At 41.5% G+C, this 72,089-nt stretch overlaps 1 protein-coding gene across 3 annotated transcripts; it reads right to left on the bottom strand.

Moving 5' to 3' along the window:
- Positions 1 to 37,661: 37,661 nt before the first annotated feature.
- klhl4 (kelch-like family member 4) lies at positions 37,662 to 71,743 on the bottom strand. Of its 3 annotated transcripts, XM_056439252.1 has the most exons (12): positions 71,628 to 71,743; positions 60,034 to 60,059; positions 56,600 to 56,767; positions 55,516 to 55,652; positions 55,009 to 55,205; positions 46,128 to 46,340; positions 44,756 to 44,942; positions 44,443 to 44,667; positions 41,579 to 41,741; positions 40,358 to 40,570; positions 39,331 to 39,502; positions 37,662 to 38,993 (listed from the first exon to the last, which is right to left on the bottom strand). In XM_056439252.1, the coding sequence occupies exons 2-12, from the start codon at positions 60,057 to 60,059 to the stop codon at positions 38,934 to 38,936; spliced, it is 1,761 nt and encodes a 586-aa protein (XP_056295227.1). In that variant the 5' UTR covers positions 71,628 to 71,743; the 3' UTR covers positions 37,662 to 38,933. The 3 variants fall into 3 exon arrangements, with proteins under 3 accessions (XP_056295227.1, XP_056295228.1, XP_056295226.1); XM_056439253.1 differs by lacking the exon at positions 60,034 to 60,059; XM_056439251.1 differs by lacking the exons at positions 60,034 to 60,059; positions 71,628 to 71,743 and adding an exon at positions 64,124 to 64,599.
- Positions 71,744 to 72,089: the final 346 nt, after the last annotated feature.

The following is a 72,089-nucleotide window of genomic DNA, read 5'->3' as shown; positions in this document are numbered from 1 at the left end:
ATGGGACGGCACTTTGCTGGCATATATCACTTATATATTGACTTGCAGGCTTTTACCTCCTGAGATGAGCTATTTGTCAAATAATCTACTTACTCTATTTAATCTAAAGTCTCTCCTTGCATTCCTTTTTAATCCTTAATCTTTTTTAGTAGATGTAATTTACCAGATGCCCATGTACCGTCCTCTTTTTTTTCTTATGTCTCCGGCTTCCACTGGTAACCCCATGTTAAACATCACATTGCTATGAATTGTGGGTAATTCCCTGAGACAAAGTCTGCAGAATTGCGGACTTATGAAAAGTGTTCATAAAGGGCTCAAAATATCTAAAAGAGAGCCCTAGAATACTCAATGATTTCACAGTAGGACAGCCCGAATCCTTCACAGACTTTGCGGGAAAACATAAAAGTGTGTGAGTTTGAGGATAGTCCCTGTTGTTGTCAGGTACCACGGAAGTGCAACGTGTTTTAGACCCTCATTCTGCAAGTTGTGTGTTGTAATAAAATATCTTGTGTTAATATAAACTGAAAAATGGACTGGATGTCAGAAACAATAAAGGGATGGTTATTGTGGAATCATAGACTATATAAGAAATTAATTTAGTAAGAGTGACATCAACTTACCGGTTTTATTCTGGTTTTAGGCTTTTTGCAACCAGAAGTGACAGGTAAAAAAACGAAAACACATTTGTTTAGGTAACTTAAGGTTACCATTAACTGTCATGAACTGAAATGAAAATGCAGATTACTCACAGATTTTGCACTGAACTCATCACACAGCATGTGAAAGTTACTGGTCGGCTAACACCAAACTAAAGTGATTAACCAGGTCAGGACACATCAGAAATCAAAGTAATAGACGATGCTCCTATAACACTAATCAAATGCCAAAAGGATTGGTTTATATAGTAAATCTCACAAATTACTTTTATTCCAAGGATCTTTAGAAATAAGATTTTAACTTCAAACTTTTCCCTTTCCAGTTTTCCCTTAGTAGTTTTAACACACAATGCAGTGCTGAAGGTCAAATTTAGTATATTATAGTCTTTGAAAAGTTAACTTTTTAACTGACTTGCTGATTATTCCTAATAATGATAATAATGTGATTATGTTGCAGCTGCTTAAATGTTGCCATCCACTCCATTATCTGTCTGGTAACTTCTTCTATGTCTTCATTTATGAGATGTAGATCTATAAACAGGTTTCCCCAGCTAGAGCTTTGGAGAACTCAGCTGAAGGCTAGATGCAGACCTGGAGATAAGTGCAGGCAGGGGGTCTATTAACGCTTCGGGGAGCCGAGCTTGACAGCTCCTTACTCATCTTGGCCCCCCAGGGAATCTTGTTCTCACTCCGGTACTGTTGTGATGGTCAATATCGGTGCTTCCAGGGACACCTGGATGTGGGATGGGATATTCAGTCATTGTAACAATACTGTTCCATTTGGGAGTTTTGTAATTCTCGACCAAGACATTCATTTCTTGTTCTTTTTTTATTTTGTATTTGCTGAAGTCAGACAAGTGCAGTAGGCCATGGAATATTAATGTAAGAACAACGCATGTCGACCTACACATAGGCTTACAGTGCAATATTCAATAATCATTTGACCATTAATCATATTCTTCTGGTTATATGGAGACTGCTTTGGTCGAGATCTATCAAGGTGAAGTGTGGCTGTTTAGCTCTGTATGTTACACTTGTGAGTAAAAAACAAAGAAATAAGTTGTTGTTATTTGTACAAATTGTTTTACTCCAGATGAAAAAACCTTGATTTATACCTGAGTTGCAATTGCATGAGTCAGTTTGATCATTTTTCTTTCCTTTTTAGATGAATATTAATATTGTTTCATTGGGATAAAGCACTAAAAAAATAATATTGATGACAGAATTCCGTTAACTAATTTCAACTAGCAAATGCAAAGAACTAAAGTAGCAATGCCAAATAAATGATAAATTAGCCCGATATGTGTGTAGATAATGATTTATTTAGCCACTGTTGCATATATAAGTAATAGCCGATCTTGTTTCACTTAGCTCACATAGTTTGGAGATGCTACCTATGACAGCTAGCTAGCTAAGTGTGTGAGTTCAGATATTTTGTCAGAGCGGAGCTAACGGTAAATTGAAAATGGCGTTGGTGTGGTGATTTCAGAGATGTTCCCTGTAGGGTATAAGACTTCTTCATGGACTTACCTGAGCACAACGATTGGTGTTGCTGGAGTGAACCGGCTAACTAGCTTGCAGTTGCTGTGCATGCTGAGTAAGAAAAATTACAAAACTCTTTTACAATTTACCTGTTGAGTTACATTTTGTACTGTAATCCTTATGAATTCCATCATCTGATATTGGTCAGTTTGGAATTTCATATTTGTGTACAGTTCACCAGCTAAATATTGATGCTCATTTTCTTTTCTTTACATTTCGAGAAAAATATGTAAGTTTAATAATGGATACAGAATCAGTGTCCAGCCTGTGAAGTTTCTCTGTCATGGCGTATTTGAAAGATAAGTGCAATGACAATAACTGTAAAAGTAAGGCTGCCGCATGACTGTAAAATATAGAAATATGTCTCTATAGTATGTGTATTGGGAATTGTGTGTGTGCCGTTTAATGTGTGTGCATATGTGGGTGATATTTTACCTTGAGCCAATGTGGCAGTTCCCATCTCTCAATGGATTCAAAGGGAGTTCATCTTTGTGTCATTCCCATCTATCTCACCGAGATTCTCCCAGAAAAACTGATGTGCCTCTGAATATTTGCTCCCATCCTTATGTAGATGTGTCTTAATGGACTCTGACAGCTGTGTGGCTATTATGTATGTCCCTGTGAAGCATAAAGAAAGTGAAATCACTCCTCAACTATAGGTAGCAGCTAAATAGTGGAAATATTCGCCCACTGACAGGTTAACATGTATCACAAAATTACCCAACCATTGATAGTCTGGAGTAATTAGTGAACTAGAAACATAAAAAATATAATTCTGAAACGCCTAATGGAGATATCTATCTGGCACATGTGATGAGTTACTGCCGTATAATCCACAGGGTAATCTTGCCCAGGAGGATTTATAATGGAAGATACCTGGACAGATATTCAAAAATAAGCCTTGCACTGAATAAAACAATGATGGCAATTTTGTAACTAAAGTTGCTCATTTGCAAATATCCGAATGCAGGTGGGAGGCATTGAAATTCTGGGCACCTCCCAGCTATGGTCATCGTTAATTAAGGCGGCTGTGTTCTGACTTATTGACCCCCGTAGCTCAAGGGATTTTGATGGGTTATGGAAGAGCTCATGGAATCTGGCCCGTGGCCCAAGTTCTTTCCGTTTTGGTCATCCACAGTGTTTGATGCATAGCAATTTAAATCCTCTCGTCTAATTAAATGTGATCTGCACTTGTGCTAAAATACTTTTTTTCCTGCTCGCTGAGAGATATCAGCTGTCTCTCACACAAGGTGACATTCCACTTTTCCATTATGCAGGATTATAACAGGTAGGTAGGACTTGGAGGATATACTGTATGTATAGAGTGCTGCTACCACACTGGAAGTCCCTTTTTATTTCTGGTGAATGAGTAATGGTGATGAGCAGACTGCCAGCCACGGGGAATCGAAGGGATTTGGGGCTTAATTCACAGCTTAGCTACCCCATCTCTGGTGTCAGCACAATGCAAAGTTCAGAACTAAATCATTAATAAAATAATGCCATCAGTCAGCTAACAGTCAACGCAAAAATGTTGAATTCTAATACCTTTGTGGTCAATACTTGAACTCTGGTATGCGCACGCACACGAGAGAGTGAGAGAGAGCGAGAGGGGGATACACAAATAAAAACAAGATTTATAAATATCTAACCATTTTTAAATAGGCTATTTTCTATCTTGTATGTACTGTTATTTATTCACAGAAATACCTGCCAACTTAAATTTAGGCATACCAATTAAAACAGCTCATTGGAAGTTATTAATGAAATATTATTAAAAAACAATGTAAATCAAAAAAACATTAGATGTTAGGATGAGTCAGTGTCTGACAGCAAATGAAACACCTTCTCTTTATCTCCAAACCTGACAATCCAGTGCAATGACTAATGCATTTGCATGCAGTACAGTGAAACACATTTCACAGAACTGGAGTTCATGTTTTAAACCACATGACAAGCACACCGAAAATATAGATAGTCTCAAAACTTCATACATGAATGTATCCAAATCCACACTTGTGAGCGCATTAAATATGTCTAGAAAAATAACTCTTGATTTTTATCTTTAGAACTTTTGAGAAATAATGATCTTAAATAAGGGCTATTTAAATATTCTTAAAATACTTCTTTAAAAAAAAATTATTCGCTGATTTACGGATGGCTATTTCACGATGAAAGTCTCATATATCATGGGAAGTCTTTTTGGGCCCAATGGCATCATATGACGCACCTGGAAGTTGTAATGATACAGTTTACTATGGCACATTTGCCTTGAAGCCCAGCACCCTTCCTGTGGGGCTTAGTCTAGCGTCACTATTATTATATTGAGGACTTTGTAGGGGGCCTAATTAAATGTAAAATGGGCTCCTGCCTCCTGGTTGACATACCCACTCATCACTGCTTGCTTAAATTTTAATGTGTGCTGATTCAATCAGGAAGGACCTATGGGACTGCTGTTCAGCACATGGCATAACTTTGTCTCCACAGCCAAATCTCATCAGTCGAGCATTCTATGCCAAAAAAAATGAACATGGAACAAGCCACGCTGTGACAGTAGACTGACAGCTGAGCCCTGCTGATGATGAGATGATATCTCTGGAAACACAAACAACTGAACTAAAATATTGCACATCTTCCTTTGTTTCTCATGTCAAAACATGAGCAGTGGGTTAAGTGCCCTTCTTAGATTTCTCTCCATTGGCCTGTGGTGCAGTGACCTTTCACAGTAAACCTATTCCCGTTGCTCTTATGGTTAAGCTGCTGAGCAGGAAAGAAGAGGCTACTGAGATTGGCCCAGCAAGCAGGGCTTTTTCTGTGGAAAATCCACACCCAGCTATACTGAACTGTGGCTGGGACCGTATTTGGGGAGCATGAGGGTGTGAGGATCAGTCTCTTACTTCTTATTAGGAAAGGTCATATTGTTGTTTGAATGCAAAGTTCCCGCTTTTAGATAAACAGTGTGTAACAGGCAGCCATGTATTGTAATATTCATAACTCTATTTTAATCAATGTATAGGAGAAGAATATATAAGCATTTTTTGCTTCTGCCTATACCTTTTCAGTCTTTCTGTTTTGTATATTATGTATATTTTATTGTTTTGCAATGATTGACTGAATAAATACACAACAACAACAATAATAATCACCGAAACTAAGAAAGGTAGTGTTTTTGTTAGCTTAGAGAAAGACATCTACTGAGGGAGCTGGTCGTCTCCCTCTCCCACAGAGCCCCCCTTATTGCACGACCATATTCCAGAACGGACCCTGGCTCTGGAGAGAGCCATTCAGGTTTTGGTTAACTGAAGCAAGAGATAACTTCCGAAACCCAGTATTAAATGGGCCGGAGTACTAAATTACTGGAGTATTGATAATCCCTGACGTTACTGATGTTTTTGTTCGTACTTTTAAATATTTGATGTAATTCATTATCTCGCTGCAGGACCCATTTGCTCCGCTCTCTCTGGCTACATCCCAAGTCTCTTCATTGTTGTTTCCTCGCTCCTCGTTTGAACCGGAAGTTTTTTATTGATGGACGTCTTAAAGCTCATATTCTGCTCTGAGGAGTGAGGATCTTGAAAGGAGCTATGATAGAGGAGGCACCAGCGCGGGCTTCCAGGAAGTGTTTTAACGCTCATTGTTCATCAGTTATTTGATTGGATGCTGCAGCTGATCGGTGGTGTTTCACACCAGAGTGAAGACGGATCACAGATTAAACTCAAATTATATGTTAGATTTGTTTTCTGATTCACCATCTTGTCAAAATAAATGTTAATTGTCGGTCTGAACAACAAAATGATCATAAACAACATTCTTAATTTATAAAAAGATTAGTCTTTTCTGGATCTGTTATTTCTCTCAATTACTTTTGTCATGGATAGAATTAAAGTCAGAGAGAGAGAGAGCTGGAGAGAGGAAACACATCATTTCCATTCAGTCCTGTGAGGCTGATCATTCCTGACAATTGGGTTTGATGAGTTATATAATTTAATCTAAAACATTGAGCCAAAATTAGTTCCAGTGATGAAGAGAAACCATAATCATATTGTGGGTTATTTTATAATGATGTCACGATCAGAATTTAAAAACATACAGATGCAAATATTGATAAATAAAACAGAAGTATTCCGCTATCCCCCTATCAATATTATAAGTGGATTTTTTACGAGAATGTTTGCTAAAAACTGTACGAATCAGGAAACAAGTCTGTTACACTGATCATGTGTTCACACACAAACTCCCTCATAAGTCTTTCCAGTCGTTAAAGCCAACTGACCGCTGATACAGACGTGATCAGCTGATCCAGCTGTGATTTCCTTATTTCCTCTATCCTCATGGTTTCCTTGCATCTTTCCGTGCATCCCTGGTGGGAGGGAATAAGATGCAGGGAAGAGACTCAAGTGAGGGAAACAGGGATGCAATTAAGAGACTTGGGATGGACCCACTGTTGCGCTGACTTTACTGTACAAAACAGAACCAGTGAAGGGAAGGACAGTTGAGTTGGCGGCAATACCATTGTTACTGTATTTGCATGAAAATATTTGCAATTCAAAGGACAACTCTTAATGAATACATCAACAACAACAATGGGTTTGTAAACAAAAGTGAAACCTAATTTGATCGGCCACTGGCGCTATGTTCACAGAAACACAGCACACACGATTGGCCAAAAGCTCTTTTCTGTAAACTTATCTCCTGGCTGACTGAGGAAGTGGCTTCCAGCTCCAGCCGCTTTACAGAAACCTTTACTTGAACTTTGCTGCTTCCTGGGTCTGTTAAGTTAGTTCTCATTGCTTCCTCATTGCTTCCTCTCTCCTCACTGGAAGTGAGAAGGCCATTATTCTCATCATCTCGGGGAGGACTTTCTACAGTCTGCGTCTATGTGCTGGCCAATACACAGCCCTATTCAATACTATGCTGTCCCATTAAAAGGAGTGTGACCAAATCATGCTCTGGTGCGACCAACTGAGAAAGAGATGCTGGCACCGAACTACCATTAGAAGAGTTAGTCTGAGGCCCTGCCTGAGCTGAACATTTAAAAGAGCAGCTCTGAGTTGTGAGTCAAACAGACTCCATCCTTCTTGTCTGAGAACATTTAGCTCTAACACGTCAGCACAATGCACTCAGTCCTCCCACCCGTAAGGATGACAGCGACAGTGACAGAGAGGTTGCATAATTTTTCCCGGGAAAATGGCATACCAAAATGGGATCCTCCTACAGCTGTTTGTGTGTACTCCTCAAAAAGTATTCAGGCGTCAAGCCCTGTTCAGTACAACTTATGTGGAGATTTGTAGCTAATTCCCGAGTACATTCATCAGATGTACCTGCTGGACGTATCGGGGTATTTCTTCAGGGCTGAGCTTAGAATTGAAAGCTTGAGTGAGACGCTAGTGTGAGAGAAATGCAGTGGTTATACACTTTTAAGAGCTCAAAGTGTTGTTAAATTCAGTTCGAATGCAAAGTTTCTTTCACAATTTCATTGAATGTTCATTCAAAACCACAAGTTAAGACACATATTTGCATATTTGGGTGCATTGGGACAAAGACGTATGCATTCAAGTTGAGGTCGTTTCAAATTAAGACTCATCCCAAAGTTGTATAACTCTAATGTATCACTTACAAATGTAACGGTATAACTTTTAAGTAACTTAAACTACAGAACAGTATACTAGTACAGCTAAAATGATAAGTTGATACATTTTATATAAAACAAGCAATCTATTGATATAATATATGAATAGTGTAACATGGGGCAATTTTTTTTATTCGTTTAGTAATATAAACATAAAACAAGTACAACAATGTCAGACATAAACATATATATACACACATAGACTCATACATATGCAAATACACACACGTATATATACACATAGATGGCGACGGGAGACTGGGAACCGGAAGCGGGCGACGGGACAGTCAAGAGTGGGACGGGGGTTAACGGCTGGGACGGCGGTGGAACACGGGGAGCCGGGACACAGGGAACTACCACCGGGCGGGAAGCGGACGGAATAGGAACATGAGGGACTAGAGCCAGCCGGGGCCAAGATGGGGCACGGGGAACTGGGGCCGGCCGGGACGGAGATGGAGCACGGAGAACTGGGGCCGGCCCGGGACAAAGACGGGGCACGGGGAACTGGGACTGGCCTGGATGGAGACGGGGCAGGAGGAACTGGGGCCGGCCGGGACAGAGATGGGAGAGAGGGAACTAGCGCCGACCGGGACGGGGAAGGGGCATGGGGAACTAGAGTCAACAAGGACGGAGAAGGGACACGGGGAGGTCAGATCGGCCGGGACTGCAGCACGGCGGAGGTGGCAGTGGGAACCGGTGGCGACTGCGGCACCGAGGCGGCAGCGGGAACCGGCGGGACACAGGGAATGCCCGACAGGAACGGCCGGGGCTCCGACTGGTCACGGGGAATGCCGGACAGGAACGCCGGCGGCTGCCAGGGGGCAGTGGAGAACGGCCGGGGCTCCGACAGGTCACGGGGAATACCGGACAGGCACGGCGAGGGCTGCTGGGGCTTGGGCTGGTAGCCAGACGGGGCTGGCGGTGCCGACCCATCCGGCGACCGGGAACCGCAGCCGGCCCGCACCGGCTCGCTCGGGAGTAGCAGATCCCTCAGCTGTTTGGTCAAAGAACTCTGTTGGTCGTGGAGCTCCTTGTACCTCCCAGAGATTAACTGCTCAATCTTTGAAAGACGCTCCCCTTGCGTCTGGAGAGCTGAGCGCACACTGTCCTCTGCTGAGCCAATCATGATTGGATTGTTCTGTCAGGTCTTTGTGACGGGGTGAGGCTCAGGCGCAGAGAGACAGGCCGGACGCAATATAAATAACAAAAAAAGTACTCTTTAATGAGGCAAAACAGTTTACAAAAAAAGAAGGTCCAAAAGGGGCAGGCAGAGGATCGTCGGTCAGGGCAGGCAGGCAGGGTCGAAGCAGGCAGGATCAGATACGACAGACAGGACGACGGGAAAAAGACACGGAACTAGAGACGACAATCCAACAGCAGACAAGGGAAAGACTGACACAATATATAGGGGGGGAACAGGTGTACGCCATCAGACAGTAACGAGACAAGAGTGGCTGAGGGCAAGTGCAGGGAATTAAACAATTAAGACAGAGAAGACACAGAGGAGACATAGGAGACACGGAACACAGGAGAAACAGAACCGGGTGTTACAAATCTGACCCCTGAGTATTTGACCCCTCCTCTAATTTTTAATAAAAGCCATCAGACTTTTCCATGCTTGGTCAGTTTGGCTTGAACTGTTCTTCACCCTGGCAACCAGACTTTCAAAAGCCGCCGTCTCCGTCATGAGTTTGAGCCAGTCTGTGAGTGTGGCCGTATGTGGGCTCTTCCAGTTTCTCAGAATCAGCCTCGCTGTCACCATGAAGCCTGTTAGTGACAGTCTGATCTCTGCTTTGGTGAGGCCTGGTGGCACCAGCGATGTGTCCCCTAATAAACACAGTTGTGGGGATTCTGGTAAAGGCCGCTTGAGCCACCCTTCTAATGTCTTCAGTACTGCCTTCCATAAAGGCCACACGTTGAAGCACTCCCACATAGCATGTAGAAAAGTGTCCATTTACATTTACTCTTAATACTTTAGGTAGATCTTCCTCATCATACATCCATAATTTGGACTTACGTTTTTAAAGTGACATTTTCAATGCAGGACTTTTACTTGTAACAGAGTATTTGTATAATGTTGTATTATAACTTTTACTTAAGTAAAGGATCTTAATAATTTCTCAATCACCGCCTGCCAGCAATCATTGAACTGCAAATGTGTCATGTTTCTGCCATTATATAAAATTGGGAAAGCTCATAAGGAAAACGTTTTCTGTTGCTTCTTGATGGTCTCTCCTCAGGACCACATACTGTAGTGCTGTATATATTTGTCTACTACTGTACACTACATTCAACGCAGGTACATCAATGCCTGTTGGAACCTTAAAAAGACTTGTCTTTGACTTACAGCGCATGTCAGTTGGCTTTAATCCATTTGTAAGAATTGTACATCACAAGACAGTATTTTACGAGAGGCACAAAGAAAGCTTTAGTTGCCAATACAAAGTCTACTTTTTGATATTGAAGCTTTGTATTCTTTAGAGTGTGTGACGCACCATACCCTTTCTTCCCTTTTAGTTCTTTATCATTGTCCAGCAAAAAAACAGTTATCTTGATCATACTCTCTTTTTCTGAACTTTTTGGAACAAAGCACTGTTGTATTCTCTCAAGGGGATTGAGATGCGCCGTCAGTGACTCTGATGCTTTAAACCTCCAATATAATGGTTACCTGATGCACAAGCTCTATTGTTGTAAAACCATTGACACAAAGCAGCGGAAACGATACTCACTAAATGGAATGGAACGTACGACTAACTCAAAGGAGACGCATCAATTGAGTCAGAGTGTGTTACATTTTAGCAGCTGTACATCTAACTAGAAGCACTTGTAGCTTGAAGTGTGCTTAGTGTTGCTGCCAATTCTGAAATGAATACCCTCTCCGTGTCCGATACCAACATTAGCGGGCAATTGGCGAGAGTAAATCAGAGAGTGGGTAAACATTATTTATCACTTTATGCAAACATAAACAGTCTGTTCACATTACTGCTAAAATATTACAGCTCACCTCTAAGTAATACCTTTTGAATATTCAAAAGAGGCCCCACCAGACAAAACAACACTTAATTGTTTAAATCAAAGTGTTCTTTCTAGCTATTGCTGTGACTTTGAATGGCACTTGATTCAGAGCGGGCAATGTCAGTTAAACAAAAAGGAAATTAATGGTTAGTTTTTGCAGCACACAACATCCTCTCAAAACTAAACCTTTGGTTGCTCTCCAGGATTTGATTACACTTGGCTGACCTGTATGCATACGAATGTGATGAAGTGCTTTTAAGTGGTCAGGCTTGATTGCAATATGTATTTTGATTGCCATTACCCTCAACAGATATTCTTTTACAATTGAAGAGTGGAGTTTTGTTTGACACATATTTATGTGATGTTTGCACTTACACTGGTACTGAGGACATTTTGGATGCAAAGGATTTGAAACAGCACTGAGTGCCTCGGGAAACCAAAGAAATTGGCTTAATTCTAACAAATTGTTGCAACGCCAGTGGGCTTGTTCCCAGTGGTTCTTTTATAAATTGGAACATAGTGCAGCAGTAAGTCAAACCACCCCACATGTTTTATGGGACAAACTTGATGATCTGTGTGAGCCAAGTGTGGGCTAGAAGACACACACACACACACACACACACACGCACGCAAGTGCACTCCGACTCTCTCAGGCACAAAAAGACACTACACCTGCAGAATTGTAGGCCGAGCTAGCCGGCGATAGTGGGAGGGGATATAAATGGCCCATAGCGGATCCATTCCCAGCGGGCAGAATGCGATAGTCAAGCAAGTTCAAGGTATAATCTCTGTTGGCCCATGAGGGGACTAATGAGTGACTGGAAGAAGGGGGAGGAAGATGATTATACTTTACATACTAACCTTGGCGACTAGGCCTGTCCTTTAATGACGGCATAATTCAGCTTTCACCTTGGGAGACTGCCACGGGTTTTGGTTTATGAGGTCACCCAGGTAACCTCAATCATTCAAGTGGATGCTCTGTCTTTGCTTCAGTGACTTCCCGCAACACACACACAGGGACATTGGCACACACACACACACTGCCCCTGTGTTACAGATAGGCTGCATGCCACCACTAGGTTGGAGAGCAGGTCAGATCACAATCTTCCTTTACTAGCCCTCCCTGTTTAGGTTCCCTGTGCTATAGGCTGACTTAAAGTTATGAATGGATTGATCGATGTGCATATAACTCAGCACTAATCTCTTGGTTTGAGTACAAGGCAGAATATTGACTTCAATAAATTGATTGAGTATATAACCCATAACACTGTACATTTAGTGGTGTTCCAATTCCTCCCGGGATGATCATTTTGTCATCCAGTGACACCTTGTTTCCCATCAAAAAATGCTATTTGTGCACGCAAAAATCACTCGACTGTGAATAAACCAAATAATTATAATTACTGGATGTATTGCTATGCCAACAATTATGTTGTCACCTTTTCAGAATGAGTCTTATTAGAGATGGAAAAGTCTTGCTGTACTGTAGAAAACCTGTCAGACATAATTCCTTTGATCAATAGAGTGCTTATAGCTGCGCCACCGCATAATGATGCAGTAAATTTGAGATATTCCAATATTCTGCTTTCAAAATGGAACTTTTAAATCCTTATTGTGTGATTTGTTTATCCCCGGTGTTGCAATGATTTTACTGTAATTGACTTACTTTTAGAGTTGCCACTTTTCTGCTGCTAAATCTCTACCCTCAACCATCACTAATTGATACTAGATCTTATTACATATTGATCAAAAACAGGCTGCGCCACGTCCGAGAACATCGTCTAATGAGATGATGTATATTTCATATGGCTCTTTTGCAATACAATACAACGCACTGATGTATTAGAATATCCATTATTCATACAGTATGCCAATACATTTGACATTTTTATTTTTCAGTCTGCTTTGGCTGCCAAGCTATTTCAGAAGATGCATGCGTTTGACACTAATTTTTGGATGCATTGTGCGGGTGGGGCAAAGTGTCTCTCTTGTCTACATTATTAAAGACCTCAGATGTGTTTTTCTTGTTTTCAGCTGATGGAAATATATTATCATGAAGCTGTGGAGAATTGGAGCCGCACAGAAATGTATTAACAGCCACAGACTCTGGTGCAAAGTACAGGATGAGTATGCTTGGCTCTACAAATATTGCCTGTGCTGCCCGTGTATACAGGAGACGAGGCCAAGCCTGTGTGCCTGTGTGGTGATCACAGCAGAGTTTACATTTCTAGAGTATGAAATCATCATTCGCACTTGTAATGTTAACTGTGGTAAGAGTACAGAGTTTCATATGACCAGAGGGTTCAAATATAAGGGAACGTTGAAAAAAATATACATCTAACATTAGTAGTAAAATGAGGATTCAACAAATACATTTTGCTAAAGCCAACCAAGCAGCTTTTCGATGGCTAAAAATGTCCTGCACTCGTCGTCGATATTAGATGCTGCATAAGGCATTTTTTTCTGTAAAGAGACACCCATTCTATCATGCTCATCACAAAGTGAGGCTGCATTAGAGAAGACAGATCCATCCCTTACTAATTGAAAATACATTGATTCAGCCTATATTTGCTCAGATGAAATTCTGATGCTGTTGTGAATATTTCATAGTAACCTAGTCTCTGTGCAGAGAAAGATAGACTCACCAACAATATATGCTTGTTTCTCTTTGTGTTTCTATTCTGTAAAGCTAGTGTATTGATAAACATAATTTTTGCGGTTTACGGATGTCATCTTACACATTTTGTAAAGGAATTTCTCAAGGAATTTCTCAACAGCTGCAATCAGGAGCCATCTAGAAATAGAGTGAAGCCTTTACTCTTACAATGGATATTTGGGACCATTAATCAAGACCATTGAGTTGCAACATGACAATCCATAAAAATTCTACTGACCATTTTTTGACAATGAACATACTGACAATGAATTTCAGAAGAATTACATTTTACTATCACTCAATCTCCTGCGATCTCAATTACACTCAGTACTTAGTCTTGTCAGATTTAGCCATGCAGAGTCTCTTTAATGACGACTTTCAGCTCCTCTTTAGAATTTACAGAGAGCTTTGATGTGAGTTGCCAACTCAGATTGCATTCAAGCGCCTGTCACTTTTCTACATTCGAAGGGGGGGATGGAGTGATGTACAGGAAAAGAGAGACCAGCAGGTGTGTGCTAAGCTTAGCAGGGTGGATAAACTGTAGCTAGACACGAGCCATAAAGCGGATACAGGCTGCCATCGACAGAGAGGTTGTTATCATTATTGGCGAGTGCTGCTCCTCAACCAAAAGTTCTTTCCCTCGACCAAGTTTTGGGCAAAACAGTAGAATTGATCTGGAATTGATCAAAAAGCCCGTACAGCTCTCTCATCTAAAGGGGATTTCATTGATTTGCCAAAGTCCTTCTCTGTAATTGCTTCAGTGAAGTGTAGGAACAGCAGTTCCAGGTGGGTAGGTATCACAGGAAAGAACACAGCTTGGACAATTTACAGATCCTTAAAGTAAAAAAGACCACCTCATCCCCCCACCACCCAGCGCAGCTCCATCCTTTACAACTGCATCGACAAACCCAGCGATCTACAGAAAAGAAAAGAAAAACATTGATTACTATCGCCGGTAGCAATGTTAAGGTATGAAACTTTTTATTTTTATTGTTTCTCGTTTTTTTCAAACCAAGCATCAAATGATATATTCTGCTAACAGACAAATCGTGTTAATCCACATTATCGGCTCATCTCTCTGTCTTGATGTATGTGTGCAGGCTTATATCAGCCAATAGGTTTTATGTTGCTAGACTGCCACCTAGTGAATGCTCTTCAGAGCTCCCCCTCTGCTTTCCACATAAGAAGAGACTGACAGATGCAGCTGCTTTGAGCGAGGTGTCTAACAGACCCTTTTGATGGCAACACATTTAGGCCAACGGTAACATAAAAAAAATCATAGTATGTTTGTAAAACATCACTAAGGAATCACATGTTTCACTTGGCTGCTTTGTTGGACATTTTAGATATTGTAAAAGAAGATGTAACTGGAAACTGTTTTTGTTAAAGTGGAATGTGTCTGTCATTTGAAACTAATTGTAATGTAAGCTAAAGATGCATAGATCTGTGTTTGATAAACAAGATGCTGTTTTAACACCAATTAGAACTGCAGTCTACCCATCTGTCATACTCAACATCGAACACTCTCTTCCTACTTATTCATACCATCTTCCTCCCCATCCTTCTTAGGAAAAGAAAAAGAGTACACTTTCCATTAGTCCAATCCACAGCCAGTTGAAGAGTTGTCTAATGGAAAAGGTAGAGGCAGTGGCTTCAGAGAAATTGAAATTACTCAGCACAGCTTTTATTAGGTACACAAACCACAGTGAGTTGGCTCTTGTGTGCCTGAAAGAGTGTCATAATACTTGTCAAAACACAAAAAGGAGAGACATATACATGAGCAGGATAGAGGGATGATATCAGAAATGTCAGTGACCCTTTGTCTATCAGTGAAACAACAGTTCCCCCTCCACTGAAGCAGAGCCTTTACATCCTGCCTCAGAACAGAAAGTGAATATACACTTTGTACGAACTAAGTTCATGAATCCAACTTTTTTTGTTATATTCTAAAAAGCCAGAAAATCAAATTGCAAAAGAAATACAAGCAAGACATTGTGAGGATTGTTGTTTTACAGCCTGTTAATGCCACTTGGCAGTGCAAACAGAAATGTTCTATTTATTTTGGCTAACATTTGAGCTTAATTTGACAAGAGCTAAGAGAAATAACTAATATGTAGGTGGCTTTAACAAGAAATAAAACAGTTTTCAGATAATTTTCATGAGTTTTGATAATTTCGTATCCTTCATTCATCATAAGGAGCCATCGGATTTGGATCACTTATCAGACTGTATAGTATATGTCCCAAATATGTAGAAGTTGGTCACTAGCTTGTATAACTGAGTAATGAGTAGCCTTGCAAAGTATTGTTAAGGGACTGTTACAACAAACCCAAAGAATTTCACAGCAGGGACTAATTGATAGACAGAGATCGAAGCATGACTGTTGCATTCTCGAAAGATGGTTTTGTCTGAGGCCCGGCGAATGGGAATGTCGCCTTGTCTCTGCTTTGATTACCAAGCGTCCAAGGAATATTACACTTATACGTATTACTAGGTTACGGACGGTATTTATTATTAAGCGACATTGCTTGGCAACTGGATTACTGTCAAAAGATTTCATTTAAATTTCATTTCAGCTTCTAAAATGGTTCTTAATAAGAGATGAGCTATAGAGCAACAGAAAGAAAGAGAAAAAATAACCCTTCATTGTCATGCTGATTTTGGTTTTTAATGTTGTGCTGCGGTAATAAGGGTCTTTTTGGTGGCTTAAATCAAATAAAGCGCTTTGAGGAATGAATTATCCAGCATTTTACTGTAACCATATATTCTGGCAATCTATTGAACAATGGCATTTGTATCGACATAATTTAATGAACATCTGGTTTTCTGAGGATGACTAATGATTTCACATTCATCTTCCTCGAAATGGCTAAAGTGCACGCAATTACGTTTTTAATTAGCTGTGAATATGTTTCTGTCAATTGGAGTGATTCATCTCCTAAACATGAAATGTATCCCGTTTTCAGAAAGGGTTGTATTTGTTCTGATTTTAGAACAACTGTACGTCGTTTGGGTAAAAAAGTCTGTCACTAGAATAAAGGTCTCTGAAAAAAAAGAATACATTCAGTGTTTTATTGGTCATATTACATATTTGTATATACACACATGGAATGTGTTCTCTGCATTTCACCCATCCTTAGGAGCAGTGGTGCTGCTGTGAAGCACCCGGGGAGCAACTGGGGGTTCAGTGTCTTGCTCAAGGACACTTCGACATCCATCTACTGGGAGAACAGGGGTCGTACCGGTTACTTTGTGGTCTCAGGACGACCACGCTCCCCATGAGCTACAGCTTCTTTGTTCTTCTTGTCGCGTGCATCGTCATCACGGATTAGTCATACAACATGTGAGGACGGGAACACAGATATATCTAATCTTTGGACTTCCCGGCCCGACCGTTAAATCCTGGTGTCTGTTGCTCAAAGCAAATCAAGAAAATCTACAGGTCCTTAATGAATACCATTTGGCACTTCCCGTTCCACGGGACCTTTCTGACTCCTCAATGTGGTGATGACAGTCATTTCTTCTGGACCGATCACTCATTCCTCATTAGAAATGATGAGCTTCTTCCTCACCTCTCTTTGGAAAAGGTTAGGCCTGGGCCCAGAGGAGAGGTGGGGAGTCCTTCAGTCCAGACCTGATGGAAGCTTCACAGGCCTGCAGCTATTGATTGGGGGCTTCAGGTTGCCTCTCCTCCAATGTAGGGGTCTGCACTGCAGCATACTAAACTGATGTGTAATCAATGACTCATACCACAGCTGGCCTCTGTGCACAGACCCGTCAAATTATACAGTAGCCATCCAATATCTGAAATAGTGTGTTTCAAAGCCGCCTTCCGGAAGAATGACGCACACCGTGCACACACACACACACCAACGCACACAGGTAAATACACTTTGGAGCGCATACAAGCTGAACGGTATACAAGGATGTGCATACATGTGCAACACCTTGCAGACACTCACAAATAGCCCCCCACAAACACAAACACACAAACACACACACACACACACATACTCGGGCACGCACAACCATTGAATCCTGCAGGGCTACTTTGAATTTTTTCTACCTCTTTCCAGATGAAATGTTTATCGTCTCCAATATTGTGTGAAAAATAACTAAATAAATACATACAAGTTATAAAACCCAATCCTTCTTAGAAACTGTTGCCGTTGGAGTCTAGCAACACCAGCTGTGAGACGTGGCCTCTCAGTACATTTGGCCTAGCAGCAGCTTCAACGTGCCCACCTCCTCCTCGAGAGCCTAATGATATGTACAAGCACACTCGGGGGCCAGCTTCCCAGAGCATTTAATCCACAGAGATATGATACTATGCTGGATGTTGTGTCATCCATCACAATCTCTCCTGTTTTATTTTACTTCCCTTCCCCTTCTCTCTCTCTCTCTCTCTCTCATACCATCACGCCATGCTCACGGCTTGATTGGGTGCTCTCTATCTGTCAAACTGACCGTCTCATCTATCAACTTTTAATTGATGAAGTAATCCCACTCCTGTTGAGGTTTAAATTAAAGACTTTGCCAATAAATTGTTTTATTTGTTTTACTTTGCTGCTGTCTTTGGTGCCAAGTGCTCTTTTCTGTGGTGTTGTTGAACTGAGCTCCCTAGAGATATGCTCTCAATCAAACACTGTGCTAAGCAATGTTACATCTTTATACTTTGATTTCCCATTGTTACAGTTAGAGTTGCTGTATGTGATGTTCATTGTTTTGCCTGCTCAACATCAAGTGGGCATCTCCGCTCATTATAGCAATGTAGTTATTCTTCTGTTCCATTGTAGTTGTTACATTATCTAATAGTATGTTCTGATAACAGGTATCCAAAGACACGTTCATTTTTAGGATAATGTCAGCAGATTACTCCTTAAGGTGGACACAAAAGCTTTGAGCTATTTCTGTTATTCACGTAACACAAAAAAATGCATCAGTTTCACTGGAATATGTTTTTGCATTCACCAATATAAATTCTCCAGATCAATATTGTGAAGTCAACACATGCCCATCGACACAATCCTTTATCCATTACATGTTCCATTACATTGTCCCTACGGTTTCCCGACAAGCCATTAGGTAACAAAATCTCGCAATGGAAACCCAGTATCGGTCAGTTCGGAGCCTCCATTACTAGCTGAGCGCCCGCCTTCTTCTGGGTTTTACAGTGCAGAGTGAAAGACAAATGGATATCCATTAGTAGCATATTAATTACATGTAGAGAATGACTTTGTTCATCAATCAAGCAATTTTTCCCTCCACTTGTCACGTGTAATTTGGTGACACACTGAACAAAATGTGGTGGGCCTGTTCTGATCTGGGCTGGTAATGTGTCGTGTTGACAGACTGGAACGCTGAATGCATCTGCCTCTCGTTTCTTCTCCAGCAGCACACCGCCGTGCCACCCTGCCGAGCAAAGGTTCACAAAAACACCTCAAATAGAACTGACGCAAATTATCATGTCAAGATAGATTAATTGCAAAGACCGCTGAAAGACTAATGATTACCACTGTCAGAATGCATAGATGCGCAGACACAGCAGAGTAACCGCGTTCTCGTGGGCATCATATACAATTATCTGTTTGTCTCCGCAAGAATGAATGTCAAAGTAGCAACGCATCTAAATCCAAATACCACAAATGATTAGAACATGAAGATTTTGAGCCGTCATTACAGAATAATGGGACACTGAAGGGGAAGTGTTTCTGAGCTGTTTTTATAAACAACTGAGTTACTCAAACTGAAATACACAACTAAACCTTCCCTTTGGTGCACACACATGTGTATTGGGTGATGTGATGCATCGTCGATTGGTACATAAAGTATAGCATAGTGTTATATATGTAAGTGAAAACTATATCATGTTATGTATTTATACGAGTATCATAAATTCATCATCTCTTTGTGATGTTCTCATCTCTGAAAAGGAGGAAAGGAAGATGAAGAAATGCAATAGAGGGGATTTGAAACCAGGATCTGGATTGCCCACTTTGCCTTAACTCAACACAGATGCAATGCATCTAATATTTTAAACATTCAGTGTGTAACTCCATGTTCAAAATATATGAATGTGTAATGTACTACATTTGTATCATATAATTGACCTTTATGTTATTATTCTGTAGTATTAGCAACTGCACTGTTTCTATTCAGTACGCACATAATTGCATCATTTCTATAAATACAGTTATGTTTGGTCTTTGCAGAATACTAAACATAATATTGGATTGTCTCTGCAGAGGTATGAGTAACCCTGGTGTAGGCCCTAAGGCACGGGAATGACAACAGAGGTAAGAACAAACATGTTTACCTCCTCTGAGCCTCGGCACTGCATCCATGGCCAGTTTAGTGCATACGGGGCCCCCTGCAAATACACTGTGTGATACCATTGACACAGATTATGGATTTCACCTTCTTAAAAATATGCTATGTGGGAGTGTGGAAATGTCAGGGAAGCCACCCAGGCTCTGAGATTTACTGGGAATTTATAGATCACCGCCACATGCTGCTCTCTAAGGAGAAAGAGAGGGAAGGTCCATACAGGAGGCTCGTCGGAATGCAACCACTGTTTCCTATTTCACCCCGAGCAAGAAGCCATATCTGGAAAATTTGCATATACATGCATTTGCACAGATCCAATCAAACGTCAAGGTGCAGACACAATTCTAGGATTTAAAGCTGAATGGCAACCAGTGTTTCATCTGTAACTAATACGCATAGCCCAAGGAAGTGGAGGGGAGGGTGGCTTTATCTTTGGAACAGATAATATTTAAACCACACAGGAGTTTTAAGCAGACGGCATATAGCAGCACAGGTCAGGTCACTCGGTTTGGTTACAGCCGGAGTGTGTCAAGCAAATAGAATGGATTAACAGTGGGCAGGTTATGCTGTCACGTACCATTCAGTTCAAGGGGGCATCTGTTTGTGGATAGTGTTGAATACTGAATTATTGGTAGAAAGCATCAAATGCCTCAACCGTATATATGCCTGATACACAGGATCATAAGACATGTGTATGCTATCTGCCAATCTGCCAATTGTGGACATAATCAAGGTTACTTGGGAAAGCCTATGACCTATTGAGATAAGACGTTGTGCTCACATCAACACTTGTATCTGTGAATCGCTGCATAAAAATGCTCAATCCCTTTGCTGCTCATTTTGTGGTCTTCTGCTGTTTCAAAGACGTCTTTCGAATTTTTGACATTTTTTATATATCAGCCGCCAGTGACCAGCATACTGTAAAACCAAAATGCAGGGCTTGTTAAAATCATATTAAATCAAAGTGTAATTATTGTTGGAAATCTTTTTTTCTCCCTGAAATATAGTTAATGAAAGTGGGAAAAAAAAGTGGAGGAAAGGAAATGGAACAGAGGTGGGTGAGAGAATATATTAAGCTCTGAATGGAGAGATGGAGGAGAAATATTCCGCGTTCACAGCCTTCAGAATGTGTTATCAGGGAATGATTTCAACAGGCTCTTAGTAGCTCTCATTAGATGGTGTATCAAACCAGAACAAAACTCACTTCTCCTAACTATGTGGAGGAAGTGGGTTGGAAAATTAAATGGGGAGAGGAGAGTGAGGGAGCAGTCTTTGCCACGCTCTTGTCACCGTGCCCCTGCTCCCACTAACAAGTCCGCTCGGTCGCCTCACACTGAAAGTCATTCACATGGTCTTTAATTTCACTTCATTGATTGGAATTTAAAGCCCCGGAATATAGCAAGGCAGACATTAAGATTATCTATTCCTTAAACCCTGCACTGAACATTTGTTTTTAAATTGCGCGACAGTTTGACTGAAACCTTGTCTTTTGAGTTTGCAGCACTAAAACTTCCGAAACTTTGCAAAACTGTGCTTGCACTTGCTGTTGGGTACTATATGAGTGCCTGCATTTTCTAAAGAATTAGATATTTATATACTGCATGCAGTAGATCAATAAAAGCAACATTTCATTAATCTTGACATGCTGTTCCTGCTTGATGCCAGATGCTGGGGACACAAGCTGTCGAAACAATAGACATGCTCTTCAGTGCTTACTTTCCCTTTCCCCGTTTGTCTTTGTTTGCACTTCCAAAGACAGCATTACATCTGTCAGCAAGATATGATTTACATAAACATCAAACTATTCTTCAGAGTATCTGTCAGGGAAACTCTTGAGAGTTGCAAAATATTAGCATTTCAAGGTTACATTTACACCATGTTCATATCTATTTTACAGATACTATTTTTGTGTGTTCTTAATTCATCGTTATATGGCTGCTTAGTTCTCTGGCCAAATCCAAAGCGTTGAGATTTTAGGCACGTAATTAACCGGTTATTAAATAGCAATACGATTTGTTTTGAGAAATAAACAAACACTGCTGTATATTATTGACAGAACCAGTCCATAACTTGCCATAATCTGTGCGGTAAAATGCAAGAAAAACATTCCAAATCATGCCGTAAACAGATGGGTATAAGAAAAAAATTGTGAAAATATATAAACAGTATTCAATTGATCTCGCTCAGCAACTGCATGCAATCACATCTTGAAATGGAAATTACACCTTAGACAAGTGCATGGCTATTTTATGGGTTACTTTTGCCACTGATTGTATAGCACTTGTGTACTACAACAGCTTTTGCTTCATGGAATTGCTTTAAACAACAACTGTATGGAAATGTCCCGATGTTTTTCTGCAGTTTGTATTTTGAGGGTAAGCTTGAGTTGGTTTTGTGTAGACATGTGTGCTTCTGGGAAGGCCGGTGATTTGGGGGCACAGAGTGTCACCTGTGGAAGAGAGGAAGCGGCACTCAAGATGCCATTTGCATGATTAGCTGTTATTGCTAAACCGGGTTGAGCCCTGGCCTAGAATTACAATTGTACGGAAAAAAGCAAATTGATAGATTTATTTTAACACAGAAAGGAAATGTATTTTTGTAAACACCTAATCTGTGCCTCTTCAGAAGGGCTTAATCATTGTGGTTGTTGTTTTTTTCCTATTTATTAGCCTCTTCAATATTCCTCAAACTCCTCCTTATACCTCACTCACCTCATCCCTGTTCTTTGTCTAAAAAAGCCACACAAAGGTTCGAGAACACACATATCACATGACTAATAGCGTAGACCTGAGCAGACCTCCTCTCCTGGACCTCCAATATGTGGTCTCCTGAACTTAAATCTTAAACATAATACTTGAAGTACTGTATGAATCAATATTACCTTTCTATGTGCTATTGTACCTCGCTCCAGTGTAAGGATCGATACTCTATGAATTTTTAAGCTTAGCTTCAGGGATAGCCGGTAACCCGTGGCTCTGACAATCTCATGTGTGCCTTCAGTCCTCCTCAAAACTCTGAGCTAAGTTTAAAGTGCCAAACTTATCTGGCCGAAAGGCAGGTAGTGCACCCAGTTACATCAGAATTATAATGTGAAGCAACATTCAGATTCTTAGACATGTTATTTTACAAGGAAATGTTTTTTCCTGACAAAAAACAAATAACAAATGATGTATATAGAAGCAATATGTTTAAATCGCCTCAGCTATGTTCTGTGTTCAGAATGATACCTCAGTGCCCGTGATGGATCTGTAAAGAAGGCCCAGCTCCTCTGTCAGTAATAGAAAAATGGAGGAGCAGAGGGCTGGATTTGGTTTTACATTCATTTTACTTCCATTCAAAGTCAACATTCCAGGTTTAAGCTTTTCAGATTTTCAGATTTGAACAATGGACTTGAGGTTCGCTTTTCTTTTGAATGCTGTTTGTTGCTGACCACCACACATAAAATAAAGTGTGTGTGGCGTAACAGTTCAAAGACAGCTGCTGGCTTGTCTGTGATGTATCTGCAACTAACAACAACTTGGACGGACTACATAATTGGCTGCTTTGCATTTTCTGGATGTGTTCGACTTTTTGCTATTTTGAGCTGACATCCCTCAGTTGTTTTTTATGTCCAATCTTTTAAGATGCTGAACATGTGCGGAGAGCATTGCTCTCCACTCTAAACGTTGCCGTGGCTGCAGTGGGCGTGTTCTACTGAGCAATTTGACCTTTGATAACTGGGATTAGCCAGTTCTCAACTAAATGTATCGTGCCATAATTTACAGCCGTTGTGAATAAAGGTTATTAATTAATTTCAGTTAAATCTTTCAATTTGGGTAGAATCTTTAACAAAATGATATGAAATTGTTGCAACATATTTCAGTAATTGACACTGTCAAACACATACAATTATTAAACCAGAAATGTGTAGTCAAGCTGTGTCTTTCACTCAAGAAGTGCATGTCAATTTTAAATGTAAAGAATAAAGATATAGTTGATTTAATTAGTTAATTTAAAAATATAATTCTGTTGCTGCCATGTTTTAATGGAAAAGCCCCCAAGCTATCTCCAGGCCTTGGCTGGTGAAGCTGTACATTTTCTTGGAATTAAGGCCAAGAGCATTTTGCCCTTGATTTTAAAAGCTATGGGGCAGGATTTAGAGATGAGTTGTTTAAATATTTCTGATGGTGTACCCAAGTTTAGAGGTGAACTACATCACAGCTTGGCTCTGGTTACGAATAATTTTGCCTTGATATGGAATTTTGTGGCATTTAAAAAAACATCAAAACAGGATGTCTGTTTGGTGGTGTTGGGCCACTGAGAGCTCGAGAAGAACTTCCTGAGCAGCCGACAGACAGCATTTTGAAATGCTTCATATTTTTGGAAGCAAAAGGAAGTTCAGCACACTGAGACACTGAGTATTGTCTGGCAGCAGAGTGGAAAAAACAATCTAAAAGTATGTGTGCTATTGTTTATCAAATAAAATCAACTTCTGATCCTTTTCGCTTGAACAAAATACATAAACCGTTCTGGGCTTCAGGAAGAAAAAGTGTTCTCCCATAATATAGTTAGATATAAAGATATTTATTTTAGAAATCTGCTTTGTGGTCGGATGATTACAGCCCTGATTGGGTCATGGTCTAGACGTGTGCTTTATTGTCTTGGATCACTCATCTATTGTTTTCAAGTCATGTTAAATGTGTGTTTTGCTTCTCTGTGGTTGATCTTGTGATGTAATTAAAAAAATCTAATTCAACTTTCATGACAGAATGTAGTTTAGGAGATGGCTGTGTTTGGAACCACGGCGCACATCGGGGTCAAAACATCCTGTCTTCCTTCTGAACTTCAGTCCGTTGGTCGGGGACAATGGACGGCTTTGGTGTCGTCAAATACAGGATCCACTTCAGAATTTGATGGAGTTTGAATTTCGTGTGACACGTGATTTCTAGTCCTTATCATCAGCTCAACCTTTCTTAAATTTCCTTGGCAGAGAGAGGTAATACAGGTTGGGATGGGTTGGACTATAATCCCTGTGGATACACTGAATCTACATTGGCAAAAGGACAAAAGTAATGATATTCCTCTAATCTCCTTTGACAGATTCAGGACATGATTTTCATTAATACAAATGTGGATAAGAGAGCAATAAGCACTGTTTCTGAGTTTACCTAAATCCTTTAAAGCTAACTGAGATTCACATTCTCGTGTTGCTTGTCTCTGTCTGCTCGGGCTTAATCCAATGGGGTACCATATTTACAGAGCTCTTTGACATACTTTTTCAGCTGCATTTTTAAAAGTGCGACTACAAACAATAGCAGGGACACAGTTAATTTCACAGCTGGTCATGTGAATTTAAGGAATAAGAAAGATTCATATTTACTTTAATGAATTATTTCTACATTCAGTGTGAATAAAAACCTGTTTAAAGTGTAGAATATGTGCTGTTAAGAGGCTAAAACAATCTGCCCTTATTTTAAATTAATTTCATTTTTCCTATTGTGCTTAATATCTTCATAAAACTGTCTCTATATATTGGAACTGCTCATACAGATAGAGAGTTAAATCCAACTGTTATAAACATACTGGGTAAAAAACCCCAAAATGAACTGATGTGATTCATCAGATATGATCATTTAGAACACACAGGCTGCAGCCTGTAAAGCGTGTCTACTTTGTCAACAGCAGTCTTTATCATCTGAAAAGGCAGCATCAGATTGTGCTGTCAATTATTTTTGTTAGGAACAGGTGTTTTTCAAATGCTTGCTATCTACATTTGATAAAAGGAACTTTGCATTTCTTGATGTTTGGAGAAAAGAATCGGAGGGAATAAAAGTCTATTTCTCTCTTTTTTGCATGAAGAGAAATAGTGTCAGTGGAGTTTTCATTCAGATTGCAAAGGAGGCAAGAAGAGGGAGGATAACACTTATTTTTCTTTTTAATTAGCTTCATTTGAGGAATTATCCAGCACTAATATAATGGCTCGATGCATCTTCCACACCATCTGGTGAGAGAGCGGTCTACCTCTGGAGCTGATTGCTTTCCCCCGGTGCTGTGTCGGGGTAATAGGCTGTTCAAAGGCTGCTCTGGGCTCGGACAGCTGAGCAGAGGTGGGGCAAGAGCAGCTGGCCTTGGCGCCATCACCTGCTGCCTGACAGCAGTCTTTCAAATATGGTCCATCCATGCCCTAAGTTCAGTCTCTATGTATGTGTATGTGTGCGTTTGTGTATATGTGCAACATTCTTGAGAATCAATTTCAGGCTGAACACATCCTCTTCCTTGAGCAGAAAGAGAGAGAGAGCAAGTCATTAGGACTCTTGTTGTGAACATCTGGAAGAAGTGAGACAGGTGACAAATAAGCAGCAGTGGCTGGAGATGAAACCACCCTTCAGTTAGGTGTCACTTCTGCTTGTGTCAAATGACAGTCACAAATACATTTATTTGCATCACATAAATTGCTTTTTTAGGGAACTTGAACACTTGAGCTCTATCATAACATCCACACCCTTTTAAAAGTATGTCATTGTCACGAAAGGGAAACAGCTCAGATAAGTTAGGGACTAGCGAGTGAAGCGTTCAGCAGCTCAATATTATATAACATTTGGACAGGTCATCTGAAAAAGGACTCCAAATGATTGCTAATGTTGCTTTGTGTTAACTGGCTGTGTGAATAAGAAACTGTTTGCCATTTCAATGTTTTAAGTGCCAAATTAAAATAAATAATGATTAATGCAAGGTTAAGTAACAGTTAACATTGTTGAGAACTTCCTCCAAAATAGTGGTTGGCTGTCACACAAGGACATTCTGCGAGTCTTTGGGTGTATCTAATGTTGTGATGGAGGTTTTGACGCTGAAAAGCTTTATCCTTGTAAAACCATGTTGTAAAAGAACAGGTGATCATAAATACATGCACTGCTTTGTGAAGGTCTTTATCAAGTACAGCAGACGCCAGCAATATCCAACATAACATAACTTGTAATATGATGATTGACTGAACAGTGATAAGTGCAGGTACTGTGTGTGTGTGTGAGTGTGTCTGTGCAGATGGGGAGGTGGGTGACCAGGGGGAAGGGTGGGGTTATTGAGGGTGTCTTATCTAACAGTTGAGCAGCTTTATGGCTTCTAATAGGCACCCTGTCGGATTGAATTGTAAATATGGAGGACCATTGTGCATTCAGAGGTGTGTACATCCTCTGCTTCATTTACCAGATGCTAAGTCATGACCAACCAATTTATTACACCGTGCAATCCACAATTAAAATGGAGAGAGACTCACAAGGAAAAAGCCATTTACCTTAGCCCAAGCTGCACTTACACACCAGACACACATTCACTGTTACTTGAAAACTTTCCATGCGTGGAGCACATTATCATTTGATTTCCATCCAGAGTTCTCAATTAAAATTATACAGAGGTTGCATTTCATTACCTGAGCCTGGGGCAATTTGCAGGCCATTAAGCTTCTACCTGTATCAGCGGAGATGTTTTCGAGGTGAACATCTGGGGTTGAGGTGGCAGAGCATGAAATGAAATGCCTCTGGTTTTTTGCTCTGCCTTTTGGCTAACAAAAATGGCTACGGGTATTAGAACGCCATGCATGTGTTTCTGCGGGGGGGCGGGCAACAAATTGGTCTGGGATCTGATTTGAAATAGAACATTTACCATGAATCTGAGGATACTGAGTAACCAAAAAGCCACAGAAAAGTGGATAAGTATGTACAAATGAAGAGATTTCTTTATTGATTGGAAGCAGGAATTTTACAGGAACTGCTTTTCATTATTAATAATAGTTTTGTTATTATTATTTGTATTATTATTTGTACTATACTTATTATATCAGGCTTCGAAACACCTGAACATGACACCAATTTCGTTGCTGTCTAAATCCTGAAGACTTATAAAAATGCAAAGTGTTCCTCACTGAATTCCTCATAAAGGGATCAAGATTCTCCATAAAACTGTAATTGATTTCTGTACCACACAATAATAAAGACTCGCCATTAGGAAACTACTCTTGCGAGACCTTTTAGGAATCAGATCTCATTATACCTTGGCTCAAATGCGTTTCTCTAAATAATGATTTAAAATATAAAATGCCATTATGTTGCTTAGTGATATAATGTAATTTGTTAATGTAATAAAAACAGCAATTTTAAGTTAATCTGTGAAATTCTCTCATCAAGAGCTGATATGTATTCCTTCTGCATATTTTTGCTCAGTGTGAGATGAGAAATGCTCACAGATGCAGTGGTAGATACAAATAATCATATCAGATTTTCATTTCAAGTTATTTAAATTCCACAGTGATATGGGTTGCATGAACTTCTGGGACCAAATGTTATTCATGTTTACCTTACCATTTTTCATAGAAATGCATTAACCTGATATGGATGTTTGGTCTTAATCTCAACAAAGCTCAAAGTTCAAAGCAGAGATCAGTCACTCATTATGTTATAATATCTCAAATGTACTGTTTGCCCCCAAAAAATGACTGTCAGGCAATTCATCTAGCGTATCCATTAAACAATCAAACATAACAATAATGAATTAACATGCTTAGGTCTGGTATTCACAATTACAAAGAAGATCATGCAAATGGTTAGAACAATTGAGCAATACCTTATATTTCATTGCCTCTGATTTAGAATGTATCATTACATTTGACAGCATCCTGTCACATGCAAAAATTGCATTGGCTGGTTTCTTTTATGTAAGAAGCAATATCTATGCAAAGAGCTGTTTTATTAAGTGTTACTGGGCCTGCTATAGAGTACCAATACTTTAATCTTCTGTAGTTAAAAGAAGTGAAAAGAAGAAGAAGGAAAAAAAAGTATAATATCCTTCATAAAAAACATTCGGTGAAAAAAAGATCAAAACCCTGTAGCAAAACCCACACTTAGTGCAGGGCAGCTTTGGCATGTCTCTTTTCACACTGTTGTGAATAATAACATTTCTTTGTGGGGGATTATAGGTCCTTGCTACAGGGTGTTCCAAATATGTTTTTCTAGTGACAGACTGAAATAGCTTTTAGTTTGTCAAATCTAAGTCATGCAGTGAACATTCGAAGATCACTTTCCTCAACGCAACACTGCGAGGCGACTGCGTTAAGAGAGCCCCAACACAAACTAGCTTTCATTTCTGTTATCATCCTCCAACAGTATGGGGATCTCACTGGAGATTTGTGTGGTACAAGTTGTATTCTGGATATGCAGTAATCAGGCCCTTTGAGTCTCCTTCTGTCTCTCCGTCTCTCTCCCTCTCTTTCCAGACTGTCTCCCCCTCTTTCCTCTGCCCTCACTAAAGCTGGTGAACACTCAAGTTTTGCAGTATTTTAGCATTACATCATTCCACATGGCACGCTATTAAGCTGTTGGGAACTGGGAAGACAGCCCAAGCCTTCAGATTTGTCAAAGCATTGAGCTCCATTGTTGCACTGAACAGATGAATGGCAACGCTGACCAAACAAGCACTAAGCTAGGGGAAATAATTAATGCACAGGGCTCTTTTTTCTTTTCCTACTCCAGCGCATGGACAAGTTGTGACACTGCGACTCATTGTCAGATTTTGGTTCCTTTTGTGACAACATTGGGGATAAATATTTATTCTGCAAGTGGCATGGCCTCCGTCTATCCCTTCATCTGCCCATATGATATTCCATTCAGGTACGATGTCATGGCCACGCTTAGTTATGCAGTGGAATTTATTGTCTGCACTGCGGCAGATTACCATTGCTTAACATGCCATACAGGAGGCTTAAAGAGGCAGCACCTTTCTCAGTGTTGCATCCTGCTGGCAACTACGTAGGAAAGCCTGAGGCATGCTGGGAAGCCTGGTCTTTATGTATGGTTTCCTACGCTGTGAATGACATACGGCTTACAGGACCGTGCAACAGAATGGGAATACTCAATGCATCTAAATGTAATATCCACTGTTTGTCCTGACACTGTTTGTGCCAGGTCAGCACTGTTGACGTTGCACTGTTCTTGCTGCTATCCACTGACTCAGCCGTCACCATGTTGGAGGCGTTCCCTCAACTGCGGGTAAAACTTAAGTTATAAAATGATCACTATTTAGAAGGTTGACATCTTCTGTTTAATTGATCCAAAGCCGCCTTCATAGCTGGGAACTTGTAGTATTCCATCCAACTTCAGACATGAACCTCAGGATGAAATTAAAAGGAAAGTTCTTTACCAAGCTAAAGGCTATATAACAAAAGATTTTGAGTACAAGAGATTTTGCTGCAAAAAGATGTGTAGTAAGATGAGAATTAATCTTTTGATGTTATCTGCATGCATATGCTACGGGACTCAGATACAGATATAGAAGGATAAAAAAGGTTCAGCACTTGTCCACCGTTGGCAATCCTCCTGGCAATATGGCTGTCGTGTGGGTTTTTCCTGTGTGATGCATATTGCCTGGGGTTAAGCAAGAAACAAAATGTTCTAAAAATGTATTATATCAACCCTGGTGAGCCTCTGTTCAGATCTCATCTGTAGGTAGTCACTATTGCCTACAGCTGAAACACTGTAGCAGAAGTGGTTTGCAGTTTGTCACACAATTATACTTGCCAATTATTATTTCTTAAGAACTTTTTTTAGCTGTAAAATGAAGGGGGAAAGGATCGGGTAGGACAAAAGCAGTTTTAGACACTTCAGCTGAAAGAAAAACAAAAAAACAACACCAGATTTTACACCTATTGCAACACTCATCTCATCGTCTAAAGCAGAGTCTCTTGGAAGTGATGCACAAAACACAACATGTAGCAAATATAAAGCCAGGAAAACAACAACTGAACTGTTGTTCTTTCACACATCATTTACTGTTACAATTTTTTTACCCAAAAAATTTTTTTTAGAGCAGAGCTTAAGCCCCCCCCAATGCAGCAATCAATGACCCCTCTGTCGCCAGCGGTCACAGTCACTGCGATCACTTTGAGCAGCGTGCAAGGTTATGAATTAAAAAAGAATAAGTGTCTGATGACTGCGACAAATCGAACCAGAACTCTGTGTCTTCTTCACTCGCCGACAAATATTATATGTGTGTGTCTGACATTATTGTCGGATAGATCCGTTATTCAATCAATGAATTAATCAATCAATCATCTTATAATTATCCAGGGCCAGGTCGCAGGGTACTCCAGTTGTCACAGCATGTTCTCCTCTGCACTCTGGCAATTGGACCTGAAAATGTCGAGAGGGATGGGTCCAAGAGGCGTCCAGGAGGCGTCCAGGAGGCATCCAGGAGGCGTCTAGGAGGCGTCCAGCACTTATTGAAGAAGCAACAATATGCTGTGAAAAAAGCTTATTGCGAGACGCGTTGTTTGGGTGTTCAATGAAATTCCCATCTTGGGTGTGTGTGTGTGCGTCTGTGTGTGTATGTGTGTGTGAGACAGATGAACATATTTTTAAATCGGCAGCGTGGGAGTTTATTGGTCCCGATCCCTGATGATGCCACCTTGTGTTCAAGAAATCAGATTTTTATATTCCATCTGGTTACATTATGGTGTGTTCATGGCACATTCAGTAAAAATTTGTATTATTCGCTCAGCAATTATATCGTTCTCAAGATGTGTTCAAATGTAATATTGTAACAATGATTTTGGTTATGAACTTTAAAAGATACAGTTTTTTTATAGATAAGTGTTCACAGCAATGTTGAAAAGATATTAGCGAGGAAATTATGACCCATTTATCTTCCTAAAAATAGCTTGAAGCAGCTTATAATACATCATAAAAACTTCCAATGCAAATATGTTCTATATGGTAGAAAATACAACCCTTTTTTTTAAGTAACCACTATAGATGACTTTAAAGTGGAAGGATGTAGTTGATGATGATAATAGATATTTTTGTTAATTAGCTATAGGCCTATTTTAAATATTCTTAATAATAAACATGCAAACTGTGAAACCGTGACATTTCCTCTGACAATAATTGTGCTATAAAAATGTAATATTTCCCAGCCACCGTAAGAAGGAAGCTCATGTTGGTCGCTTGCGATATAATATTTTTATCATATCATACACGTGATTCACTACCCGTGCATCACTCCTTTACCCTCACTCGGGAATCCGAACTGCTTGTGTTTTTTTGCTGTTGAATTTCATGAGGTGGATGGTGCATAACAATAAACCCCGTGCAATAGTAGGAGACAGAATTAAAAAATAGAGTCAGAGTTACTTGAACTCCGTAACTCGGGGCAGTGGCTCACTCTCAACCCAGAAGCCGCAATCCACTGCTTTCCTGCGGAGAACGATAGCCTCAGACATGGAGGTAGCGTCTCTCATCCCAACCTTTTCACACTCTGTTGCAACCCTGCCCCAGTGCGTGCTGAAGGTCGTGGTCCGATGGAGCAGAACAACACCGAATCATCTGCAAAGATCGTAATTTTCTGTCCTTCCAGCACATACACATATCCCAGCCTTGCATGAAAACTCAGATTCACAATATTATTGACAACCAAAGTATGTTTCTAGTATTTACAAAAGTGTGTACTGTATTTTATCAACATAGCAGATTCGTGCAAAAAAGTTTTAAATAAACAGTCAGAAACACTTCATATTATCGCCAGTGTTTACTCAACTTGTATCCACTCTGCTGTCGCTCTTAACAAAGAACAAGACTGTCATTAATTTAGGCGATTTAAATCAATAGTTCAACTCAGAAGGCCCTCTGCGGGCCTTTCTCCATCCCACCACTGATACACACACTCTGGTGCGGTCACAAGCACAAAGAATATCGCCATTATGATGCAGAAATGCATTTAACGTTTAACGTCTTCACCCTGTAGGCCTACCGTCATGTTCATCACAAATGCATTATGGTCTGTTGTGGCTACACTTAACATAGTCACAAAATAACTGGAATGTGTTATGTTTTAGCGTTCCTACCGTATGTGTTTTCTGTATATGCAGTAGGCTTCCTTTCCTTTCTCTTACTTTGTTTCACTATGTTTCCATAATGTTCCAAAAATCCTTCAGACATCCGACACGGCTACGAATACCTGATCCAGTATATGCAGAGTGGTGGACATTTGTTGGTTCTTCATCCATTCAGGGCTCTCCATTATGGCTCTCGATGAAGGATTTAGAAACGCCGGTGTTCTCCCTCCGGCTGTAAAGCATGAAGCTTAACCGACCTCACAGCAGAAGTAATGGTCCACACCTTTAATTGTCGCGGGCTGTTCATCTTCACTAACAATAGCAGTAAGCAATGGGTCTGGGAAAGAAAGGCAGTCGTGTCTGACAAAGGAAGTGATTTAGTTCTGGAGGCAATTCATAAGCGGGTGTTGCTGGGGCAGCAGTAATGTGCCAAGAGAAAGATCATATGGGGTAAGAGGCGTAGCAGATACAATAGTGGCATACAAGCAACACTAGATTTTTTTTCATCCTCCTTTTGCAAAGATTTATCTAAAAAATAAAAAAAGGCAGTCAAATGTGTATTGTGTGTGTCCTTCAGGGGAGCTAGAGCTTGTGTTATTGAAGTGGACACTCTGAATTATGGATGCTGCAATGGCTTAGACAGTGAGCTGGACAAGAGAAACTTTACCATCATGTCGTATCAGTCAGTAAACAAACAACACATCTCATTTAAAGCATCGGACTGTAGGTGATCTTCTGGTTTTGAGGCCCCTCATTATCCCATGTGATGTCAAAACATCATTTGATACTGAACTTTCAAAAGTTAGCTTTTAGCTCTGTGTTTCTTTCAAAAGAGGAAAAGCTGGTTTAAAAAAGCTTACTGTCAGTATTAGACATGTGAAATAAGTGTTGTTACCAAATTAAAGTGTGCTCCCTGTGAAAGTTGAGGCCCATTAAAATGATAGATTGCATGTCGTATGCGAGGGAACGCTTTACACCTACAAAACAGTCTAATTGCATGCATTCCTGTAAGAAGCCCACAAATGTAGAATCTAGATGATCAGGCGTATTGGCAGCAAGCTGCTAGACAGCAGATGACTAGCTTCAAACGAGTAGTGAGGGGGAGGGATGAAAAATCTTGACAAACAGTGAAAGCCAGTGTCCACATCATCTCTCGCCCCTGACAGGTTTCCCCATGCATGAATTCAAAGCTGGTAAAACCACGGCTGGATTCATTTTGATCTGACATCCATCATGTTGTTCAGTGTTGTGGTTTCACTGTACTGTGTCCACGATAAGAAGTTTTGGCAATCGGACCATGGCATCTGTTGAAGCCAGTCAAGAGAAACTGGGACCAATTGAGCTCTTTTGTCACAATTTATTGTTTTTTTTTGGCTTCAAGACCTTTTTATACTTATTAGAATCGTCCCACAAGTACCAAAACTACTCCTGAATATGATCACACTGTATGTCTAAATTGAAAATGTTAATTTAAAAGCATAAATAGGAAGATGGCTGTTGTATCAGATCGTGGGATTCTTTTATGAGTTATGCTTTTTTTTCTTCCTATCACCGCCGTTTCTTTGCTCCGAAGAGGGTTTGGAAATTGGAAAATTGGGTGGGACTGCAGATTTTGCTCTCATTTTATTTGTCTGAAGGAACCAAGAAAAAAACCCTTGCAGCTGTTTGCCGGATGGCAAATTAGTTTTGTGGACGAGTTTAAAACTATTAATAAATGAACTACATGAAGCTGCAATATTGATGATGATGATGATATAAGGTAGAGGCTAGACACATGTCAAAAGAGTCGGGTGCACGAAACAAAAGAAACACTCTTCTTCTCTCTATTCTCCTGATTCTGACAGGGATATTTAACCATGCAGTGATTTCGTAAATGGCATTGTCCGAATCGGCTTAAAATATAAGTCTCATAGATGAGTTATAGAATTACAGATAAACCATCCGCAGTATTCCTGCACCAGCTTGCATAGCTCAAGCATGGAGGCACGTGTGTGGAAGGCGTTAGGCAGATGGGAAATGTCTGATATCTCTCACTCAACATAATGAGACGGGAATGCGCTTCACCAATCTTAGGGCCCCGTCTGATGGCAAGAGACACGGTGCCCACTCAAACGGGGGGGATCTTTCCCCTCTTCAAAGATAATGAGATGACAATGTATTCAACTATCATTCGATTGAGACGGGGTTTTGGGGGGGACATTCTACAGCACTTGTCTTCACCCTTTGATCAGACGAGTGAAGCAACTGTCATTCTTTGTATCAGCGCTGGACTCGTGAAAGTGCAGCCAACTATTTTATCACTGGAACTGAAACACTGCAGCTCCTCGAGGAAGTGATTTCTCAAGCGAACCGGGTTGTTAGCCGGACAGGAACACACGTTGATATGGTTACTGTCCTGCTGCCCGCGTGATATGTTTGATCTTCACTCTCTGAATTCAGTTGCTTGAGAGAGTAAAAACACACTTGCTGTGTAACATTACCGTCATCTGGGAAGGGAAAACACAACATTTTGTCTGACACGACAAGATGTCAGAAGTGCCCTGTTATAGGGCTTATTTTAGTAAGCTTGACGAGACAACCCTACTCTAAGTTGACAGTTTGCTGTGGCCCTTGTAGATGGATCCATCTTGTCTTTTGTCCCCACGGTGAAGATCATCCCTCGCCTGCTGTTTTTTTTATTCTTAGTTTTTCATATAATACAGTGTTTTGACAAATAAACCACCCAAATCCATTTTGTGCAGGCTTCCTTCAGTGAGCATGAGGCCAGCTGAACCGTGTTGAATTTTCAAACTGTAATTTGACGGCAAACAATTATGAAGCGTTATCATTTATTTGGCAGAAGAAAATGTGTTGGCTGGAATCCCAAAATCTGTGCTTGTAACATTTTTGCGATGCAATGATTTGTAATTTATTTCAACTTCTAACCTTTATTTAGTATATATTATGGAAGAAAGCAAGCTGGTTTGGTGTGTATTCACAATCAATATGGTACGTCATTTGCAACTTACACTGTGCTATTGCGTCTTTCTCTCATCACTTCTCATCTCTGTTCACTGTCACACAAAAAAGGCTAATAAATATAATATGAGGGAGAGCTATTTCCTCCCTCGAAAAAAAATCACAAAAAGAGAGGCATAGGGCTCAAAAATAGAACAATCATTTGTCACAAAATCATAAGAGATTGTTCAAACTTTCGTGACGCCAAAATCCCTTTCAAACCTGACAATCATCTCTCAAGTCGGGCCTTCCTCGTCGGTTCTGTGCTTCCCTTAAATCTCAGCAAGATGCTCATTTTAAAGTAAAAGAAGGAGATGCCTTAACATCCAATTTCCCAACATTTCATCATCGTGTCTGGATAATTATGCAGGGTTATTAGCTCAAGTATTTGTCCTTGGCATTCTTAATGCCGGTTGACATTTATTATGAACAGTAATGGTTTTTGATTTGCCGTTTGTGGTGATAAGTGTGGTTTGGTGTGTTCTCTGCAGTGCAACAGCTCCCTCTCTTGATAATGTATGATATGATTACATCATCATGGAGGAGCGTGCTCTATACTGGTGAAATAGCGTATATATACTACAACTCAAAACTGCTCAAATTAATTAAGCTGAGCTCTCACCAACAAAACCCAAATGGATAAATGCAAATCGAAAAACTTGTATTTCTAAATTTCTGCATGAGGAGTTGACAATGTGCATTTGTGTTGGAACCTTGTCACTAAAAATCTTTTATGCTGTTTCCACTTCCGGTGTTATTTTGTACTTCACTGCACTGAATGCACAATATCCACATCTCAATCAACATTATTAAATTATCTTAAATCGTCTGTTTATCTTTGTCTCCATCTCCTCTTTTGTGATGTGTCTGGATTTAAAAGGTTTTTAACACTTTTTTTTCTGGTGTGATTTAAAAGCAAAACAAAAACCCAGAAAGAAATTGATTCGTGATGATTAATATAGCTGAACAGATAATTAATGTATAATATATTTCTTAGGATTCAATTTAAAGAAGAAATTAAGATTGTCTTAACCCTTGTGTTGCCTTAGGGTCATTTTGACCCGAATCAATATTACACCCTCATTATATTTAGGTTATGTTAAGTACCTACAAGTGTTTTTAAAAAAGGATCCAAAGGATTGTCATGAAAGTATTTTAACAGAGTTGTTCAACTTTATCTGGCGAGAGTGAAGTCAGTGCTGCTCCACCTTACTTCTAAATGATCAGTGAATTGTATTATTTAGTCAGACTAATCTTGTGAGTAGTGTAACCGTTACCGTCGGGAAGTTGTATGGTAACATAAAGCACTTTTCCTTTGGCCCTTTCATCCAGATACCTTATGGCTTTGTTGTATGCACGTATCGTGTGAGGTTGAGTTGCTCAGTGTTTAGATCATGCTGTGTTTTTAAACTATAGAGATACTGTACATTATATCTACATGTTAGGTTCTTCAGTATTATTATCTTCTGAACAGGTGAACTTAAGGGAAAAGCTATTATCATTTATGGATCTCCATTATACGATCTGACAGGGGCAGATAAACAGCAACAGAGAGTTAGAGAAGGAGATTAATCTTCACACAATCAGAGACACGGATTGAGCAAAAATAAATATGCCTGAAATAAAAATAAAATGTTGTGTATTCTGAAAAAAACATACAACTCTTCACGTGAACACATAAGCCAGTATTTTGTACACATCAAAATCTAACCAAACAAGAGAGAGGCGGTTGGGGGGCCCTTGAAACTATTTTGAGGGTAAACAATGAAAAAACAAAGGCAAGCGTGATATCTGCAAACATGCGCTTGCTTTAAAAAGTCACCACGGCAATAATAAGAACGCTGAGGTTAATGACGACTTCAAAGATGCTTCCAAGTCGGTTTAGTCAAAGAATCAGTTGAGTTTGCTCAAAGCAGAACAAGAGAACTCAAAACCTGCCGCCGAGGGACCACATTCAGATCTACACATGGATTTGAACATGCAGAGAAGACTTAAGTCATTTTATTTATAGTTTTGCATGCTGTACAAAATGATGAGAAAAACTAACATTTGGCCCCAAAAACATGTTAGAATTCGAAATTACAAATTATTGTCATTGTGATAACGTCAGTAATGTTTCAACTGGTGTGAGCAGAACAACCAACTATGAACCTAAAAATTGTCATCAAAGTCACATAAGTGAAGTTCTGTTGAAATCAAGTTCCCGAATGTTACACACACGACTCAGAATGCTGGTTAGGATGCCCCAAGCGTCACTGTGTGTTATTCTAATGGTTGTGTTGTGAATAAGATCATCTACATGACCCAAAAGGCATCCTATCCGAGAAAAAAACAGAACAGACAGTGATGTTCATATATATTATTGTATAAATCAAATAAAACATTCGCTCAGTCAGCATGCACAGAAATAAAGACAAAATAAAAATAATATCTGTCGTCACCAGAGTGCACTGGTTTAGGCATGATTCTAGCAACACAAATATAGTTTTGGGATAGTTCACAAAAATCTACAGCAATATGAAATATCAATATGATATATTTTCTGTAATTCACAATTTTGTAAACTTTCATATTATGCGTAACACGACTTCTACGACAAGCAATTTACTTTGGTGTTATGTAGCTACAGGCTCAATACAAAAAGAAAGTGTCCAAATATATTATTCGCCAAAAAGTTGGATTCCATTGCTGTACTTCAAACTCAGATTTAAAGTGGTCTTCTTCCCTAAAGAGTGCGAATAGTGTAAGACCACCCACGAAGGAAAGACACAGCAACAAGGTTGCATGTATGTATCATAACAACTTTCATTTGAGTGTCTATAAAGTGAAATATAAACCCCCAAATATACTGTGATGATGGCACTGATAAGAAAAGTCTCTGTATAGATGTAAACTAACCTGCAGGCGTATTTGCTCGAAATGTTGCTTTTACTTAAATCTTACAGACATACACAGAACGTTTCAAAAAACGAGTATAACAAAGCAGTACGACAAAGGCTCGGCACACAAGCTCAGCCAAGTCTATGAAAATTCTTGATCGGTTAAGAATGTGGAGAATGTGCATTGCAGTCCTCCCCAGTGGGCAGGCATGTCCACTGATGATAGAAACAATGGCTTATGGGCAAGGCTCTGTCTGTGTCTCCTTCGGAAAAAATATGGAAAGCCGAGTGAAAGACAAAAAAGAAAACATGACTCTCGAAGGATGTGTCCTTGATCCGTTGTTTTGTTTGTCCGCTCTTCTTCTGAGAGACAAAGCGCTCAAGGCAATTTCACCACCACCACGCAGGCGCCTGCCCTGCCAATGTTGAGAGGGACCTCCTGCAGGATGACAGAGGGGTTAACGCGCAGCCTCTCATCTGAGGCTCTCTTCCAAAGTAATCCCATTTCCCTTCATGCAGATAAGAGGGTTACAGAGGCAAGATTGAAAAAAACATAGCAAGCAATGAAATATTGATAGCATTCAGTGACTTCAGCAGATTTATCCTCCCATTGGGTGTTAACTGGAACCCTGATGTTAAAACCAGTTTTGGCAAAAACAAGCTTTGAACAAGTCCATTAAACAACTTAACCATTATGAATGTCAAAAGATCCCTATGTGATTTATATCTAAAAACGATAATAGTCACTGTGATACATAATTGGTTGATGTGATTACCTCAGTCCACTCATTGTTCTGCGCATCGTAGGACTCGACAGTGGTCAGATATGACTGGCCATCGTATCCACCCACAGCGTACAGCCGGTCCCCCAGCAGGCAAACACCCACTGCGTCCCGGGGAACACTGAGGGAGGACACAGTGGTCCATGTGTCCGTCTTTGGGTCATACCTGTAATACAATAGTTGGACTGTTCATGTATTATGGATTTTATGTAGAATATGTTTTAATCAACATGAATCTCAAGAGGACAATAGTCCCATCCCAACTTAATGAGACACCCTGTCTCCCCTCTTTAATCACAGATGTCTGCATGGTATCTTCTTTCAGCTCACAGAGAGACAGATTGAAACTAAAAGCACATTTTTTTCTTGGATGTGGCAGCTGGCGGCTCCTGGGTCCACTGAGAGCCGGACTCAACAGGGAAGGAAGATGTGGGTGATTTATTTTATTTTTTTCACCATGTTGACCGCTAAGATGAGGCCAATGAAAACACACTTTATGATTTTCTTTTACTGATTTCTGGATAGTGAAGTTGTTTAACTGTTCATAAATGTAGTCATATGGTCATGTTATGTTTACGCTGCCTCATGCACTTTAAAAAATAAGATTTGTTTCCGTTTTTTAGTGAGTAAAATCATTGTTTTAAAGATCCCTGTATTGCTGTCTCATTGACTAAAGGCTGAAGGATAATTACTATTATTTCAATACATTTCGAAAAGTCAATGGATGTTAAAATAAAACGTAAACTTGTGGAAAAAACATGAAGCATGAAGGTATTCTGAGCAGTGAATTTTCATCAGATTCCGATTTAGGACACGACGGCCACCAGGTGGTGCCAGATACTATGAAATAATAAACATCTATGGAAACTATGATCTCTTCAATTGAGTATTGTGGTACAATGCAGACATGTTTTGAAATGCAGGAACATGAGTGTGTCTCCGTTTTGTGGTTCCGGCCTCGTCTCCACCTTGTGAAAAATCTTCCTGCTTGTGTGTTTCCTCCAGAGGGGCTTTTACCGACCTTTCAACAAAATCGGAGAGCCTAGAACAGTGGTTGGAAGCTGGGGCGTCGTGGCCGCCTACAGCATACAGGAAGTTGTTGTACGTGGCCACGCCCACTCCTCCTCGCCTCTTGGCCATGGGAGAACACATGCTCCACTTGTTGGTGTGGGGATCGAAGCACTCCATCGACCTCAGACATGAGCTGCCGTCTCGACCGCCGACTGCAAACAGTCTGACAATTGAAACAAAATGGGTTGAAAATCTCTGATCTCTGACACGTGCATACAGTGCTAGTGGGCCTGGAGGAAGCAGCTCACACCCGTTGCCACATAGTTGTAAACAATTATGATATAGAAGAGTAACAATGTGACACAGTTAGAAGAGACAGCCGTGAGCAGTGGATAGCATTTCTAAAAGGCCCGTCCGTACCTTGTGAGCGTTCTCTCTCGGATAAATCACATCGCTGTTTCAGGTGCTTGTAGCCCACAGGCTCAAAAGAGAGTAGAGACTAAGGAAACAGTTTCCTTGTTGTCTATTTTTGACCGAGATGCCGAAAAACTCTGCATTATTTTTAACACTGAATAGTGGTAGTAGGCGAGCAGAAAGCTTGTTCTTCCTTTGGCACACAAACATATTTAAATGAGGCTGAAAAAAGTCAGTTTTTTGCTTAATTTACTATCAAATAGTGGTGTTAGGCATTTAATACATACACATCTACAAAGTGTTTTGTTTTTATAGAGTCTAAATGAATAAATTACCACACTGATCATGACAGACTTTGCCGTGAGCTGCTGACTACTGCAGCCACTGTGTAGTTTATCTCACACAGACCACAGCGGTTCTGCTTTAAAGAAGCAAAATATTGTAAAACTATTACTGCACCAATGCTGCACATCAGCCTTTCTAGGACGTGTGCACTGTGAGTTAACTGTGTTATTGCATGCTCTATTCCAAGTTGCATATTACATTATTTCTGTTGTGCAATAGACGGGCTGAAACATGCGGAACAATGCAAAGACTTGTTGTACTGAAAGGACATTTTAACACTGAGATATTCAACTTTTCAACATTGAAGTTTATTTTAGTGTTAACTGCCTGTAGTCATCCGCCTCCTCCGTCTCTAGCCAGTCACCTCAACCTCAGGCCTCGTGTTATTTCAAAGTAGCAAAAGGAGAACAATATATTTTGCCTGAAATAAATAAATGATCGTGTCAATAAATCTGTAGATAAAACAACTTACTTTCCATTGAGCGCTGTGACTCCCATGGTGCTCCGTGGCGTCGACATACTGGCCACATAGTTCCACTGTCTGGCCTGCGGGTCCCAGCGCTCCACTGTGTTGAGGTAGCTCCAGCCGTCGTGGCCTCCCACAGCATACATTGGGCCCTCCAGCACAGCAATGCCTACACAAATGGAAACCACAGATTTGGATATTGGCAGTGACGGGATCATGTTTACGGAGGCAGCATGTCCTCTTCACTGAGTCCGCTGTGTTGCACTGAGCTGTTTCTCCAGAAGCCCAGAACAGATGCACCAAACACTCTGGCAATAAGATGGCCTTTTGCGTTTTAGGTCACCTGATGGCAGCTGTAGTTCTCCAATGCTTTGAAAGGGAGGAGGTGAGCGGAGAGTTATTTATGTGGATGCAATCTGCGGACACATGGCTGGATTACACCAAATCTGCATTTGGGTCCTTCCTGCCTGTTCAGCTCCCTGCACAGTGACATTAGTCTTTGTGCTTAATACATGTGTATTAATATGTGTATTTGTTTAGGTGGATCATGAACAATCAATGCAGCTGAATGACATCTCCAAATCAAACCCTTGTTTTCTTGAAACAGTTTTTCGAGAGAGCTGATGCAGAGTTATGTTGTTCGTGCTGGAACTGGGCAGCGTGGGTCACACAGCCGACCAAATCCATCCAGAAAACAGGAAGACTATAAAACTGCATTGTTATTCCTCATTCACAGGTCACAAAGGAAAGCGGTTTTCCCTGAGCAACATCGCAGAGGATGTTTTTCCACAATGGATTCAGATATTACCGCCCTTGTTTTTTCTTTGGTGAGAGTTTAATTATTTGGAGAGAACCTTGAATGACAGGAATACTGTCCGACAGAAATGATTCTCGTCGTGTGACTTTCTTTTATTTCCGACTGGTGGCTTTGGAGTGAAAACATACTTTTTTTCTTGACTTCACCCCTAATGCACGCAGCAGGAAATGGGTGGGCAGGGGTGTTGAGAGACACTAAGCTCAAATATATTCAGACTCAAAATATGCACGCCACAGCAGCAAGAGATATTTGCTCCGGGAAAGATCAAAGACAACACCGGTAATCTGTACAGTGTGATCTCCTGGGCTGGCTGATACCTCCGACCACACTGGGTGAGCGAGCTGAACGCTTTGACAAGATCTCCGTGTTCTGTTTCTCAGACCTGTTTCAACTGTGAATCAAAATTCTTCTGATATGAGATTTATTGAGCAGGGAATGGTAAGGAAGAGCAGGGCCAGCACCACCTGCCGCGCTTTGATAGGGGAATGGGAAAATATCAAAGGTATACCTCAAAAAGAAATGTATGATTATTTTTTTCCATCACTTTAGCTGTTACCTTCCTGAGCATGCGTCCTGTGGCTTTTGGTGTTTCATCCCACCAGTTAACCTGAGCTAGAACCTAAAATCTTGAAATTGTCGTAATAATGTGTTTTCACAGACACCATGTTAATAAAAGTTACAACGAATGTGCGGCGTTTCTCATTTTTTACCGAGGCCGGGGCAGCCCGACAAAGTCCAAGTTGTTCTGCCTCCACATTTTTAGAATTAATCCAAAATATTATGTCTGTCCAGAGCGATGTGCAGCGGCCGGCTCTATTTTAGCTCAAAAAGTAGCTTGCCGCACTTGCCGGGTCAGCTTTAAAGCACCCCTTGTGTGGACTTTGCTGGTTCTGGGGGCTTCCTTATGTCCTCTCTCCTGCGTTGTGTTGACCAGGGCGGACCGCCTTAAAGTAACATCGGGCGACGACGCCTGTCTCATTCACCATGCTTAGGGAGTGTGACTTTCTTGCTGTCGTCACATTCATATTTATACAACCAATGTGTTTATGATGCAATTATTTACTAAAGCACAGAAAAAGTACTACTTTGGTAAAGTCCTGTATTCAAAATGTTACTTTAAAAAGCAGATATCATTAGATTATAATTGTTGATGTTGATGGTCATCACTTTAATGTTGCTGCTGGTAAAAGCGGAGCTCAATTGAATTACTTTTTACCACTCATAATTTAAAGTTGGTTTGTAATTTTTGTTTTAGAATCTGAAAAGTAGCCTAAATAATACATGTAGTGAAGTTAAAAGTATATCTCCCTCTGAGATGAAGTGGACTAGAAAACAAAGTTACATAACATTGAAATACTCAAGTAAAGCACAAGTACCTCAAAACTCTACTTAAATAGAGTGCTTGAGTAGCCTAATTGTGATTAGTTATATTTGACTATTTCTAGAAAAAGAGCACAAAATTGTTGCCTTTAACTTTAAAATGTGCATAACTTTCCAAGACCGATAGCAGAAGAGTAACATCTCTTATCTGAAAAACTCCCTTTTTTGAGAAGGCAAAAAACTTTCTTGCAGAATGCTATTTGTTAAGGATACCCAATGCATAATAAAAAATACAAAAAATACAAAAATACATATAGTGCAGATACGAGGTTCACCCAACTTTTCTTGGATCAATTTGCAGATAGGAGTTTTTACACTTTGGCCCGCAATATGATAGTAAACAAGATATCTTGGGGTTTTAGACTATAGGAAGGATAAAACAAGCAAATGGAATCCAGAACGTTGAGCTCTGTGCATTTGGTTGTAACACTATATAGACACGAGTATTATTCAAGTAATTGTGAAGATCATTGGGAGACGATGGTAAAGCCCACCAGACATTCGTCGTTCGAGAATGTCCACATTTATTTGTGTTTCGATGATTTGAAATGGAAAAAAATAGGCATTATTTTTATCTCGGTAATTATGATAGTATCGTGTTACAAAAAAAAGTGCGTAACCTTCTTTTTCGTCAACTAAGTGGAGCTGCATTTTCCTCACGAGACACACTCACCGAGGCCATGTCTGTGTGTAGACATGGGAGACATGGTCGACCACACTTGATTGATCGGATTATAGCACTCCACCATGTTGGATGTCTTGAGTCCATCTCTCCCTCCGACCACATACAGCTTGTTTTCTATTACGGCGACACCGAACTGCAGCCGGCGTCCATTCATGGCTCCGACCTGGACCCAAGTGTTAGTCCGCAGGTCGTACTTCTCTACAGTGGTGGAGCCTAAAACCACAGACGCACAAAGTGTTTCAATTAAATGATGCAGTCTTGCAGTTAATTAATAACCTGTGTATATGCATGTGGGCCAAACCTTTGTGAGCATCCATCCCTCCTACAGCATAAAGTGCACCCACAGTGGACTTTCTAGGTTTGGTTCTGGGGCTCTGAAACATGGGACGTCTCTCAGGCAGAAGATGGTACTTCATGGCCTCCATCAGCAGCTTTTGGCATTCCAGATCATCGGAGAACATCTTGTTGTTTTCCAGATCGGCAAGGAGCTGCATTTCAAGGGATCACTTTAATAGGCTGCATTGTAAGAAATAATGTATTCCAGATATTATGTGGAGAAAAAGTGCCACATGTTTCTACAAATCACCTTTAAAGACATATAATGAAATACCTGTTAATCTAAAGCCAAGTTAGTCTCATGTAGAAATACTTAAATTTAAGAGAGCACATGAAATAAAATATGAACACAAGAAACACAACACCCTGTAGATGAATAGATATTCAGATGTGGGAACAGCAAGTCTTCAATCATATGGGTTAAGTGCAGGAAATCAGTATTTTCATGAAGCCATTTGTAGCCACAGTAATCATATTTTGTATGTTTGGATAATAGCTAACCATATCATTTTTATTTATAAAAACAATCATTTCATTGATGTTTGCAGACAGCAATGTTGTGCATAGTTGTTGTTTTTCCTGCATCTATTAACCCAATAGCCAGTGAAAATGAAGCTATAATACAAAAAAGTGAGATGTGTTCATACTTTAGATCTGCCAAATATGTATATCTGGATGTGTTATATAATTTAGGGAGACATCACACAGTTGTAAATACAGCATTCATAAAACATGAGTTTCAGTGCAGTATTTTAAACAATAATAATTCAAACATAAGCAAGCATGGTGAGATAATGCATATAAAAGTCATGTGTATCTGTAATGCTTTCAGTTTGATTTACTGCTCAGAGGGGAGATTGTTTTTCTTCAGCCACGAACATAAACAAAGTGAATATTGACAATGCAGTAGTTCATCGCCTTTCAGAGCTCGTATGAAAGACTGAGGTTGAACTAGATGGTTCTCTTGCAGTAAATGTGTGGTACTTATGCTGAAACTATATGCTTATGTTATTGATTCATTGATTGGATCTCTTTCAAGCTTAAATGCTAAATATTCCGTGTCATCTCTAAGACTCCAGTAATGGCTGCTTTCCTTTTGCTTTTATGATAGTAAACTTATTATATTTGGATTTAATACTATTATTAAGACAAAACAAGGCAGTTAAACATTGAATTTTAGGCTCTGAAAAGTCCTAGACGACATTCTTTTAGCATAATATGTCTGAAAACCTGTAAAAATATTATTTTTTTAAGTAACTAAACTGGGCAAAAGCACAGCATATGATCCTGATCATACCATGTTCTTACCATCTCGACATCTTCACCCGCGATCTCACCTGTGGAGGAAGAAGAGGCAGACGGATGAAGGCGAGGAGCACCCCAAGGTCCTGCTGTCGGTGCTGGACATCGTGCCGCACCCACATCATCAAAGCCTTGAATATGGTCTCCTCATCGGGGACATTGATCTCATCGCTGGAGAGCAGCTTAACAATCTCAGCCGTGGGGAGCAACAGGAACTCCTGGTTCTGAATGACCTCCAGGAAGTGATCCTGGAACGCAGAGGGGACAGGTAGGAGGCAGATAATCATCAATCATTAGCCGAGGAGTACACTTGGTGCAGCGTTGCATGTGGGTGTGGCTGTGTTTCTACACCTATGAGGATGGCTCAAGGACAGAGAGGTAAAGAAAAATGAGGGCAAATAGATAGAGAATGACAATTTAGAGGTCTTTATTTACAATGTAGGATATAACTAACGGTCAAAAATTTAAAAAACAGATGAAATGGTTTCACTTAACATTCCTGAAACAGCAGGCTACGTATCAATATAGTATAACGCATCTGTCTTGCTTCTGATTGTACATGACACCTGTAGACGACCGTGGGTCTCCGGGGCACAAAGTGGACACGCACAAATGGGTTTGCCAGGAAGAACAACGGTTTATTTAATCTCCAGCTCCCAGGACGCTGCTGCTCTGCTGCCAGGTCCTGTTCTCCCGCTCACTCGCTAGCTCTGTCCCTATATCGGACAGAAAACACACCTAATTTGGCGCAGCTGCGGTCACTTTGCCACTCCGGCACCGTTCCTCGAGCCACGCCCCCGCTTCCCCCCCTCTGCAGCTGTGCTTCCGCACCCCCCTGCTGCCACATACCTCCACCGCCCGACTTAGGCCGGGGCAACATCCGGCCTAACCTACTCCCCCTCCCCCCCATGAGAGCGGGAGAGGAAGTCGGCCACGACCATCTGTGTCCCCGGCCTATGGATCACCTTGAAATTAAAAGGCTGTAAAGCCAGATACCACCGAGTGATTCGGGCGTTGGTATCTTTCATGCGGTGGAGCCATTGGAGCGGGCGTGGTCCGACCAGAGGGTGAATGAGCGTCCCAGGAGGTAGTAGCGCAGGGAGTCGACCGCCCACCGGATGGCGAGGCACTCCTTCTCCACCGTGCTGTACCTGCCCTCCCTCTCCGACAGCTTGCGGCTGATGTACAGCAGGCGGTCAAACCCCCTACCTGCTGGGACAAACGGCCCCAGCCCTCTGTTCGACGCATCAGTCTGCAGAGTAAAGGGAGAGAAGTTAGGTGTGTGGAGGTGGCTCCCCACAGAGAGCTTGTTTTACCTTTTCAAGCGCCAACTGGCACTGCTCCGTCCACTGGACCGGATCTGAGGCACCTTTCCGGGTCAGGTCAGTCATGGGGCTGGTCAGCTCGCGAAGTTCGGGATGAACCGCCTGTAATAGCCTGCCAGCCCCAAGAACTGCCTCACCTCTTTTTAGTCTTGGGCGCGGGCAGGCTGCGATGGCGGCGGTCTTGTCCACCTGAGGCGCACCTGCCCGGCACCCAAGTGGTACCCCAGATACCGCACCTCCCTCCGTCCAACTGCACACTTCCCGGGTTGGCCGTAAGCCCGCCTGCCTCAGGGACTCCAGCACCGCGCCGACCCGCTGCATATGCTCCGCCCAGGTGGTGCTGTGTATGATCACATCATCCAGGTAGGCGGCAGCATATGCAGCGTGCGGACGCAGCACCCGGTCCATGAGGCGCTGAAAGGTGGCGGGGCCCGAACAATCAAAGGCGTGGTGAATTGGTATAACCCAAGCGGAGTGGAGAAGGCCGTTTTTCCTTAGACTCTGGCGACAGAGGAATCTGCCAGTAGCCCTTGGTTAAATCCAGTGTCGTAAAGAAACACGCAGTGCCCAGTCGGTCCAGGAGTTCGTCGACCCGGGGCATTGGGTAAGCATCGAACCGTGACACATCGTTCACCCTGCGATAGTCCACGCAGAACCGAATAGACCCATCCTTCTTGACCACAAGAACAATGGGACTACACCAGGCACTGTGGGACTCTTCTATTACCCCCATTTTCAGCATGGCCGCTAATTCCCGCTGAACCACCTTTCTCTTGTGTTCAGGTAACCTGTAGGGCCGCGACCGCACCGCCACGCCTGGAGGCGTCTCAATCTGGTGCTCTATGAGGTTTGTGCGTCCTGGAAGGAGAGAGAACACATCAGCAAACTGCTTTTGCAACCGGGCAATGTCTGTTTTCTGGGTCCCGGAGAGACGGTCTTCACAAAGGAGCGAGGCCGGATTAGTGGATTTTGGGACCTCGGGCCCCAGCTCCTCTCTCTCAGATACCGAGGACACCAGAGAAACAGACTCCGCCTCCCTCCATGCCTTTAGGAGGTTGAGGTGGTAAATCTGTGTAGCTCCGCCCCTATCAGAACGCACCACCTCATAGTCGACATCCCCCACTCGCCGTGTGACCACAAAGGGCCCTTGCCACTTGGCGAGGAGTTTAGAGCTGGAAGAAGGAAGCAATACAAGTACCTTCTCTCCCGGTGTGAATTGTCTCAGCTTGGTCCCTCTGTTGTACAGCCGCCGCTGGCCTCCTGGGCCTGGAGCAAATTTTCACGTGACAGCTGACCCAGGTGTGGAGCTTTGCTCGCAGGTCCAGGATGTGTTGGATCTCGTTTTACTGGTGCTCGGCCCCTCCTCCCAGTTTTCCTTAATGAGGTCGAGCACCCCCCGCGGAGTCCTACCGAACAACAGTTCAAAGGGAGAAAATCCCGTGGAGGCCTGGGGAACCTCCCGTACTGCAAACAACAGAGCGTCAAGCCATTTATCCCAATTACGTTCATCATCATTAATAAATTTACGGATCATGGACTTCAAAGTTTTATTCAGACGCTCCACCAGACCGTCGGTCTGTGGGTGGTACACACTGGTCCGAATAGACTTGATGCCCAGTAACCCGTAAAGTTCTCTCAGTGTTCTTGACATGAACTGGGTGCCCTGGTCAGTCAGAATCTCTTTCGGGATTCCTACTCGGGAGATGACCTGAAACAGCGCCTGCGCGACACTCTTTGCGGAAATGTTGCGCAATGGCACCGCCTCCGGATAACGTGTTGCGTAATCCACGAAGACTAACACAAAGCGATATCCGCGTGCACTCCGGTGAAATGGCCCGATGAGGTCCATAGCGATACGCTCGAATGGAACCTCCATTAATGGCAGCGGGCGCAACGGTGCCCTCGGAATGGCCGGAGGGTTTACCAATTGACACTCCGGGCAGGACGCACACCAACGGCGCACATCCGCCCGGATGCCCGGCCAATAAAATCGGGCCATTATCCGGTCCAGAGTTTTATCATATCCCATGTGGCCAGCCATTGGGTTATAGTGAGCCGCCTGAAAAATAATTTCCCGGCGGCTCTTCGGCACCAGCAACTGGGTGCTTTCCTGCCCTGTGTGAGTGTCACGGCTCACTCTGTACAGCCTGTCCCTAATCAATGTGAAGTGCGGATATGTCTGCGCTGCGTCAGGGCGCACCAGCTGACCATCAATTCGTATCACTTGGTCAAAGGCTGAGCGTAGAGTATCGTCCCGAGACTGCTCGAGTGGAAAATCTTCCATGGAGTGAAATTCGGGAGCCGGCGGAGTCTCCCGCGGAGGCTCCTCCGGTTCCCCCTCCCCGTCTGCAGTGTCGGACAACCTCGCGTCACCGCTGAGCACGGCGCACACATCGCATGACCCTGTCTGCCGCGAACGCACCCCCGCAGCCTTCCCCATTAATTTATTAAACCCCGGCCAATCGATTCCCAAGATTAAGGGGTGCGTAAGGCGGGAGCTAACCGCGACCTTTACGTTATGCTTTTTCCCCCCGTATCTAATTTCCACCGCCACCATAGGATACTCGTGAATGTCCCCATGCACACACCGTATTTTCACCCACGACGCCTCCACCAATGCCCCCGGTCGAACCAGGCTCTGGTGGATCATAGACTGCGTACAGCCCGAATCCACCATTGCCTGGTGTGTACCCCCCCTGGATTCTTACCGGAACGCGGTACGTCGGTCCCGGACCTGGGGAAGAGGCTGGAGAGCCGGCAACCCGGATCACCTGGCCCACCTCCATCAACGGACACTCCCTCCGGAAGTGCCCGGGCTGCCCGCATCTCCAGCACTCCTGCCCTGGCGCTTGAAAGACCCCCTGTGGGTCAGGAAGAGTACCGGGGCCGGTCGAGGACCCTGGCTCGGGGACCCGAGGGAGGGGTGTCGGCCACGGCGCCGGCCGTGACGGTTGCTGCGGAGGCAGCCTCCTTCGTTGGCCGGGCACCGGCCGGCCAGTAGACGGCGGCCGATCGCCATCCCCCTTCCCTGGGCCATGGACCGCCAGGTGGTCCTCCGCCAGGGTGATGGCGGCCTCCATCTCCCCCGGCCGATGGCAGCGGACCCAAGCCGATGTGCGGGCCGGGAGCCCGCCGACAAACTGCTCCAGGACGATCCGCTCCACCACCGCCTGTGCCGCTGCGGAGTCCCCGGGTTGCAGCCACCTGGTTGCGGCATCCCTCAGCTGCTGGCCGAACGCGAACGGTCGGTCCTCAGGCCCCAGCTTGGCCTCCCGGAACCTCCGTCGGTGGTCCTCCGGGGACAGGCCGAGCCTGTCCACGACCGCTTTGCGGATGTCCGCGTACACCCGCCTGGCTGCCGGGGGTAGCCCTAGTGCTGCTGTCTGCGCCTCTCTGGCCAGCAGCGGCAAGAGACGGACCGCCCACTCGTCCGCCGGCCAGCCGCACGCCTCCGCCGTAGCCTCGAAGGTTTCGAGGTACGACTGTACGTCGTCATCTGCCGTCATCTTTTGCAGGACTACCCCTGCCAGCCTCGAAGGTCCCGTTGGTACCGGAGCTGCCGATGATCGGCCGGCCAGCAACCGCTCCAGGGCCGCCGAGTGCATTTGGGCTTGGTCGTGCAGCGCCCCCAGAAATTGCCTGGTTGTCACCGCCTCCTCGCGCTGCATAGCCGTGATCCTTTCCAGCATCTGCCCTAAGGCCACGAGCGGCTGGGCCGGTGACCCCGCCTGCTGAGCCTGCGTGTCCATGCTGCCCTCCTTTGTTGGGCTCCACTGTAGACGACCGTGGGTCTCCGGGGCACAAAGTGGACACGCACAAATGGGTTTGCCAGGAAGAACAACGGTTTATTTAATCTCCAGCTCCCAGGACGCTGCTGCTCTGCTGCCAGGTCCTGTTCTCCCGCTCACTCGCTAGCTCTGTCCCTATATCGGACAGAAAACACACCTAATTTGGCGCAGCTGCGGTCACTTTGCCACTCCGGCACCGTTCCTCGAGCCACGCCCCCGCTTCCCCACCTCTGCAGCTGTGCTTCCGCACCCCCCTGCTGCCACAACACCATTAAACCAGAGGAGAGCAACCAACTCGGTAAAATTCAAGCATGTCTTAAAGACATAAAAACATGGATGACCTGCAACTTCTTGATGTTAAACTCAGACAAAACCGAAGTAATTTTAATCGGCCCTGAGCACCTCAGAGATCAATTATCTGGTGATGTGGTTTCTGTAGACGGCATTGCCCTAGCATCCAACACCACTGTAAAGAATCTTGGCGTTATCTTTGATCGGGACTTGTCCTTTAACTCCCACGTAAAGCAAATCTCAAGGACTGCATTCTTTCATCTACGTAATATTTCAAAAATCAGGCACATCTTGTCTCAAAAAGATGCAGAAAAATTGGTTCACGCGTTCGTTACTAAACTGGATTACTGCAACTCCTTATTATCAGGCTGCTCTAATAAGTCTCTTAGGTCCCTCCAGTTGATCCAGAATGCTGCAGCTCGTGTTCTCACTAAAACTAAGAAAAGAGATCACATCACTCCTGCACTAGCTGCTCTGCACTGGCTACCCATAAAATCAAGAATCACTTTTAAAATTCTTCTCTTAACCTACAAAGCCTTGATTGGTGATGCACCATCATATCTTAAGGAGCTTGTAGTACCATATTGCCCCACTAGAGAGCTACGCTCACTAAATGTGGGACTACTTGTAGTTCCTAGAGTCTTAAAAAGTAGAATGGGAGCCAGAGCCTTTAGTTATCAAGCTCCTCTTTTATGGAACCAGCTTCCAATTTCAGTCCGGGAGGCAGACACAGTCACCTCGTTTAAGAGTAGACTTAAGACTTTCCTCTTTGACAGAGCTTATAGTTAGGGCTGAATCAGGTTCACCTGGTCCAGCCCCTTGATATGCTGCTATAGGCTTATAGCTGCCGGGGGACGTTTTAGGATGCACTGAGCACCTATCTCCTCTTTTTTCTCTCCTTAAGGATGAATTTTCATCTCTCAATCACACGTTACTAACTCTGCTTTCTCCCCGGAGTCCTTTTGACTTCACGTCTCATGGGGTCATCGGACCCTATGAGACGGCATAGATCCTATCTGCCTGATGGATCATCGAGGTTTGGGTCGTGGAATTCCTGCTCCTGACGACGCCACTGTCCTGTTGAGACTCAGCCTACTGTTGAGACTCCGCCCACTCCTCCTCCCCACCGCCATCTGCCTGATGGATCGTGGAGGTCTCCATCGTGGAATATGCCTACTATGAACTATTCATACACTCTGTCATATTCATTGAATGTATTTTAACACTAAATCTGTCCTTCTGTACACATTACATCTATTGTTCTGTCCATCCTGGAGAGGGATCCTCCTCTGTTGCTCTCCTGAAGGTTTCTTCCATTTTTTTCCCCCTGAAGGGTTATTTGGGAGTTTTTCCTGGTCCGATGTGAGGTTTTGGGGCAGGGATGTCTATGTGTACAGATTGTAAAGCACTCCGAGACAAATTTGTAATTTGTGAAATTGGACTATACAAATAAACTGAATTGAATTGAATTAAACCAATATGAAATGCCTAATGAGGAAGAGAGAAGCACTGCACACCAACAATACCATCACACCAGTACAGTGTCCAGCTCCATGTTCTTGTGGAAGCATTTCACTATTGCCTTTCTTAAGATTGATCTTCCATTTACTAGCCAGAAGCCCAGGCAATATCAGAGCGCTTGCATGACTACCTCTTCAAGGACATTGTCTCTGGGCTATTCCATCAGAAACAAGGCGGTATATAGCACCCCCTTGCCTCAACAGTCAATTATATTCAACATTAAAACACACGAAAGACATACGGAGCACTCCTTGGCTATGATCACGCCCTGAATCCTTCAGCAAATAGGCAGCTGAGCATTAATTATCAGCTGCTTTAAATAACTGAGACTGGATGCTGAACAATTAAGACAAACAAGCAGGCTATTGATCATCAACTTGCCACAAATTACAGAGTCTCTGTCCAATCTATTAGGAGAGCAAGACACAGGCATCCTTAATGAAATGAGGGACGTATATTGATCTGTTGTTGTAACACTGATGGAGAAATGCCATCCAACTCTTTGACGTTGCTTTAGGCCAATTATTTGTAATTACCACAACAAAATTGAAAGCTCAACTGAGTTTGTATCATGTGGATTTAAAAGGATGGGTTTTTAGATGCTGGCAAACTCATTGGTGGGTAAACTGCTTGGAAAACAAGATCAGCGGGAGAGGATACTAATTGATTTAACTGCTGCAAAAGAGTAATTGCGTAATAATAGTGTTTTCTGAGGAGTGAAGCTGAGAGAATTACTTTCTAAGAACATGTTGATTACTATGCATTTTGCAGAGGCCAAATGACAGATTGCTATGTTTTGCCATTTCTGATTGATAAAAAAAAATTTTTTTAATATACTGTAGTATTCGTTATTATTTCCAAAAGGAAATAAAATATGTAACTTAAATATAGTTGTATTGTCATCCCAAACAATAAAACAATACATTGTTTCATCTACTGCAACAAAAGAGGGCTACTCTTTCATAAAGGAAAAGGATGTTGGGGGTGGATCTCAGGCCTCGCTCCAACAGGAAAGACAAGCTTATCAAAACACAACTTGCTCCACTCACAAACCAGAGGACGGACTTTGTGGAAGCCCACAGCTCCCGCTGCTCATTACTGGAGTGATTGAACAGGAAGTTGGACCTCTTGTGCAGCTTGATGATTAGATTAGCCTACTGGCCCTGGATGGATCTACGTAAACAGACGAAGCAGATGTTCTCTCGGAGATAAAGTTTGCCTCATGCTGTCACTTCTGCGTGACCAAACAAGACGTTATCTAACAAATGTGTGCATGAATATTAATCGAATGCAAATATTTCTTCCAGGAATATATATATATAAGCCACATTTTCACATGTCCGGCACTAATCAATGTGAAGCAACCTGGTATCTCGTACTGACAGCCACAAAACTAAATTAGATAAAGTGAGAGCATGAAACTGTTCAATTTCTATTCAAATGTGGACGTCATCCATTTCTCTGAAATTAGATAATATAAATAATAAAGACACGAACAGTTCACACCTTATTATTATTTAAATTAAATAGCCTCAAAACAGAAAAACAGCCATACATATTTCAATGTATAGTGTACAGTATACTAAGAGTTTGTGTGTGTGTGTGTGTGTGTGTGTGTGTGTGTGTGTGTGTGTGTGTGTGTGTGTGTGTGTGTGTGTGTGTGTGTGTGGGGGTAGTATTCTGCATTCACACACCATTGGTTCTTAAAAATGTTATATTAAAAAATACACATCAGGTGTGCACTGAAAGGAAAGCTGAGATCACATGCAGCAGAGTAAATTTGAATCGCTGTAGTGTGAGCTACCTTTCAGTACATGTAGTGTTAATTAGAACACATTTTAAAATACTCTTGTTACTGTTTCATTACCACAACTCCCCTTGTGTATTCATGCAATGAAGAGTCACCTGAAAGTGTGCTCCCTTCTTCCAAAATGAATAATTCAGCCCACCCCGGCCATGTAAACGTGGTGTAGCGTTAATTGCCCTCCTACCATGGTGTAGTTATGAGCCACATTGAGCAGGTCCACGCAGCCTTGGGCATCTGCAAAGGAGCGTATTCCCAGGCAGTTGGAAGGATGCAGCTGTTTCTTCAAGAAGTTACAGCAAACCTGGATGACTTGTGAAAGCTGGAGGAGGCAAGCGGCCGCCAATAAACTCTCAATGGTCTCCTCTTTCAGCTCAAGGACGCCTGCAATGTCAACCAAAACTTATTTTAATGTCACAACTGGAGCTGAAGAAGTATTGCAATCAATCATACTGGATAATCATCATTCTATAATGTTACCCTATTTTAAAATGTAAATACTGTGGATATGGATTTCCCAACGGCGCTTCTTAAAAGTGATTTGTGTTGCGGAATAAAGCAACGGCATGTTTAAGTGTTGCACAGTCAGTCAACCTGGTGATGAATTGCCTTATTGATTCATTTTAATCATGCTGCATTTCAGAAACCTCATAACTACTTACAAGAGCTAGTGAATGTTTTTACGAGCACTCACCAGTGTAGGCAAAATGAACCAGGGATCTGAGGGCCTCCGGATCGACTCCCTCCATCTTGATCTCCTCCTGCTTTGCCTCTCTCACATCGCTGGTGAACATAGCAGCAAAGTAGTCCGACACGGCACTCAGGACCAGTCTGCCATCAAGAAAACACAGTGAATTAATGCTCTTGTACCACACGTGAGTTTATACGTCCACGCAAGGTCAATATGCTCATTATTTTGAGTGTTTAGTGAATAAATCCTGAGACTGTGTCTCCTCAAATGTAGTTTTGCATCATAGGAAAAAAGAGCCTATGTTTGCATTATATTGTATCACATTGTACTATCGGTGTAATAATTTAATATGGTACTGGTTCTAACTGAATTATTTTACACCACTCTAGCTACTGTTCCCACACATTCACTATCATTCTACTTTGTTAGTGTATGATAAATTAAATTACCCCATATCATATATAGTATATACATATTATGTCGTGTTTCATTAATTTTTTCACATTGTCTCTGATTACTCTGTCCTATTAACAAATAGAAAGCCACGTTGAAACAGGCCGTCAAAGAGCTTGTGACTCCGTCTGGATGAACTAACAGAATATGCTGTCAGGCAGACGTAAACAAGCACATGCACTCGGTGAACTGCCTCTCTGCATTCACGAGATTTCATGCCATGCCATTAAGCCGAGGGCTGGATGCCCAAATATTGACACCTCCATGTATTGGATCACCGTGCTCTTTCTTCCATGTTGAAAATGTAATGTGGAAATGAGGAAGGGCAGAGGTGTAATTATATCACAGCAATGTTCATTATTTAGATGCCAACCAGTGAACATAGAGTTTGAATATCTTTTCTGGCAGCTGAATATCAGAACAATCTTCCTTTGCATTTCAACAATTATTTGATTATTCCTCAGATGGATGGCGACTGACGAAATGTATTTAATAAAGCAAACTGTGGTCTCGATCACAGCCTGAGCACTCACATCGATAATTTAATGAAGGGAATCCAGATGAGCTTCTGTATCTCTTAAATCAAACTGATGCGGGTGTAATTAATGGAATGAAGGAGGACACAATTCCCAACCTGTGAGCGGGTATCTTATGATCCCCTGCTATCAAGAGGACATCACATAGCTGCTTGTGCTGGAGGTAGGTCTCCATCTTCCGGAAAGTCTGTTCCGCATGATTTATGGCCTGGAAAAACTCATCAGAGGAGTTGGTGTTCATTCTGGACAAGGTGCTCAGAGCCAACCTGTGGATGAGAGAAGAGATGTATAGACAACATCAATAGCAGCATCTTTTCATTCGGTACATCTGAACGTTTGGCTATTGTACCAGGAGACGTTTGTCTTCTCTCAATAACCAGAGAAGGTTTCGTTGCATTAACTTTTGCCCATTTTTTGTTTTGGATATTGAAATGTGTAAGAAATAGTGAACTTTAACCAATAACTTCCCTTGATGGGGACTTAACAGAACAACAACAACATTAGACCCTTCAGGTGAAATTAACAGACATTTTATTGAGGGAAACTAATTAATGAAGCTAATTGATAGATTGTGCCCACTGTTTCTTCTCCCTGTCTCTTATCATAAGTATGAAATACTTTTTTTTTATCAAATGCTTTACGGGAACGCTTTTTCAGGGAAAGAAGCAACATATTTGTGACACAAAAGAGCTTATACGGACACATGGCACTCCTGAATCCTTTATTCCCCGCAGTGTATCTGCATCTTTCTTGCCGCTCTAAGCTGAAATTAAAACTGTTTTGGACTAAACCCGTACATAAGTCGATAACTAAGTGATGCAGTCTAATGGGACAAGCAAGCACCACAATCTGTGCAACAGCTTTCCAGACAGAATCTCTGTGTCTTTGTGTCTTTTCTTGTGTGCGGCTGCATATCTGTGTGCGAGCGTGGGTTTTCCAAAGACAGGGATTTAACAAGCGAACAAGCCTGTTTTTTGCATAATTGTGGCGAGGTTGAGTCCCTGTCCCCACAGGCTGCTAGATTACATGTTGCTGTAAAGGCACCCCAGTAATCCCTCAGACTCGTGGCAAATAATGCAGCCCTAACTATTTGGTGTCCTTCACAGAGAAAGTCCACTCGTTGACATTTAGGGTTGTTTGTTACGCTGCATAAACAGACCCAAGCCTCCTCTCAGCGGGAATTGTACTGTCAGCTCACGGTCCTGCGGCTGTGTAAAGATTGTGCTCAAGAAAAAAAAAGTTGCAGCTACTTAACTCAACACTTTATGTCACCACTCATTACCAGACATTCGTGATATGAGAGCTGCATAAACTAGTAAAGTTACGGATTTGTCAATACAAATGAACTGAAAACCCTGTAATGCTCGACAGCACACTGGCACATACCAAGATTGATATCACAGGAAGGGAGGGAGGGGTGGGGGAGGGGGAATTGTCTTATTGATTTCCTGATTAACACACTAGTGAAAAGTTTTTAGCAGAGGTGTGACTTTCTCCTTTTTGATTACCAAAACCAACAACATTTTCCTTTGGGGAATTGTTTATTTCGCCCTCTAGTCACTGCAGTATGCTATAGTCTAATCTTTATGGGGAGACTTTATGCTAAATGCGAGAGTAATTTATTGCGCTGTCACGATTATTCCCCAATGACTCTGGAGTCTTGGAGAGGAACACCAAACAAGACTGAATAAGCAATAGGGCCGTAAAACTGAGATGCATTGCCTTTGTATTGGCTCCAAGGCATGCTGTAAGGATTTTTCATGCCTACCAATCTCCCCGACACTAATTGCTTTGGTATCACATTCTAGGGAGCAGTAAATTTCTCTGTGGGGTATATTTCGCTTATAGTAGAGGGTTGGATCGTCAGAAGTATAGTCCAATTTTATTGAGGCACTAAAGCCCCCAGAACACCTTGCTCCAGAGAAACTGCTGTCGGGACATTGCTGTACATTGCATATTACTAAGCGATTTAATAAGATTCACAGACTCTAACAGGCTTTATATTTATTTGTTGGCTCTTCAAACTATTTCATATTTGCATTCCTACAACAATGAGAAGGTAAAATGAAAGAATACAATCCACCTTAACGTACAGTACACATGATGTTTACTTCAGTGAGCAAAGTGAAAGAGTGATTTGCTCCTCACACCTTCCCAAAGATATCACAACACAACATTGCTAACAAGCTCTTCAGGGGAAGCAGAAACTGTCTGGTTTCCAAGTCTGTTTTAGATAGATAGATGGATAGATAGATATATACTTTGTTAATTGTTAAGGAAATTGGAAATTTCAGTAGCAGCACAACACACAAAAAAAAAAATAAAAAAAAAACACAAATATATATAGGGTGGGTGGATCTGGAAAGAGAAGAACTGTAGAGCCTAGCAGCCGCCGGGCAGTTCTCTCCTGTCTCTCTCCTTGTGGCAGCAGAGGAGCGGAGGACGTCTGGAGAAAGTACCTGTCCCCTCCTGTAGGAGGTGGGGAGGAGGGGGGTCCGGGTTGTCCAATATGGGAGTTTTCTTTCTTCAACTCCTCCACCCACCACCTCCAGGTGTGCCCAGCTGGCAGCCGATGATGGAGCCAGCCTTCCTAACCAGTTTGTTAAGACGGCAGCGCTATGGAATCTCCATATGCTATATTTTGAGCACAAGACACTCATTGACAATAATAATGAAGTGTTATTTAGAGCATTAACATGTCATGTTTATTATCCCTTCCATCCACTATAATCAGTCTGACTTGTCACTGCGATGAAACTGCCTCCCTACGTGAATGGTCGGATGATTCAAGATGTGCTTTCGTCAGCCAGGATTAGCCCCTCGCGATAAACGTTATGAGTCAGACATGTTGCTGAGAATCTCAGTCTTATTCCAACTAGTGTCAACTCATCCCTCTCCAAATGTGAAAGTCGTGCCTGCCTGGGCCAAATGGGAAATGTCTCTCTCGAAATGGATTATAACAGCCATTTGCCCCAGAAGGCTGCTGAGTAGCTTGAGTTGGGTTGAGAATCCAACAACTCCTCCACAGCCTCGTGCAGCATGTGCCAAGTCTATATATTCCATGAGATCTTTATGCCGCTGTGCTTTCACAGTTGGTATTGCTGTCATTCCGCTTTGTGTCGAGAGAAATATACACACTGACTGTGATAACTTGATCCCAGCAGTGAGGCTGGGATGATAACTCTGTGCAGAAATAGATGTTCCTCTCTGCTCTTTACTCTCAGCGAGGCTTTGCAGCAGACAATCTTCTACTGATACCATTGTTAAACCGGACATTCTTAATGTTGCTAATGATGGATGAAATGGAGCCGCATACCGGAACCATATCTTTTGAAATCTGCTCTGAATGTGTCCAGCGGGTTCTCTATGTTAGAGAGTGCAGTGGAAAATTGCCACATGCAGAAATGAAAAATCGCTTCCTTATAGCTTTTCCAAAACCGTGCACCTTGTAAAGAAGAAGTGATGGTGTAAAAGTCATGTCAGCAGAATGTCTACGAACAGCTAATGAACATCTCAGGTGGCATACTAATACCTGTTTTGAATATTAAGAAACTGCATCTAGAGGAGAATACATGCACAGGGAAAAAAAACACAGTTAAAATATCTATTTGTTTAATAATGAAAATCTCCATAAATCACTTGCGCACTTAAGTGAAATATCTGCCCGGAGCCAGTGAGGAATAATTTGCTATGATTTGTGCAAAATGCCAATTCGATTTTTCCTGTTATTAATCACAGCACATTCATACTAATTCTGCCTTGGAAATGTTAGGTACATTTGAACGGTATTGACATGGTATATCTTAATTCCATATTGCGATTTTGCTCTTTGTCCATAGATTAACTGTGATTACAATGCTGAGTTTGTGTGTGTGTGCGGGGGGGGGGGGTTAATGGCACCCTGTACGTGAAAAAAAAAATTACATTTACAAAAAAAAATTGTTTATTTAATAAGGGACAGTGCACATTGATAAAAACATTGCAGTAAATGTGCCAGAGTTAGCCAAGAGGCTATTTTTCATCTGTAGATGTGCAGATCTTAGCAGAACGCTTGTCACTGCCTTGCTGGTGGCAGGTTAGCACTCGCAGAGTGTATGACACTGTCATCCTTTTTGGATTGCCCGTAATTTATCAGCATCTAATTTTACTGGGTAAACAAATGAAGCCACATAATGAAAGCAGTGGGTCCTGGGTTGTAGATGGTCTACTGTGTAAAATAGATTTGTATAGATTTGTCTTTAGATCCTTTGTGCATTTGCAATTTAGCTTGGTGGGCTTGGACCTTTAGACTCTAACCTATAACATAAAATATGTATGTCAATTGGTGATAACCTAAAACAGGGCGAATTAGTTAAATTATTTTAGTTAATTTTTTATGTCAGCTTGATTACAGTTGTCCATGACTTATTCTTCAATGCAAATTACAGAATGCCTCAGAAACTATTGAAGGAAGTCATGGCCCCTACTAATAGTGTCCATGTAAAATTCATAGAAAGCTGTGTCAGGGATTATTTCCTTTTAATTAGGTCCATTTGGGGGGAAATGACTGATCCGCAATTGAACAGAAATGAGGAATGTGTCCAGTGTATAATGCTGCTGTATCTCGGTTCACTGCCTCCTGCCAAAGCATAAGGAGAGGCTACGGAAAGCTCTGGCTGGATGTTTAGCTTCCATCAGAGGTGGCCTTGTTGTGGACAGAATGCTGATTTAGCGAAGTTGAAGAATGCTCACAATCAATCATTTAAGAAATACGAATTATTTTACACCTCTGAGGATGTTATTTTGAGATTATAACAGATACTGTATTTTGCAATTTACAGGCCTCCGCTAGATGTCACAACCAGACCAAGACACGATAGGCCTCGCGGTGTTATGAGACATCCAGCAAATATCTGAATTACTGCTGTTGACAGGGTGGGAGGTGGTGGTATTTCTTCTCCAAGGCAGTTGAGAGGGAATTGAGATATCATTCAAACTAACAGCCCGCTGACTCAAGCCTCTGTTAGTGTTCATGTGGGAGAGGTCAGGGTTTCCATTCCATTCAGGTTAATGCCCGTCATATATTCTCTGCCAATGATGGGGAGAGGTAATTTGGATGAGAGTCATGAGGACACAACAAATACATAGTATACAGATGGCAATAGAGCGTTAGGAGCAAAGGTGGAAAACAACTTATTTTACTACGTTTGATTTCACAACTCTAATGAGAATAATTATACCGGCATAGTCCACAACATAAATGTGTCACCGATTTTTTACTTATCTCCAGTAGCCTATGGCATCCAGGCAGATTTGTAGAATGTGCTACAAAACCTAATTAGCTACATTAAATCGCAAAAGAAAATTGTTTCATTAGCTCGATGTTAATGTTTCCAAGAACATTCACGCCACATAATTACTTGTGAACCAATGTGAACATTTTGATTTATCTTGAACCATTTTTTCATTTAACATAATTGTTTTAAGTCAAGCAGAATCCTAAATATATGCACAGATTGAGTATTGCAACCACAAGTCAGGAGTAGCTGTTTTCATTGACTTAGTTTACGACTACAGAACAACGATTTAAACTTTTGTATTTTTCACAGCCAGCACAACTAATTTCTTCATTCAGAATGAGGGATTGTGACAAATTGTGTGTCAAGGATTTATGATGTGAGACATAATTGGTCCACCCAGCTGGTGGAGTAAATGAATGTGCAATCTCAGTGACATCCACATCTGCATAGCCACCAAAGAGCGTGCAAGCCATGATGTGTCACGCTGTCACTGGTCCGTTATCTAACTAGGAACTAATCCTTCACAGATATCGAGTGACTACATTTTCATTATCAAAAACGTGATTATAAAAGTGACACTATGCCACAGACAAGCCAAACTAATTTTTGCAGACTTGCTATTAAAGCCGCTGCAGCGAGAAGAGGTGAAGACATTGAGATACATTTATTTTTATAAAATGAAGAAGTGTCAATATTCTTGAAGATATACTGTTATTTAGAAGAATGGGTGATTTAATGTCTTTGTACGTTGTTAATGGTTTGGGTTGAAAAATAAATCACTATAACCAAGTACAGCTGAACTAAAGATATCATTTATGATCCACCAGAGCGAGACCATTTAATATTTAAGTATCATTGTCAAAATATAATGGGTATAAGTTTACATGGCCAACAGGAAGTCAAGATCTTTCTTGAGAGTTGGAGAGTTACATATTTTAACTGGGAGGCACATCTTTTATGCATGTACTTTTCACATACAGGGACCCCAAAACATGAACATCTGCCAATTATACCAACACGAAGAGCAGAACGTTGAGCTGAATCCAAAACTGGATCTTAACTCAGAATAATTCATGTTCTGTTCAGGGAACTCGACAGTCCACTGCCCGTGGGAGTCATTACATCCACATTGACACATTTTTGGCTGTATTTAGAATGACCTGTCTCGTCACAGTGAGCTTTATAAAACAAAGGGACAGGTCCACTTCCATTGTTCATTTCATCACCAGGTGCATGGAACAAAAGCACCCTGGAATGCTTAAGAACCAATCACCTTAGAATGACACAGACAAGATAAAAGGGAGACTTGGTCTTTTCATCCTTCATGTGAGGTGCTTTTAGTGTTCTGCCAGACAGCATACACACACACAGACACAGACACACAGACACACACATACACACACACACACACACACACACACACACATGCACACATATCTCTAACCTGTAGCATTACAAGGAAGATGGGGGATAAACCAACCAGGTGGTGGGATTTATAGCAAGAAAAACATATATGACCCCAAGAGTTTGGCATCAGGGTTTTTGAAAAGATGTATGTGGAAAATAAATTGAATAGCATGTGCTAGCCTCTAGCTATGATAGCTTTTGGCTTAGAAAGTGGTTGTCGTGGCAGTCTAGAATAGATCATTCATGTGATTGCACTGCTTCTTCCTCTTTTTATAGGACTAGTATGATGTAATGGCACTTTCCCGCAGTCAACTTTAAACTCTATTGAAGAATGTAATAGTGTAATGTGTAAAAACTAAATACTCTGGAGGAATCAGGCAAAGTCATACAATGCATGTAATCTGGAATACAACACATACAAGGCAGCAGAGAAAGCCGTGGCTTTTGGTCCAATGAATAATTGAAAGGATGCTTTATTGGTTTATCCTGCCTAACATGCTGTGGACAAGGAGAGTTTCATCCTCAGGTGAGCCAGGGTGCCGATCCACAGTAAACTGGAAAATGATATCTGTGTAGATGATTTCATTTAAGCCTAATAGAGGATCCGGAAGTGCAGATATTTAACTTAAAAGACTGTAGATAAATGCTTTATATACGTACGTTGAAAACTAAATTTGAGTATAGCTTTTTTTCCTGATTACAACAAAACAGTCTACTTTTTGAACCTGAGATGTTGCCTGAGCCGTCAGACTTTCTCAATTAGATTCATTTGATCAAGAAGCTTTACTTTCACTCTGAAATATAAGGGGAACCATGTCATCCCGAAACAGGATCCCATAGTCTGGTTTCCGCTAACTGAGCATGCAAGGCAAGGCGACTGTTGCGGCACCACATATTAAATCGATGTTTCCTAACAATGTCTCCTAACAGTCATACCTCTCTCCTGCCTCCATCTCTGCAGGTTCCACTGTGCTGTTCTTTACATCTTCCTGGCCAGTAATGGCGTCCTCTTTCCTTGGGGTCCTGGGCGAGGAGCTGCTCTTTGAAGATTCCTGGTTGACCTGGAGACCCTGAATGGTGTTCTGCAGATGGTGCCATGATTGTTGACCTGCTCTCACATAAACAGGTGTGGGCCCTGGCGTCGGAGCCAAGATGCTGTGGACCGGGCTGTTAGTCTTCCGTAGTCCTCCAACACCTCTTTCCCGTGAGAGACTCTTCAGCCGGCCCTGGACAGCTATTCCTCTGTGATCCAGGCCATCCTGCTGGATGTAGCCTCCCACTCCGCCACCACCACCTCCTCCACTGCCGGCCGAACCTTGGGATGAATGGCTGAACCAGCGCCAGCGGAGCCTGAGGATCTGCTTTACGTCAAATTCCTTCTTCCCCGACACAGACATCCTCCTCTGGGTTGGAGACGAAGGCAGTGGTACGTTGAGACCCCAAAAACATGGAGAGCAGAGACGAGGAGCGTCTGGATTTCAGTCCTCACTTACTATAATGTGCCTCTTCTCTTCCGTTATTGTCTCACTACTATCATGTCCACCCCCTCCTCCTTCTGATTCTCCTCCGTTGTTCTTTTAGAGGAGATGGAAAGCAGTCCTCCGCAGCTTTTGTTCCTGTGCCTGGGATTACTACCCTCCCTCCAACTCTCCCTCTCTGTCTCTCCCTCTCTCTCTTTCTCTCTCTCTCACTCAGTCTCTCTCTTTCCCTCCTGTGCTGCTGTTTCTGTTTGGTGCTGCTGCTGCTGCTGTGCCGCTGGAGCTGAGTTAATGCACATGCATGATCCACACTCCCTCCCCTTCGTCTCCCCTGTTTTTCGCTTTATCTCTCTCTCCTTCTCTGCTTGTCTCTCCTCTGCACACAGACACACACACACACACACACACACACACACACACGGACAGACATATATGCACATGAAATAAAATAAGAAAATCTCCCAAGCCCTGCCCAGTCCCCTCTGCTGCTGTTCAGTGTGGCCCTGTATGTGTTAGTGTGTGTTTGTGTGATATAAGAGGGCTCCAAGGGGGAGGGAGGTATCATTGAGGCAGGATGATGAGGTCACACCTTATGAAAGTAAATTTCTGCTTGCTAAAGGAGGGAAAGAGGAAGACTTACAACACTATCAGGACTATATCTGTAGTAGGAGCTAATCCATGAATGTGTGAAGATACACATGCAGGGTCATATATAAACAGAAGAGCAGGATTCATTCATAACAGTCTCATAAATAACCAAAAAGCATCAACACGGACTCTTCAGGACAAGTAAAATGTATATCAAACAAACACACGTCTGAGCAGGCTGCTATTCTCACAACAAACAGAATCCAATGAGGGACTGTCTCAGTGTCCGTAGCCATGCAGGAAAGATATTCTCCTTCAGTCGCTGTCTTGAAAACCCCCTGCGATTACAAGTGGAAAACTACATACTGATGAACCCTCAAGGTCAGTAAGATGCCTCTTCCACAGTCAGGGCTTTAGAAAACAGTCCTTCATATTTTTAACTTGATCCTGCCTGTGCATAAGGATCATACTGCACCAGGTAATTGAGATACCACATCTTAACTCATACTTCAAAGGCAAAGGGACAGTAGAACAGTGCACGAGGTAATTTCAAGGTGCTGATCAATGCTGACGGTATCACCAGCATAAGAAAAGAGCATGATGGTGTGCTGCAGGGTAGTGATTCTCAACGACCGGGTCGCAACCCATAGTGGAGGTTACTGGGCTGCAAATATGTTATCTGACTAGAGCTGATCAGACCCCGTTTAATGAGCAGAATGATTTATGAAGGGGGGCATTTTCTATTGAAATTGGAGATGCACCAATATCAATATCAATATCAATATATATATATATATGTGTATATATATATACGTATATATATATATATATACAGTATATATATATATGTATACATATATATATATTCAGTATATATATGTATATACAGGACTGTCTCAGAAAATTAGAATATTGTGATAAAGTTCTTTATTTTCTGTAATGCAATTAAAAAAACAAAAATGTCATGCATTCTGGATTCATTACAAATCAACTGAAATATTGCAAGCCTTTTATTCTTTTAATATTGCTGATTATGGCTTACAGTTTAAGAAAACTCTAAAATCCTATCTCATAAAATTTTAATATTTCCTCAGACCAAGTTAAAAAAAAGATTTATAACAGCTGAGTGTTTGTCAAGGCTCAGGAAACCCTTGCAGGTGTTTCGAGTTAATTAGACAATTCAAGTGATTTGTTTAATACCCTACTAGTATACTTTTTCATGATATTCTAATATTTAGAGATAGGATATTTGAGTTTTCTTAAGCTGTAAGCCATAATCAGCAATATTAAAAGAATAAAAGGCTTGCAATATTTCAGTTGATTTGTAATGAATCCAGAATGCATGACATTTTTGTTTTTTGAATTGCATTACAGAAAATAAAGAACTTCATCACAATATTCTAATTTTCTGAGACAGTCCTGTATATACATACATATAGATGCATATATATATATATGCATATATATATATATATATATACATATATATATATATCGGTTTCGATATTGGATATTGATTCAACTAGCTAGATCGGGTATCAAGAACAATAGGCCCATCTCGGATTAGATACCATTATTGTAATAGATAACGATTCAGCACATTCATATCTATGTATTTATTTATTTTGTTTCAGAGAGTTATGATTGATGATATCATTTGGCCTGATTCTGTATTACACATAAAATAATGATCCCAGTCACCTCTACACGGTGAGGCATGCAGCTTATAAATTGAACACTATTATCAATCGGTACTCGGTATCAGCAGCATCGGTGCGTCTCTTCTCGGGGTGAGAGGTTGAGTATAATGTGATGCCTCCAGTGCACACATACAGATAATAGACATTATGGGGAAGTAAAGGACATATTGTGTCTGATACATTTGCATATTCATAGAGTGGATACGTTTGGTAATTTTTTATTACAAACAATCCTATCCACCCACTACTATTTGCCTGATACTGCATAACATTCGCACATGATTTCTGAATTTCTACATTGGAATAACTAAAATAATGTTAATATTCTGCTCCTGACCTCCCAATTGACACTATGTGTACACGTTTTTTAAACTGCAAGCTTACAAACTGATATAACAGATTTGCAGTGAACTTTTAATCCGATGAAATAAATATAAATGAAACGCAGCATGGTTTTTCTGTACTTGTTTCCTGATTCTCACAAAGAGCCACAGTATATTCAAACTGCTGGATTTCAATATTCTACAACCTCTCATCCGTCTCCGTAAACCTCCCACTGCAGGTTTAGAAGAGTGGCGCAACCATCTAATCTGTCTACCTAAACCTTATGCCTGTGGTATTTGATGCAGACATGCGTTGATCTGATTTATAATATTTTTTGACATATTTTGCCTCCATACTCTGATTTATCAGTAACAACACGTCGTTCCTACTAAAATGTGTTAGGAAAATCGCTCTCACTTTAACGCTAGTAATCTTGAGATAATAGTAAGAGTACCGGTAAGCTATATTTAAAACATGTATCAAAGCCAAAAACCCATCCCAGTGTTGCCATCTTATTTCCAATGAAAGCGGCTCACAGCACTTGCTCCAAAAGTTGCTGAGTCTAGCAGACAGTTTCCAAAGTCAGCAACACTTGACAGCCTGTCCCTTCAGTCATTCCGCCAAAGCCACTCCCTCAAAAGTCCCCTTCTTACTCAGAAGGCGGCACAGGTTGTGGTCCAGGCACTGGTCATTTTACGCCTGGACTACTGTAACTCCCTCCTGGCAGGTCTACCTGCTGAGGCCATCCGGCCGCTGCAGCTCATCCAGAACGCAGCAGCTCAACTGGTCTTCAGCCTCCCTAATTCCACTCTAACAACTCCGTTACTGGTGGCTGCCCAAATCTGCGTCAAAACATTGGTACTTGCGTATCATCCTGGCTCATTAGTGGTGGAACGAGCTCCCTACTGACATCAGGACAGCAGGAAGTCTCTACATCTTCCACCGGAAACTAAAAACACATCTTTTCCGACTATACCTTGAATAAAAACAATTAGCACTTCAGTGGCACTTGAATGGCACATTACATTACATGTCATTTGTCTGACGCATTTATCCAAAGCGACTTACAGTACTGTTACATTCATTCACTGTAGACGCAGCTACAGGGAGCAACTCAGGGTTAAGTGTCTTGCTCAAGGACACATCGACTAGGGCGGGGATTGAACCTCCAACCCCCTGATTGAAAGATGGACCTGCTACCCACTCACCCATAGTCACTTACTTATGGTGTTACTTATGGTATTATTATGGTATTTATTATGTATCACTCATGGTATTACTTATGGTATTACTTATGGTATTACTTATGGTATCACTTATACTTATGGTATTACTTATGGTATTATTATGGTATTTATTATGGTCTTACTTATGGTCTTACTTATGGTATTATTATGGTATTTATTATGGTATTACTCATGGTCTTACTTATGGTCTTACTTATGATATTACTTATGGTATTACTTATGGTATTACTTATGGTAGTTTTGTAGTTTGGCTTTCTTGAAGAAATGTTACTGTCTTGATTCTTGTTTTTCTGAGTTTGTACTCATGGTTGATGCACTTGAAGTCGCTTTGGTTAAAAGCGTCTACTAAATGACATGTAATGTAATGAAATTATGAATGTAAACATATAACAAACATAAGTATGTACAGCTGTCAAGATAGCAGCTTATAAAAGATTATGTTAATGTGCAATGAGTGCATGCATAGATGATAAGATATATACTTTATTAATCCCCAAGGGGAAATTAGTTCTCTGCATTTAACCCATCCTTAGTTATTAAGGCGCAGTGGGCTGCAGTGATGCGCCCGGGAAGCAACTGGGGGTTCAGTGCCTTGCTCAAGGACACTTCGACTTGCTACTAATGGGGAGAGCGGGGATCGAACCCACAACCTTGGGGTTGCAGGACGGCCCCCTTACCCCACTGAGCTACAGCCGCCCCATGGCAGGTTGGGAGGCAGGCAGGTAGACGATCTATACATTCCCAGGACCCTGAACTGTGACCTGCGACGGCCACAGATACCGGATCTTTTTTTTTCTTTTTCTGCTAAGGCATTTAATTCATTGATTCATCTGGATGTAATAATAATTCAAACAAAAGATTGACAAGCAAGTATTCTTCAAATATAGCAAACAACAACAACGATTATGAAACAAGGATTTCAAGTCAATGTATTATTCAAATAAACTCTGTGGTAGAAACTACAGGAGGGCAAATGAGAGCATGTAGTTTGTGGATCATTCTTTGTTTGTATCGAAGTGTTTATGCTAATGATACAATACGAGTGGATGAGCTTTAAACATTATTTTTACAGTCACAAGGCAAAGCACTGAATTAGTTGCTTTCTTTGCATATTAAAATATCTTACATTACATTGATTTGGAGCCCAAAAGAATCAGCATGAAACAACCTGCTTAGGGTTCTGATAACTGACGGGGTTTCCTTCGATGCTTTGCGGTTGTGTATCTACCAGATCAATGGTTCAGCTGTTGTGGTTTCTTTTGTCTGTTAGGGAGGCCTTCGTGGTTTGCTGTGCCTCAGACCTTTGCCTTTTGACATTTGCTGTTTCACGACAGAGATAGTAATCATCTATAATGGCATCTCTTATTACTGGCTTCCATTAATTAATAGTAAAACAGCAATACCTTTGGATGTACCGAAATGTATTGATCACAGGTTTGACTACACGAAGTGAAGCTGTAATCACTTTCACTAAGTGTCAAAATGAACATGCAATATATTATCTACATTATCTAACCTCCCTCCGCTCTTCTACAACCAGAATGAGACGTTCTTTTATTATTACAGGCATAAACATGTAAATAATATGGATTTTGTTGTTATCCCTATCAACCACTAGTAGGCTAATGTGATGGCACAGTCATTAATCACTAAGAAGCATCATCACCTGTGGGTGGCATTATCTGTAGATGTAAATTGATAAAAGACAGATTTTGTTTTTATTATCGTAAATAAGATCTCCTTGTGTCTCTTACATTTTGGTTTAAGAGGGACTTTTTAAACATTTTAAATCAAACATGATCTGAATAAAGCTGCGTATCTGCTGTATTATAATAAACAAATAAAAAAATAATGAAAGGAAACAAAAAGGGTCATATTTAGGGTGAAATTCTAATGTCTTTGAAAACACTGAATTAAACCATTTTATCCAAAATTGTATTAACTTGATTGCATTATCTACCTACTTAATACATAAAACTCTAAAATCCTATCTCATAAAATTTTAATATTTCCTCAGACCAAGTAAAAAAAGATTTATAACATATATGCATCATCAGTATACTGTTGCTCAGAATACATAGTGTGTTTTCAAGACTCTATGAAGCATAACAATAAAATCCTGTTAGAGTGAGATATGATCTAATGTATTGTTACAAGCCATCACACTGTAACCTTTTATATTCTTACAGAAGTCAAGGACACCATCTGGCTGCACTCAGCATGACACATGAGATGTCAGATGTCAGACTGGTGTGGTAAACCACATTATTATTCAACATCTGCCTGCCTCGTGCACATACCTAGATACGCTCTGCTTGCACTCGCAATCAAGCTATCAAGCTGTAAGTTTAATTTCTTTTAAATCAATAAATATCCAAGAACCATGTCAGGAAAACTACACCATCCATGCTTTGCTCAGAAATGCATGGACATAGTGTTCTATCTAATTGCAGAGAGGCATTATATGCATATATACAGTGTGTGTCTCTGTTTTACACTGTATTCACAAGATTATACTGTGGAGTATGTGGGATACAATCATGAATGAAACCCCTCCTATCCTAGCACTAGCATTAATATCAACGAAATGCTTCTTGGAAAGATTAAAGAAGGGCCTCACATCAGTAAAATCCCATGCAGTGTTGGGCTGTGATATTTTCAATACAATAGACGAGTGCCCATATTCATGAGACTAACATTAGGTAAAAGCTCAGCAAGAATGGTGTTCACACACAGTAAAACATGCTGACCGGCACTAACAGCGTGTTCAAGTAATTCATACAAACACGAATAGTATCATGTGCTCATAATATGCTCATTAGCTTACAGAAATGAGATTCAGCCATTCACTCAGGATGGAGGTCAGGGGGACATGTTGACATATATTGTATTTATTATGTTTAATGTTCTGAACTGGCAAGGTTACTGTACCTCCTGAATCTATAGCACCGACAGTGTTGGACACATCTGATTGTTACCATGGACATAGCATAACCAGAAAATACAGTTTTTTAAAAATGTGCAGGAATTTATACTACTGGTTAAAGTAAAATCTTTTTTATGTCAAATCAAAGCATCAGTCAGTTATAACCATGTTTCTTACCTGAGATATTTTAATTGTTTCTCCCCAGCAGCTTCAGCATTTCTCTTCTGAAATGGATGTCCAATGGAGGGAAACTGCGTGTTATTCAATAACTTACACAGAGAAACTGTGCTGGGCTGTCGAATGTTTTCTTCTCCTGTGTCCCTCTTTCAGTACAAACATGTTTGCCTCTCCAGAAAGGAAGGGTGAACTTTCCTCTTTTGAAGGAAACTCTGGATAAGTCTCTTCCTCTGCACTGAAACAACAACTGCATTCAAGCAACCAGGGGCACTGGGGTCACATCCGGTGTTGGAGGGAAAACACTGCTTTCACAAAGCCTTGCACTAAACGTTTCTTCAACACATTATAATACATTTAATGTGACAAAGAGTCTGATAATATATAGTACAGAATAAAATCATCCAACAAATATCTTGTATAAGTGGTGGTATGTTGGCATATCTAACATTTAATCATGATCAG

Source organism: Pseudoliparis swirei, chromosome 19, assembly GCF_029220125.1.
Source record: "Pseudoliparis swirei isolate HS2019 ecotype Mariana Trench chromosome 19, NWPU_hadal_v1, whole genome shotgun sequence".
Lineage (NCBI taxonomy): Eukaryota > Metazoa > Chordata > Actinopteri > Perciformes > Liparidae > Pseudoliparis > Pseudoliparis swirei.
The sequence above is the reverse complement of the archived record's forward strand: the minus strand, read 5'-3'. Positions and strand labels throughout refer to the sequence as shown.

What these genes read in the sequence shown, in the direction of transcription:
- klhl4 (XM_056439251.1), bottom strand. Translation starts at nt 64,584, where the DNA reads ATGTCTGTGTCGGGGAAGAAGGAATTTGACGTAAAGCAGATCCTCAGG. An exon ending in AGGGATGGATGCTCACAAAG is followed by an intron (nt 44,668 to 44,755) that starts GTTTGGCCCACA and finishes CTGTGGTTTTAG; the next exon opens with GCTCCACCACTGTAGAGAAG. An exon ending in TACACACAGACATGGCCTCG is followed by an intron (nt 41,742 to 44,442) that starts GTGAGTGTGTCT and finishes CCATTTGTGTAG; the next exon opens with GCATTGCTGTGCTGGAGGGC.